Source organism: Lissotriton helveticus, chromosome 5_1, assembly GCF_964261635.1.
Source record: "Lissotriton helveticus chromosome 5_1, aLisHel1.1, whole genome shotgun sequence".
Lineage (NCBI taxonomy): Eukaryota > Metazoa > Chordata > Amphibia > Caudata > Salamandridae > Lissotriton > Lissotriton helveticus.
This window is the reverse complement of record NC_136065.1, coordinates 871,673,407-871,745,495: the sequence shown is the minus strand read 5'-3', so window position 1 is coordinate 871,745,495 and position 72,089 is coordinate 871,673,407.

Sequence of the window (72,089 nt, the reverse complement as noted above, 5' to 3'; positions counted from 1 at the left end):
TTTTGGAGGTGGTCCTTGAAGACTTGGGGAGGTTACTGGCCAGTTCCCTGAGCTCTGCACGAGAATAGTTGTTGGGATGCTTCCGGGTCATATGACGAATCATGGTATTATTACCAAATGAATATTTTTTGTTTGGGTTGCCCCTTGAGAGTTCTTCACCACAGATTAGGAAAGTTACCTTGGCCGCATTCACTTTTTTCTTGCCCTCTGGGATTGAAAAAAACTCCCATACAATGTGTGACTTGGGCTTGTATGGGGTATTTTGTTCAGGCAGCCATCTTCTCCCCTCCTCCTCTTCCTCTTCCTCCTCCTCCTCTTCTTGACCACCAATGTACTGTTGTGGTGGTCCTCTTGGTGGTGGTGGTGGTGGTGGTGCAGATGCTCCAGCTGTTGCAGCTACAGTAGCCATTTCAAAGTACAAAATATAAGACAAAGATATCCAAACAGGTCTTCCTCAGTCAAAGGACAAAGTCAGAATAAGGAAAAAAGGTGGAGTATTTCATCATTTGGAAAAACAAAACTGTCCTGAACCAATGAGAAGTGTTATTTTCAGGTCACATGACCCGGGCTTTACTCATTTGGAAACCAAAACTCTTCTGCACCAATAGAAAGTGTTATTTTCAGGTCACATGACCCGACGCGCTTACGCTACGCGCCCCGGGGCGCGCCCGTAGTCGTGCTCCAGGGCGCGCCCCGGGGCGTGCAGCGTAAGTGCGTCGAGACGTTGCGCGATCGTAGGCGCACGCGTGCTTCCGGGTGCGCTTACACTCTGCGTCATATGACGCATCACGCGTCTACAGAAGTGGTCCGTACCTGTTTTTAAGATCGTGAAGCTGATCGATTTCAGGATTGTGGCTATATATATATATATATATATATATATATATATATATATATATATATTACCTACTGGCGGTCGCCTGTAGGTAGTTATAGTTAGGATCGTTTTCCATAGGAAATCCGCAACATTCTATTGGGAATAACTTTGGTGACGAATGAGGGATCTGCCTGTAATTTTCCTTAACTTTGCCTCGCTGCGCTCCGCTCTTTCCCTGAAAGTTTCGGGGGGATCCGTCAAGCGGGAGCCGAGATAAAAGGGGGGTCCCAAAACGTGTTTTCCCCATGTTAATTTCCATAGGGCAGTTGGACTCACTTTTAGCCCGAACGGCTGAATGGATTTCCACCAAACTTGGCAAAATTGTAGGGACTGGTACCCCGATGTACCTTTGCTATGTCTCAAGAAATATGCTCCAGTGGATTTTACGAAAATTAACTTTGAAAAAATATATATTGGGCTACATTGGGCTATATATATGTTAGAGCCCAAATGTAGCCCAATGTAGCCCAATGTACCCCTAAGATGGCCACCAGAGACAAAAAAAACAAATGTAGCCCAAATATCAGCCAGATGTAGGCCAACTATAGCCCAATGACAGAATGTCCCAGAGTGTTCTAAAGAACAACTAGAGCGCTAACAGTCTTACTTATGACAAAAGTATGGCACACCTGAAGTCATCTTGATTGGAATAAAGTGTTAACACTTAAAACATTTAATTTGCAAAGGAACAAAATGAGGGGGTTCATTTTGCCATAGAAATTATGATTAGTGCTGAAGAAAGAAAAATTAGGGCACATTTTGAGTGACTTCTCAAATCCTCTTATATTTCATTAAAAAAATTCTGATATGCAGTCTCCCAAGATGGCCACCAGAGACAAAAGAGCCCAAATGTAGCCCAAATATCAGCCAGATGTAGCCCAACTATAGCCCAATGACAGAATGTCCCAGAGTGTTCTAAAGAACAACTAGAACGCTAACAGTCTTACTTATGACAAAAGTATGGCACACCTGAAGTCATCTTGATTAGAATAAAGTGGTAAAACTTAATACATTTAATTTGAAAAGGAACAAAATGAGGGGTTTCATTTTGCCATAGAAATTTTATATATATATAAATATATATATATATATATATATATATATATATATATATATATATATATATATATATATATATATATTCACTGAAAAAACCATAGGTTTTACACCAGTTATAGTTAGCTGGAAGATTTACTCGCATAAAACGATTGAAATTCCCACGTTATAGTTAGTTGGACTCACTATAACTTGCTCGTGCAATGCACTGCTGATGACGTCACATATTACATCACTCATGACATGGTCAGTGACATCACTCATGACATCACTGATGACACCATCCAGTGAATGTGTGTTTTTAAAAAAAAAAATGTGTTATATATGTATATGTAAAAGTTGATGAAAGAATAAATGTTTAAATAAGTGTTTACATGGATGTTTTTTGAAAAAAAAATTGATTGGTTAACTGGTTTATTAAGTGTATCTTAGTGAATACATATATTAGAGAGTAATGTTTAAATATTTAAATATATGTATTAGTGTTTCACTTTGTGTATAAGTGGCTGCATGGGTTGGTGAGTAGCTACATGTGTATGTATATGGGTTATTAGATGTTTTTTTAGTATCAGTATGAGTGTCTGTATGGTTTGGTGGTAGATGCACGAATCACTGACTCTCTGTTTGTATCTGTTTCGAAGACAGCATATGTGCATTACTATATGGGTGAATGAGTCTGTATATGTGTGTGTTAGTGAGCGAATGACTGTCTCACTAGTGTCTTTATCAGTAACTACATATGTTTTAATCTAGTATATGTGAATATTGATGTATAAAAGTGAGTATATGTGAGAGTGAGGGATTGTAATAGTTCCTGTTTTTTTGAAATTAGTATGTGTTTCTATAAGTGATTGTTTAAGAGAGTAAGTATGTGTAAGTTTCCTTAGAAGTAAAGTGGTAGTGTGTGTTTAGCTGTATATGCAAATAAATGGATGTTCAATAGTTTATTTGCATGTGTGAGTATGTGTGAGAGTATCTTTTGGATGACTGTCAGTGTGTAACAGGATGTATAGGTGTATCACTACATATGATGAGTGAGTATATGTATGAGTGAGTATATAGAACTGTTGGTGAATCAGTGGATGTGTATATAGATGGCAGATACTAACACATACTTACTGTCTTATACGATCACTGATACAAGCAGACACTCATTTATACACCCACTCTTTAAATAACTTACTCTCACAAATAGTCATTTATATACTCAAACACTCACATATACTGCCTTAAAACATATGTAGTTACTCACACATTTACCACTGAGACATTCATTCACTCACCAACACACCCATACGCACACTGACTCACCCATTCAGCCCTTCTCAGATGCACTTTTTAATCCATACAACCAGTGAATCACCCAATCAGACATCTATGCACAGAGTCACATATCCCCCCACCCCCCACACAGACACTCAGGCACCCATGCAGAAACTCAGACAACAAATCAATAACCCATATAGACACTCATTCATTAATAAAGAAAACGCGAGCTGCTTACTATAACATGAAGATAGAACAAGCCGAAAATTCCTCTAGAGAGCTATTTATAATCTTTAAAGAGTTATCGTCTCTTGACAGAACATCTGCTCCTAGTAACAATTCAGTAGAATCCTGCAACGTAATAGCAGATTATTTTTCTGATAGGGTAGAGAGGATTTACTCAACCTTCCCTGAGGTGGCACGTAATGGGAGGTCAGATAGGGCGGGAGTACGCAACATGGAGGAGGCATCCTGCCTCACCAGTTTTAACCTTCCCTCCTTGGACGACCTCAAAACCATAGCTCTGAACATCAAGTCAGGCTCTCCGAGAGACCCTATCAAACCTAAAAATATGAGGAAGAGCATGGACATCCTGGTTCCTTATATTAGCCGCCTCCTCAGACTCTCTTTTGAGTCATGGGTGGTTACCCAAAGGTGGAAAGAGGCAGCGGTTATCCCATAAAAAAAAGCTGTGGGTAAACGCTAGCCAGTTGGAGAATTTACGACTGATCTCACTTCTCACTTCTACCTGTTTTCGCTAAAAATTGCAATAAAAACGGTCAACGCTCAACTAACAATACACATGAACCAGGTCAGCCTACTCCACCCCACGCAATCGGGCCTTCGGGCAACATATTCCACAGAATTGGTGCTGCTTCTGCTTCCACAGAAACCATCCACAGACGGGTTGATGAAGTACAGATGGTGGCACTGATTCTGTTGTTGCCAATTCCATACTCCTACAGCGCCTAAAGGAAGGAGAACTGACCACATCTGGGCCTGAAATGGTTAAGGTCTTCCTACAGGACAGGAGTTTTCAAGTATCTCAAGGTCCGTACTACTCCAAGAACATCAGGGTTAGATCAGGGGGTTCCCCAGGGCTCTATACTGAGCCCCATGCTTTTTAATCTGTATATGGCCCCTCTGCCAAACATCATTGAAAAATACGGCATTAGTGTCGTGTTATATGCGGATGACACGCAACTGGTGGTACCTTTGTCCCAATCTCAGGAAGAAGCAGCCACTAACGTCTCCACATGCCTACAAGAGCTGGCAGTTTGGCTGTCCAACAACTGCTTAAAGTTGAACGGCGGCAAGACCGAGGTCCTAATTGTGGGTAAGGCTCCCCCGATATGGTCACCAAGGTGGTGGCCGCAGACTCTGGGTACCACCCCCACTCCTAATGAACAGGTAAAGAACCTGGGGATGAGGTTAGACTCTAAACTCTCTTTTGAGCACCACACCAGGACTGTGGCTGGGAAGTGCTTTGGAATAATGAAAGGCCTTCGGAAGACCCTAGATGTGCACCCGGTTGCTGCCAGGAAAACCTTAGTCTACGCACTTGTCACCTCCTGCTTGGACACGGGAAATGCGCTCTACATAGGCGCCAGTAGCAAGAGCGTACAAAGACTGCAATACATTCAAAACACGGCAGCCTGCCTGGTCCTGGTGCTCCCTGGAAGAGCCTCATCCAAAAATGCCCAATCTACTTTACATTGGCTCCCAGTAAAAGAAAGAATTCTCTTTAAAGCCCTATGCATTAGTCAACGGATCCTGATGGGGAAAGGTCCGTCTACCTACACAACCTGTTGTCCCCTTATACTTCTACCAGGACCTTACGATCATGGGGCTCGGACAGGTTCAAATCCCAGTAATTAAAAGAATGAGAATGGGGGGTCAATCCTTTTGCTACCTTGCCATTAAACAGTGGAACGCTCTTCCACAGGATCTTCGGATGGAATAATCTGAAAACATTTTCCAGAAAAAATTGAAGACATGGCTCTTCCAAATATAGAACCATTCGTTTTTCAGCCTGTTTCTTATTAGCACCTCCTTTAGCATTGTTGGCTGCAGCGCGTTGACACACTAGCTAGTGTAACCAGGCACTTTACAACCTCTTTATTATTATGTGGATATTCATCAACCCATGCAGCCGCTTACACACCAATTGAGAGACTAATACAGACTTTCACACAGTTTAGTCACTAACCCATGCATTCAGTTAGACACGTTCAATCACTCACTTTTATAAGTCAGTCACGCACCTACTAAATAATTCCTTCAGGCACTTGTAAATCCACTCATTCTTCAATACACCTTGGCATAGATATATCTGCAAAATATTTAAACATTACAGAAACACACATTCACTGGATGATGTCATTGGTGCTGTCATTTGAGATGTCATCAGTGATGTCACAGACCATGTCATGAATGATGTAATATGTGACGTCATCAGCAGTGCATTGCGGGTGCGCGAGTTATAGTTAGCTCAACTAACTTTACCGGGCGAATTTCTCTGGTTTTATATGAGTCAAATGTCCAACTAACTATAACGTCCCTGAAACCTATGTTTTTTGTGTGAATTTCAATGGTTTTTTAAATGCTAATTCCTAACTATAACATCTGTAAAACCTATGGTTTTTTCAGTGAATATATATATATACATACACACACACATATATATATATATATATGTATTTGTTGACCTGAGAGTATTGTTGTGCATCACACAATAATAATCAAACTTAATAAACGACCTCCAACTACATGGTAGCAGTAACTACCTGGCACCCACAATGTAATCATTGGGAAGGCCAGAGGGCCCCAACATGCACATGTTATTACGACTCTGCTGCTGCTCATGCCACCCGGTCAGGTAGTCCCATTCATTGGGGCAGATCTGTCTTATATTATTGTATTATGTGACAGGGATGACAATTCCTGACTAATATGTTTTCCCTGTCCTGTGGTAACGGTGCCAAAACCCTAGCACAGCTATAATTTATTGTTCCATTGTATTCAGGGTGCTTTGTTCAGACTACACTTAAATAGCTCCCGCAGTAAAACATTTTGAAAGCCATTTCACTTCTTAAACATTTTTCTGTCTTCTTCAAAATAAAATAAGCTGTGAAAAGTTGTGCCTTAAACTGAAAGGGAAAAAATATATTCTGTTAGCTCATGCTTTATTTTTGACATAAGTAGATAGTAAGACACAACATCTTGACTGCAATTATTTGATATTGTACGTGCATTTGTTATCTTCACATAGGCAGATAAGCATGGTAAGTCTTTTAAGCTACAGCATTTTGGACGCCTGACAATGGATGAGCTTCACCTTGAAGTAGATAAATATATGGCTGAGTATTTTATCTCCTTCATGACATGAGTGCTCATGAGGCAAAATATTGCCTCCTACAGGACTGCACTCTTAAACTTGGGTTTTCATTTGGTCTTGATTTCACTAAATATTCTATGCATAATAAACTTCCTTAAAGTGGCTTTCCGCCACGTCTCTTCAATCATTGGTCTATTGTGTCCTTTAAATGTTTTGCTTCCACCCTCTATAGCATGGGCAATGGGCCATCCTTCTTAATCCACTTATTAACTTCTCTTTAAGTGACTGCATTTTCCTGTTTCACAAGGAACACATCTGCACACAAGGTAGTTACCTCAGTGCAAGCATTTTAGTTTTTACTTTATAATTACTTTAGTGTTGCCTTTGTGTTTAGAGCCTGATGTAATAGCAGCATGCTGTTGATATGAGAACAGATACGTTTGCCGGCTGCTGACATGTCTCAGTTGGTTGATTTGAGAACACTGTACCGATCTGTGATGCAACCTTTGTCCTTCTGGTGTTGTGACTAGTCAGCATTGTTTGTGTAATATTTTATCTGCAAAATAAACAGTCCATATGGAAATCTGCACGCTATAATGACAATAGTGCACCAGCTCTGGAACTAGTCTGAAAAGGTTGTGGAGAACACAGCCTTTGGGAGGAAGACAGTATTACAAATTGCAGCTCACACAAACTCTGAATATAAGCTCATAATTATGTTCTGTCTATCTTTGCAATCCTAATTCTGTCTGCCTTTCTTTCCTTCTTTCATATTTGTTTCGTTCTTCCTTCCTTTCCCTTTTTCTTTCTTCTTTCATTCATCTTTCTTTCTGGTGTCATTCCTTCCTTTTCTTCCTTCTTTCTTTTTTGCTTATTTATTAAAGGCAAGCAGCTAGCAGACAAATTCAAAACAATTGACTTTTATTTTAGGTCTGGGGTAGGCAAGACCTTTTGATTTTACTAAAATTACTTATAGGAGTTTTGAACCAGATTTCATCCATGAGTCTGTGGTTGTGTCATCCACATTACTTCAGCATGCATTAAGGGGCAATGTGTTAGCCCACTTAGGTCACTGGCTGACTTCACTATAAGTTATGGCAGATTTCCCTTTCACATGGAGTACATCCACACACAAAGTAGTTCATTTCAGTGCCAGGGAGTACTATGGTATTGTGGTTTTTTTCCAAGACCAAACAAAAACATTTTGCCAGTGTTTTATTAGATTGACTAGGGCCCAGCAGCTTCCTGAACAATAATGTTTGACAAAAACCATGGCAAAACAAATCAAAACTAGGCAAAATACTGGTGTCCAAACCAGACCTTTAACTTTGCCAATGCTTCTTTTAATATGGTTTCTTGAAGACTGTAAACAGGAATAAAGAGTTTATTTTTCACCTAGTCCTCAAGTTTCCTATGTCAGTGCAACTAAACATCTCATAGTAGTGTGAAATATCCAGGGATCAAATGTGTGTTGTTCATGGAGTGTGACAAGCAGAGAATATACGATTTTTTTTGTCTGGCTGAGTGATAGTTGTAGGTAGAGCACTGTGTGTAGAAAAGAGTCCCAATATCCCTTATATTTTGCAGGGTTTAGGGGAATGGTATTTTACAGGGGACACAAAAAGGAGAAAAAATGTGCAATTGTACATTTACACATTGTAGATTTTCCACTCTGCAGACAATCTGCAGTCATAGCCTAATGCTTACCTATTCTGGGGTAAAGGGTATGGGAATGGCTGTGGAATGACATAGTCCAAACATTCCCCCATGGGTGATACAATGTATTTGATTCATTGGCATAATGCTCATCTGACAATGTAGCTGGAACCTACTTGAGCAACGTAAGACCTAATGAAACAAAAGTTCTACAACATTGGCCTCTAATAGATCAAAACACAGAAAAAGTTCTTAATTTAAACAGTTTATATTTAAAATAATATATGGTACTCACTAAGATCCAGTGGCGGCTCCTCCGCTGTGGCGGAGGAGCATTATCCCCCATCAGCCTCAAAACTTTCAAAATAAAACGATAATAATAGTGTTTATTATCATTTTAATTTTCGGACCTAATTGGGGGCGGTCATGGAGGGGAGTGGTGGGCAGGGTACTGATGTCAGTGCACATGACGGTTTGGCCTGCTGTCTCAGATGGGCCAACCCATCATGTGCACTGAAATTGTCTCCAACCCACCTATGTTGCCAGGTTGGAGTGAGCAAGCACCGGTTCCCAGTCTCACTGGGAGTTCAAATCATCAGCGCTCAGGCCAATCCTGATGCTGCTTTCAGCAGCATGAATGCAGTGTCAGGATTGGCCACAGGGGATTCTGGGAGCCTGTGCTGGTGAGGACGGAGCAAAATATCAGAGAGGCAGCGATGCAGCAGGTTAGCTATTATTGGTTTTTGTCTCCATTGCTTGTCATCTCACCCCACCCGCCCTGCCACTCTGCCAGGACACAAGTCGCTACTGCCAGTATCATTAGTAAAACCATTCCAGGGTACTACTCCATGCTGCTCGCATCTTGCGCCCTCCTGATTTGTACCATCTGAAATATCCAAAAGGGTGAAATACTGATAATAAAAGCAATTGTACTAAGTATTTTTAAGTAGACAAGAAAAAACAACAGCTCAACTGGAAACTGACTTGCAGTAAGGCACAATAATTTCAAAAATCAGCTAGAAAAATACAGGAGATCAAGAGCACTGATAGAAATCTGCTACTTTTTAAATCAAATAGAACCAAAATATCTTCAACCCCTATCATATTTATCACCAAGTACCACAAAGGGCAACATTATATACATAAAGCATTATATAAACACTAGAATATACTTAAGGATAATTTGACCTTATAGAGGATCGTACCACCCTAGTCACAACTTGGAGAGCGCAGAATCTTAATGACCACTTTTGTTAATCTGAAATCAGACAGCTAAGGACTCAACATGAATATTTTAAAAATAGACAGGTGTTTATACCTGTCAAAATTGCTTGATTTACAAATTGAGACTCAAAACACTTTACACTTCAAAGGCCACAGAGCTAAAGAACATGCAATACGTCACTGGTTTAACTGCTCTCGCTATTATTTGGTGAACCTGATCTACTGCTGATGAAATCAAATCCACAACAGAACTATCTATGCAGTGAAAAATGATACATTATCATTCAATTTCCTGGTTATTGATCAAATCAACTAAACTTTTCAAGGTAGTAACAGGGAATTCATTTTAAGAATATAAGAAGCAAATGGATTATCTGACTTGATACAGCCCAATAGTACCTAGCCCTGAAGCTGACATGCACTATTAGTTAATCTGAACAGACTTGAAGTTACCCTTCAGTATTTGTCTCTGAAACAAAGAGTATGACTCTGAACTCTCTTCCCTCACCTGGCCTTACCTCTATCACCCTCTCCTTTCTCTTCTTCGTATCTCCTTAGTACATAAGTTATGTTACATAACATCCTGCATAAGCTGCCCGTTCTAGAGCCTAGACAACTATCTCTAACTCATTATTTAGATTCAGGATGTCCTTAATCTACCTGGGCTGGGTCTTAGATTAGCAGGACAGCACAGACGCCAATGTGGAGGCAAGAACCAGCAAAGCAAGGGCTGCCTTCATTCAGCTAAAGAAGATCTGGAGCTCCAAGGTCCCAATGCTGCAAACCAAGATCAGGCTTTTTAATACCAAAGTAAAAGCTTCTGTATGGGACAGAAGCCTGGAGGACAACAGTAATCACCACCAACAAAGTCCTGATGTTCATCAACACCTGTTTGAGGAAAATCCTCCAAATCCACTGGCTAAACGTCATCAGCAACAACAACCTATAGCAGCAGACTCCCTGTTCATGAAGAAATCATGGAAAGATGCTGGGATTGGATAGGTCACACCCTCCACAAGCCCACATCAAAGACCACCAGGCAAGCCCTCACCTGAAACCCTCAAGGGAAAAGGAAAAGAGGAAGGCCAAGAAGCACCTGGCACTGAGTCTTAAGGCTGAGTGCATGGTAATGGATTACACTAGGAGTCAGACTGTAGGAAAAGCCCAGGACAGAGATGGCTGCAGAGTTCTGGTTCATGACCTTTACCACAGGAAGGGTTAGTAGGCATAAGTAAAGTAAAATAGAATAGTCTATTAAGGCCAAGGAGGCTAAAGTAGACATTACTTGCCTTGCTGACTGAAATTCTAAAATATGAGTTAAATCAAGACACATGGTGCATATAAATAATAATGTAGATGAAAGCTATAATGTGAAAACAAAGGTGTATCAAACCTGACAATTGTACAATGGTATTTCTCAACAATCTGCATTATCACTATTATATGCCTTGCTCTGAACAAACCATATTTCCTACTTTATTCATACTGATAAATAATTATCTATGTACTCAGTTAAACTCTTAGTACCATATATGACAACAGCAACCTTCTAATTATGTCTCACTAACCCTTCTTTTTATATTACTATGTGTTTCAACTTGTTTTCACTACACAGTAGTAATGTACTCTATTATAACATTTACAAAGTGCCTACTATCCCTATGTAGTGCTCTGAAGCAGTGTCTAGATTGGAAGCATGCTACACTGTGAAGGGTGTGTGCTTGTATGGCTGTTGCTGGGATGAACTATTATGCCATATATGATTGTCATTGAGAGATATCAAGAAAGGGCCATAGCATATAACAATAAGGGACCCACATTGGTTGACTAATTTAATACCCTTCAATGGCCAGCCGTGTGTTGCAGATCTGTCTGGTATTTTGTGTCTGTTCAGTGGTGATGGCAGATTTATGCCGTGGTCTGGGTGATGGACATGCTCTGTATAGATTTTGTCTTATGTAAGAGTAAGAGGGTTAAGTATTTTAAGGGAATTACTATGCAGCTTGTTTATGACCACATGATGTACCATTGAAGCACTGTGCATTTTTTTCACTTGAACGTGGTTCTGCCTTTAATTGACTTGATTTTTGCTTCTATGTGTAGCAAAGAAAATCTCATTCTATATTACGAATGCACGTTAATAATAAAGCCTTGAGGGGGTGTGGCAAACCGGCGAAGAAAGATGGTTGCTTCTTAGAGGGGCTCCGCTGCCCAGTCCTCATCCCCAAGTATTTCTGTGCATTAATCCAAGGCAGTTGACCCCAAACTGGGTGTCTGAGTGTGGTGGGTGCTCCGGGACATGTGGGGAGTGAAAACCTTCCCCCCGCACCTGCAGAACAGTATCGGATATGGACTTGTGGCCTGTCAGCGAGTAAAAGCCCCGACCTCGAGTATGAGACTTGAAGCACAGACGGCCAACAAGGCAAAGAGGGTGGAGCCTGGGCAGAACCATCCAGCAGTCGCTAGAAAGACCGGAGGTCAAAACACAGAATCGGAGAGCCACCCACCCGGCAACCTGTGCAGAATGTCCTGCCATCAGGGAGTGCAGGCCAGTTAAGCACTGACCGGGCCCTCAAGAGAAGCGAAGCCCTGAGATGGCGGAAGTGGGGGTAGGCGCGGGTCCGAAGTTGTGAATCCGCTTCCTGCCTACAAGTGGGACGTGGTTGCTGCCCCGGATAGCAGTAGAGTCCCCAGAGGCCTAGAGACGGGTGAGTCCTGGAGGAGGTGGGGCAGCCGCGCTCGGCCCAATGCGACAAGGGCCCAGCCCCAACTGACTGCCTGAGACCGGTGGTAACTCACAGGTATGAACAAGAGACCGGGTTCAAATGGAGCCTTCCCCAGAGAACACCCGGAGCGGGGGGAAATAGCGAAGGCTCCTGGGAGAGACGGAGTGTGGCAGCGGGTGATGCACAGTAAACAGGTTTTATTTAGAAAAAACAAGGGAACCCGATAAATGGCTAGGGACCGCAGGTAACAATTCTATTAAGAGGAACAATGGTCCTTAGCAGACAGAAGAATGAGAAACCAAAATTCAATATAGACCACAATGGGTTGCTATATGAATCCACTGTCCAGCCGGACATGGAGTTTTATTCAACAATTGTTAGGAATAGAATCAGCACATTTTTGAAACACAAATTATATGATAGAGCACAAGCCTGTACCCTACTCTGGGAAGGAAGTGTGGAAAACAATACACAACGTTTAAACAAAACAAGGTAACATAAATACAGACAAAGACTTTGAGCTGTGGTAACTCGCATGTAATATACTCTGCAGCGAGTTTAACCAAAAATAGGTACCACAATAGTTAGACACAATGGAAATATGTGGCGCTATTTACTAGTGTCGACGTTTTGATCCCATGCTCATTAATTATCGGGATCATCATCAGGACTAAATCATAACATTTGCCTGGTATAAACAGTATCGGCCTTTTGGGGTAGAAAACAGGGAGGGAAAAAATACAGTGGCCTATGAGAGACAACTTGGACATGTATCTTTACATTTACATAGAACAGCTAGGCAGCAAGACAATTAGTGACTTGGGTGACTTAGACACACTAAGGGCACATTCAGCCGAACGTGCGGGTGTGCGGTCAAAAACGAATTTGTGAGAATTGCGGTGTATCAATTGAAATCGCGTGCCAAACGGGGGTGACCGACAAACTGTCATTGTGGCTAGCCTACATGGTCAATTCACATATGGTGTATTGAAACGCGGTTCGGCGACATAGTAACACAAACATGCTGGCGTGTGGCATAAGAATAGTGTATTAGGTGCCTACGGTAAACAAGCAAGAACGCGATGGTGGCTTCATTTACTATAGTGTTGGATAACACTGGAGAACGATAACAAAAAATGATAAACCGTGATAAAGTGATTACGTGGTGATTTGGATTTAGGGTGCTCCTAATGACATGTAGACAGCCGTAGAATTCAGGCGAAGCGTTAATAAAAACGTCCAAGGTTGGGTGAGGTTTTGAACCAACGTGGTGGAGAGGGAATTGGCAGTGTAAAGTTACCTACATCGAAGCCGAAGATACCACGGTCTAATTATAGTGGATTCGAGACAAGTGTACCCAGGTGAACGCATAGCCTAGGGGGAGTGGTAGTGAGGTTGAGATCTTACCAGTGATGGCTTAATGGCACTTGCTGCAAGCAAGAGGGAGTATAGCGAGATGACCGCTGTTGATGTGCTGATTTTAAAACCATATACACTGCAGTGGGAGAAGGAGCCGGGTTAGTGCGCATTGATAACGGAGGTGAAATGATTTACGGGCGAAGCTAAACATACACATACCTTAAACGGCAGCATGGGCCGTTTTTAAGCATCAGATGGGTGTGTGGGGTTTGGTAACCCGTGCTTTTAAAGGAGTTTTGAGTGCCCAGGGGTCAGGCCTTCTGGTCTCCTGATATAACCGGCTGCAAGGAACAAGGTGAGAGTCAGCCGTTGGTAAAGTAACAAAATAACTCAACATAGTGATCAGCCGATCACGGGGTCTGTTCTTACCTCAATTTCTAGAATGAAAGCTGGACTCAGCAACAATCTGCTGTCCTCATCAGTAGCACGAAGGCTTGTAATGACAGAGGTGGGGTGTCTGGAGCTCCCATATGAGGATGCCTACATGGGCGCCATTGCTTGGGGAGTCTAAATGGAAGACGGACTATGGCACAGTGTCAGTGACGAACACGGTCGCCATTTTGAAGTGGTGTTTTACTCGTTTGTGAGGTTGATGAAAGCATGCAACGTACGGGCTGTGAAGAAGGATTTCATGCACTGGATGGAAATTGCAATAAGGGCTATACATGATACGTTAACAGTTTTGTGAAAAACAGTGGAATTTATAAAAAAGATACTGAAAGTTTACAAGTTAAAATCATAAAAATAATGATAACAGAAATTAATAATAACATTAGCATTTGACATGGCCATACGATTATCAACAATTTGGTTGGTTCATAAATCAGTGCTGTTTTTAAGGAGTGAGCATGTAATTATCCTTGAATTAACAGGGAGCAGAGTAAGCCGGTCGTGATTGGGTCACGGTCTACAGTAGGGAGGCCCAGTCCTCATTTCTGTTAAGGCCACTCCTGATTGTGTCAAAGAGGATTATTGCTATGAGTTCTTCACGGTTTAACAACTGTCCCATGTTTCCTCCTCTTGGTGGCAGTTTGAGTACTTTCAGAACCGTCCATCGTAGGTCATCTTCGTCATGATTGGCCTCTGAGAAATGTTCAACCAGTGGGGAGTTGGGTGTTTTACACCTTATTCGACTCCTGTGTTGACCAATTCTAGTTTTTACTTTCTGAGTCGTTTGGCCAATATACAGTTTCATGCATGGAAATTGAATCAAGTAAATGACATTTGTGGTATTGCAGTTGGAAAAAGCACAAGAATTAACTGTTACATTGTTGAAAGTGAAACTTTTACCTTCTAAGGTGAACTGGCAAACATTACAATTACCACATTTGGCATGTCCTACGATAGGGGCCATGCCCCAAATAGAGTTGAGTGTGGCGCTTGGTTCAGAGGACGGAAGAGCTGCTCTGACTAGGTGGTCTTTTAAATTCCTATTCTTCCGGAATGAGAATAGAGGCTTCTATATATTCAAAATGCCAGCATTGATGATTGGCTAATGTTTAGTTATCATCTTGCGCACTTCATTAGAAATGGGGGAGAAGGTAGTGACACAGGCTATTCTCACTAGCTCACTCTTTGGTTTAGGGGTCAGCAGTACATCTCTTGGGCAATAACATGCTCGTTTGGAAGCGCTTTTTACTATCCTTTTCGGGTAGCCCCGATCTTTGAGTTTGAGGAAAGAGTAGATGCTTCTCTGGAATAGTCCTCTTTTGTAGAACAATTTCATCTGATTCTTAGGAATTGGGAATAAGGAAGTGAGTCTCTGAGTGCCCTGGGGTGATTACTAGAGTAACTTAGAAGTGTGTTTCATTCCGTTGGTTTTCTATACAGGCGTGTAAGTAACTCGCCGTCTGAATGAAAAATAGTCAGATCAAGGAAAGCTAACTCAGATTTGTCAAAAGTGATAGCGAATGAGAGACCGGAGCAGTTATTGTTGAGCCAGTTGAGAAATTGTTGCAAAATATCTGTGTCATGTTTCCAAATAATAAAACAAAATTTTTATTATAATCTGGGATAGCCTTCCTTGATCTGACAATTTTTCATTCAGACGGCGAGTGACTTACACGCCTGTATAGAAAACCAACGGAACGAAACACACTTCTAAGTTACTCTAGTAATCACCCCAGAGCACTCAGAGACTCACTTCCTTATTCCCAATTCCTAAGAATCAGACGAAATTGTTCTACAAAAGAGGACTATTTCAGAGAAGCATCTACTCTTTCCTCCAAACTCAAAGATCGGGGCTAACCAAAAAGGATCGTAAAAAATGCTTCCAAACGAGCATGGTATTGCTCAAGAGATGTACTGCTGACCCCTAAACCAAAGAGTGAGCTAGTGAGAATAGCCTGTGTCATTACCTTCTCCCCCATTTCTAACGAAGTGCGCAAGATGATAACTAAACATTGGCCAATCATCAATGCTGGCATTGTGAATTTTGAGAAGCCTCTTTTCTCATTCCGGAAGAGTAGGAATTTAAAAGACCACCTAGTCAGAGCAGCTCTTCCGTCCTCTGAACCAAGCGCCACACTCAACTCTATTTGGGGCATGGGCCCTATCGTTGGACATGCCAAATGTAGTAATTGTAATGTTTGCTAGTTCACCTTAGAAGGTAAAAGTTTCACTTTCAACAATGTAACAGTTAATTCTTGTGTTTTTTCCAACTGCAATACCACAAATGTCATTTACTTGATTCAATGTCCATGCATGAAACTGTATATTGGCCAAACGACTCAGAAAGTAAAAACTAGAATTGGTCAACACAGGAGTCGAATAAGGTGTAAAACACCCAACGCCCCACTGGTTGAACATTTCTCAGAGGCCAATCATGACGAAGATGACCTACGATGGACGGTTCTGAAAGTACTCAAACTGCCACCAAGAGGAGGAAACATGGGACAGTTTTTAAACCGTGAAGAACTCAAAGCAATAATCCTCTTTGACACAATCAGGAGTGGCTTTAACAGAAATGAGGACTGGGCCTCCCTACTGTAGACCGTGACCCAATCACGACCGGCTTACTCTGCTCCCTGTTAATTAAAGGATAATTACATGCTCACTCCTTAAAAACAGCACTGATTCATGAACCAACCAAATTGTTTATAATCGTATGGCCATGTCAAATGCTAATGTTATTATGTCACGAAGTGTACCTGAATTCCTTTGGTTTCCGTGGGAACAGATGGCGTGAAGGGAAGTTCCAGCTGATAGTTCCCAACTCCCCAACTCCCCTGGACCCAGAGAACTCTAAATCCAGGAGGGAGGGGGAAAGGGGAAGTGGAGAGACAAGAGAGACATCCACAAGGTGTAGTAAAGACTCGTCTTCTATGGTCTGGTCACACCTAGAACATTAAACACATCATTACTACAATTCCCAATTTACTCCCTAGCTTTCTCTTCTTGAATCAGGCTCACACTCTACCCACCTATAAATTATGTGGAATTAGCAGCTCTCTTATGGATTCTTCTAGGAGTAAATAATGGAGTAAGAGTTCTTTCTAGAAGAATAATGAAGTTGAATCCAAAGTCTAGTTTTTGGTGCCAGCAGAATAAAAGTGGTGGTATATAACAGTATCAACCATATGCATATAATTAAGATACCCCCATATACTTGGTGACTGCTGGAGAATCTTCTAGCCCAAAATGCGTAGACTCGAGGAACTATACTGCGTGGGTTTATTTCCAGTTTATTACTTGGCTCTCTTTCTGCATGAAGATAACCCTGAGTTCTAACTTGAAAGTCAATTCTATGCAGGGTAACAGGTTACAGAAATTCCAGGAGATAAACCAGTTCTCTGTGGTGATATGAATATTCAGAACTAGCGGCAAAACACATGAGCAAGTTCTCTTACCGCTATTGAAGGTAACTGGAAAGGTTTGACAGGAATGACAATGCGCTGAACACTCTCACCGACTTGTCCAAACACCGCTGCAGAAATTCACGAAGATGCTCTGAAGAGGGTAACAGGATACAGAAGCTTGAACGCCAAGGAGATGCCTGGAAGCGTTACTCCGAATGAGGCTAAAGGCACCTCTGCCGACAGACGGGCAGATGAATGAGAACTGGGCGCTTCAGAACTGGAAGCGCGAGGCAAATTAATAATGCCAACTTGACGAAATATCTAAATACTGGTTATTATAAACTGAGCGCTAAACTAGAAAGTCTAAGAACTCGAGATTACGGACTTAATTGACGCGTTAAGCCATGAGCGTCATGCCGCCTGAAATACCACAGTTGAAGTGCGCAGAGGAAAGGAACCGCGCACCTAAAATGGCGGATTGCTAAAAATCCACTAGAGCGCTAACTGAACAAAAGGCATGGCACAACCAGGAACTGGAGCGGGCATTAAGAGAACAGTGACTGAGCAACCCGCTGTCGCCAACTCCAAGCTGCAAGGGCGCTATTAGTGGCTTGATGAATAGCTCTTTTGGGGCACCAGGAAATGGCTTTACATCCGGATCTGACAGTACCCCCCACCAAAGACCCCTCCCTGGGCTTCAGTGGGTGGATCTTGTGGAATTCAGCCATCTTGCTCAGACGGAAGAAATGTAGGTCACTTCAATCTGTCACGAAGTGTACCTGAATTCCTTTGGTTTCCGTGGGAACAGATGGTGTGAAGGGAAGTTCCAGCTGATAGTTCCCAACTCCCCAACTCCCCTGGACCCAGAGAACTCTAAATCCAGGAGGGAGGGGGAAAGGGGAAGTGGAGAGACAAGAGAGACATCCACAAGGTGTAGTAAAGACTCGTCTTCTATGGTCTGGTCACACCTAGAACATTAAACACATCATTACTACAGTTCCCAATTTACTCCCTAGCTTTCTCTTCTTGAATCAGGCTCACACTCTACCCACCTATAAATTATGTGGAATTAGCAGCTCTCTTATGGATTCTTCTAGGAGTAAATAATGGAGTAAGAGTTCTTTCTAGAAGAATAATGAAGTTGAATCCAAAGTCTAGTTTTTGGTGCCAGCAGAATAAAAGTGGTGGTATATAACAGTATCGACCATATGCATATAATTAAGATACCCCCATATACTTGGTGACTGCTGGAGAATCTTCTAGCCCAAAATGCGTAGACTCGAGGAACTATACTGCGTGGGTTTATTTCCAGTTTATTACTTGGCTCTCTTTCTGCATGAAGATAACCCTGACTTCTAACTTGAAAGTCAATTCTATGCAGGGTAACAGGTTACAGAAATTCCAGGAGATAAACCAGTTCTCTGTGGTGATATGAATATTCAGAACTAGCGGCAAAACACATGAGAAAGTTCTCTTACCGCTATTGAAGGTAACTGGAAAGGTTTGACAGGAATGACAATGCGCTGAACACTCTCACCGACTTGTCCAAACACCGCTGCAGAAATTCACGAAGATGCTCTGAAGAGGGTAACAGGATACAGAAGCTTGAACGCCAAGGAGATGCCTGGAAGCGTTACTCCGAATGAGGCTAAAGGCACCTCTGCCGACAGACGGGCAGATGAATGAGAACTGGGCGCTTCAGAACTGGAAGCGCGAGGCAAATTAATAATGCCAACTTGACGAAATATCTAAATACTGGTTATTATAAACTGAGTGCTAAACTAGAAAGTCTAAGAACTCGAGATTACGGACTTAATTGACGCGTTAAGCCATGAGCGTCATGCCGCCTGAAATACCACAGTTGAAGTGCGCAGAGGAAAGGAACCGCGCACCTAAAATGGCGGATTGCTAAAAATCCACTAGAGCGCTAACTGAACAAAAGGCATGGCACAACCAGGAACTGGAGCGGGCATTAAGAGAACAGTGACTGAGCAACCCGCTGTCGCCAACTCCAAGCTGCAAGGGCGATATTAGTGGCTTGATGAATAGCTCTTTTGGGGCACCAGGAAATGGCTTTACATCCGGATCTGACATATTATTAATTTCTGTAATCATTATTTTTATCATTTCAACTTGTAAACTTTCAGTATCTTTTTATAAATCCCACTGTTTTTCACAAAACTGTTAACGTATCATGTATAGCCCTTATTGCAGTTTCCATCCAGTGCATGAAATCCTTCTTCACAGCCCGAACGTTGCAAGCTTTCATCAACCTCACAAACGAGTAAAACACCACTTCAAAATGGCGACCGTGTTCGTCACTGACACTGTGCCATAGTCCGTCTTCCATTTAGACTCCCCAAGCAACGGCGCCCATGTAGGCATCCTCATATAGGAGCTCCAGACACCCCACCTCTGTCATTACAAGACTTCGTGCTACTGATGAGGACAGCAGATTGTTGCTGAGTCCAGCTTTCATTCTAGAAATTGAGGTAAGAACAGGCCCCGTAATCGGCTGATCACTATGTTGAGTTATTTTGTTACTTTACCAACGGCTGACTCTCATGCTTCTTCCTTGCAGCCGGTTAAATAAGGAGACCAGAAGGCCTGACCCCTGGGCACCCAAAACTCCTTTAAAAGCACGGGTTACTTCACCCCACGCACCCATCTGATGCTTAAAAACCGCCCATGCTGCCATTTAAGGTATGTGTATGTTTAGCATCATCCGTAAATCATTTCACCTCCGTTATCATTGCGCACTAACCCGGCTCCTTCTCCCACTGCAGTGTATATGGTTTTAAAATCAGCACATCAACATGGGTCATCTCGCCCTACTCCCTCTTGCTTGCAGCAAGTGCCATTAAGCCATCACTGGTAAGATCTCAACCTCACTACCGCTCCCCCTAGGCTATGCGTTCACCTGGGTACACTTGTCTCGAATCCACTATAATTAGACCGTGGTATCTTCGGCTTCGATGTAGGTAACTTTACACTGCCAATTCCCTCTCCACCACGTTGGTTCAAAACCTCACCCAACCTTGGACGTTTTTATTAACGCTTCGCCTGAATTCTACGGCTGTCTACATGTCATTAGGAGCACCCTAAATCCAAATCACCACGTAATCACTTTATCACGGTTTATCATTTTTTGTTATCGTTCTCCAGTGTTATCCAACACTATAGTAAATGAAGCCACCATCGCGTTCTTGCTTGTTTACCGTAGGCACCTAATACACTATTCTTATGCCACACGCCAGCATGTTTGTGTTACTATGTCGCCGAACCGCGTTTCAATACACCATATGTGAATTGACCATGTAGGCTAGCCACAATGACAGTTTGTCGGTCACCCCCGTTTGGCACACGATTTCAATTGATACACTGCAATTCTCACAAATTTGTTTTTGACCGCACACCCGCACGTTCGGCTGAATGTGCCCTTAGTGTGTCTAAGTCACCCAAGTCACTAATTGTCTTGCTGCCTAGCTGTTCTATGTAAATGTAAAGATACATGTCCAAGTCGTCTCTCATAGACCACTGTATTTTTTCCCTCCCTGTTTTCTACCCCAACAGGCCGATACTGTTTATACCAGGCAAATGTAATGATTTAGTCCTGATGATGATCCTGATAATTAATGAGCATGGGATCGAAATGTCGGTACTTGTAAATAGCGCCACATATTTCCATTGTGTTTAACTATTGTGGTACCTATTTTTGGTTAAACTCACTGCAGAGTACATTGCATGCGAGTTACCACAGTTCAAAGTCTTTGTCTGTATTTATGTTACCTTGTTTTGTGTAAACGTTGTGTATTGTTTTCCACACTTCCTTCCCAAAGTAGGGTACAGGCTTGTGCCCTATCATATAATTTGTGTTTCAAAAATTTGCTGATTCTATTCCTAACAATTGTTGAATAAAACTCCATGTCTGGCTGGACAGTGGATTCATATAGCAACCCATTGTGGTCTATATTGTATTTTGGTTTCTCAGTCTTCTGTCTGCTAAGGACCATTGTTCCTCTTAATAGCACAGTAAACAGGAGCACAGAGAGCTTTAGGGAATTTTGACAGGTCACACAGGGCTACTAACTACCTGCAGCAGGTGGCAGGAAGTACCTTTAGGCCCAAGCCTATAACAGGATCAATCCCCTGAAGGAACATGACAGATGATCGTGGAATGAAGGGTCCGCTCCAAACCAAAATGGATAAATTCGCCCAATCCAAGGACCCGGAGGGGCCGGTCCGAACTGGAGAACAACTGTCGGCGATGCCTCAGCAGCAGGGAACGGGCGAATCTCTATATCTATAAGACATTATGGCCGCAATACAGGGGGTGCGAATTACCCTTGAGGGAAGAATAGACAATGTCGGAGCGGAGGTGACCCTGATACAAGCAGATCTGCGTAATATGGGGACAAGGCTCAAGGCAGTGGGAGAAACCGCGGGACTCTTACAAAGGACACCAAAGCCCTACAAGAAAGAGTGGGGAAGCTGCAAGCCACGACGTCCAGCCTGGAAGTAAAATTGGAGGATTTTGAGGGAAGATCAAGAAGGAACAAAGTATGCATTTTAGTCGTGTCGGAAAGAGCAGAAGGCCCATCCACTGACCTATTTGTCAAAGACCTCATTGTTAAACACCTGCAACCTCATGGTTTATTGAAAATGTTCATGGGGGAGAGAGCCCATAGAGTGCTGGGAGGGAGACCGCGACCAGGGGCCCCGCAGAGACCTATACTGACCCGTCTTCTAAACTATGGAGATCATGATGTAGTGCTTTAGATGGCCACGATAGCCCCACCGGTCCCATTTCAGAACACGCAAATATCCTTCTTACCGGATTACACCCAGAAAGTGCAAAGACAGAGAAGATCATTCCTGGCGGTGAAGCAAGAGTTGAGGAAAAGGGAAGTGAAGTATTCAATGCTCTACTCGACGAAGCTCTGAGTGGAAGATGGGGGGAAATCGTGTTTTTTTCAATCTCCGGAGGATGCTTAGGCTTGGATGGAGGGCTGGCGCACAGTGGGGCGCTCCCATGCTAAAAGGAACATAGGAATAAGACTCAGGAAAGTTTGATCTCCCTCAATGATCTACTTATAACTAACTGGTACGGTTCGCAGGAGATGTGAGAGAAAAGGACTACCATTTGAGGGAACGATCTACGCGAGAGGCACTATGCAAAGACAGACTTTGAGTTATATCTATTTGAAAATCAGAGGTCAACTGTAATTATAAATGTGTTTCCGGGGAGTTAGGAGGCGTGGGCAATGGAGAGACACACGTTCTCCTGACTCTATTCCAATGGGGAGGGTCGACAGGCGCTCTGCTGAGTTGGGGGAGGCAGAATGGTTGGGTCCACCTGGCAGGGTTGCGGAGTGGGGGTAAATTCAGGGGATCCGGGGGAAGGGGAGAGTTAGGCACTCCATTGGGTGCGGTTACACTACCCTTGATATTTTGCACTGTAAATGCAAAAGCAGGGAAGATTCACCACATAATAATACAAGAAGTGTTAGCAGGTCCTAGAAAGAAGAGCTTCTCTGGAGCTCAGCAGAAACTTAACACCTTCCAATATCAGTCATGAGGCACAACGTGACTCCTGAACTCAGGCTGCTGATGTAGAATGTCAACGGATTGGGTGATACAATTAAAAGAGGTATAGTGCTCCAATGTATAACACTACACACTCCCACCGTAATCCTCCTGCAGGAAACGCTTCTACTGGGCAATAAGTGTAAAGCGCTCGACCGGTGGGGGTATAAGATGGAGAGCCACGCAGGATTTACCGCTAGTTCCAGGGGCACCAGAATACTCCTTAAGAAAAGATTCCCACTCATAGTGGAAAAGACATGGTCAGATAAACTGGGAAGGTATATGGCCCTCTCAGGGAAATGGGAGGGTGAGACACTCAATATACTCTCCGTATATGTGCCACCAGCCCTGGCAGGCTCGACCCTCCCGGACCTGGGGAAACTACTGTTAGAACTACCCACAGGCCACCTTATCATTGGGGGGGTTTCAATATGGCTCTAAACGACATACTAGATAGGCACCCTGTGAGGAAATCCCATGCAGTACAGACACAATTAGCTGACTTCCTCAGAGCTCTCAGCTTGAGCGACATCTGGAGAGCCCAAAATCTGATGAAGCGAGAATATATATTCCACTCCAGTGTACATAATAACCGCTCTAGGACAGACCTTTTAATCACACCCTCTTCCCAGATACCGAACTTCAGTGAGGCTAGGCATCTCCCTCGAGGTATATCCGACCACTCTCCTGTCTGGGCAAAATACTCAGTAGGCAAGCAAAGACCTAGAAACACAATCGCAATGAATGCCTTGTATCTGAATTGCCCAAAATCAGAGAAGATCTCATCAAAACAACTGAAAGATATTTAGAAGAAAACAAGTCCTCTGTGGCATCAACAATGACACTCTGGGATGCATGCAAAACAGCCCTTAGAGGGCAAGCACTAGCACTAAAGATAGGAAATAAGAGAGAAAAAAGAAAGGAGGTGGAGGAGGTGGAAACAAATATAATGGAATTAGAACAACAAGTAGTAAGATTGGATAGGGATGAAACAAAACACTTACTGACCCTAAAACACCAAGAATATAAAGACTTGACGGAAAACGCTGCACAAGCTTCAATTGAGGAAACAACGTATTGTGTATAGGAGCAGGAGATAAAGCGGGGAGGCTGATACCATTGCTAGACAAACAGGAGAGAGCCAACCGATGAGTGGCCTTAATTCATTTGGAGGGCAGGGAAACCCTCACGGACCCTCAAGATATATTCAGAGGAATTTGCAAACTATTACGAGAATATAAACATGTCTGAGTCCTCCATGACAACCCAGGAAGCCCTCGAGCTCCTGAAAGACAGACCCCTCCCATAACTCACACAAGAAGACATACAAACTTTAGACGAAGATTTAACTACCGAGAAATCGCAACAGACCCTCAGGGAGGTCAAGTCGGGGAAGGCATGGGCCCAAATGGGATATCAGTCAAATTATATAAAGCAACTGCCAAACACTCAATACCCGATTTGTTGAACATGTTTGAAGAGAGTCAAGTCGCTGGCAAACTACCCCTAGATCAAAGACTAGCTTTAATGGTGGTAATTCATAAAGAAGGGAAACCAAGAGCACAGTGCGGGTCATACTGACCCATCTCTTTGCTAAATGCCTTGGCAAAGATCCTTGCCAAAGTTTTAGCGTTTCATTTGATTACCATCATTCCTAAAGTGATACATCCAGATCAATCTGGATTTATGAAGGGCCAAAATACAGCCCTTAACCTGCGACACCTTCAAGGAGTAAAGGGTCGAGCGGGTAACGTACAAAAGGATGCAGCTATACTGTTTCTCGATGCCCATTTGGCCTTTGATATGATTGAGTGGCCCTTCTTACTCGCTGTGTTGGAACACATGGGGGAAGGACCAAGGTTTTGAGCATAGGTTTGGCTCTTATACACAGTACCCTTGGTGCAAGTTAAGGTGAATTGGAGGGTGTCACTGATGTTCTAGCTCCATCATGGGACCGGACATGGCTGCCCCCTTTCGCTTCTATTTTTCGTGTTGGCTCTCGACCCTCCTGTGGTCTGGATCCGGGGGGACCCGCTGATACGTGGCCTTCGATGGTCGGCGGAATGGAAAGATAGAATATCATTGTATGCTGATGATATCCTCCTGTATGTGGCTTTGCCCAGATCCTTGATTGCCAGAATCCTAAATGTCTTCCCAACCTACTGAAGGTTCTCCAGATGCACGATTAACTGGCCAAAATCAGTGAACCTCATTCTACATGGGCAGGCACCAGGAATGCCAATAGATTGCGAGCACAGGCGGTGATGAACTGGTTGCGATACATGGGGGTCTTTGTTACAGTCGACCGTGAACAATTTATGGCTAGAAACCTACACCCTCCTTTGTCCCGATTGAAGGAAGATGTGCACCATTGGAGGGGGCTTCCTCTCTCATTGTTGGGAAGGGCTACCCTTTTCAAACTGATGGCACAGCCACACTTTGGCCACGTCCTCCAAAATACTCCCTTCCCGGTGCCGGATGACTATTTCAAATCCATACAGGGCGAGATAAGAAAGTTGCTATGGGATGGGGGGGCTCCAAGAATAGCACTCAATAAACTCACTAAGGGATGGTAGGACAGGGGGATAGCTCTCCCTGACATTCAGAACTACCACAGAGCAGCGCTATTAATGGTGGTTAATCAATGGGCCCACATGCCCATGACTGAACCAGCATACCAGATAGACCGGCTCAACCTAGGTCCCAGAGGGTGCCTAAATGCCCTATAAACCCCACCAAAAAAACTCCAGCTGGTGGGACCTACAGAGCTCACAATGCAGACTTGGCAGTGATGCTGGGAGAGATGTGCTGGGAAAATAAAATCACGCAGGCAACACCTCTGTGAGAATCCCAACTCCTTGGCAGCCTGAGAGAGAGAGACAGGGGTTTGACAAGTGGGACCTGCTGGACATCTCGGCAGTGAGAGACGTGTGGAGGAGAGGGAGGATAAGACCATTCACAGAACTACTGAAAGACTACAACTTAACCCCACGGAGGCGTTCCGATACTTACAACTCCAACACGCCCTGCAGGCAACCCTTCCAAAGGGGATGTCTCTCCCAGTCTCCTCCCCACTTGAAAATAGATTACTGGAGGAACATATATCAAAAAAGGCAATCTCACTAACATATAAAAAATGGATAAATCATGCACCAGAATAATTAACCCACCTAAGGGGGAAATGGGGATAAGACATCCCGGACATGCAAGAAGAGGAGTGGCTGGAGGCACTTGCCTCCCCTCGGTAGGTAGCGATTAGAGCCCATATCCGCCTAGTGCACCTTAAAATACTCCCTAGGGCCTACATTTCATGTACCACATTGGTAAAGATGGGGAACTAACAGAAGCTTTCTGTCGTAGGGGTTGAAGAATGAAGGGTACATTCTTTCATATAATATGGGTTTGCCCCAAAATTCAGAATACTGGACTACAATAATCCAATGTTTAAATTAAGTGTATGGGAGTGAGTTGCTAAGTTCGGCAACATGGTGTCTCCTCAATGTGTGGGAGGCAACAGATTTGGGGAGTGGAGACCAAATAGGAGTGAACTTAGCACTGATGATTGCCTAATATAGCACGGACTTGGGGTTCTGATGTGACTCCCTCCCTGAGGGACTGGAAGAGGGATATGGACTGGTGTATGTTGGCGGAGAAGGTGGTGCATACCAATAGAGGATGCCCACGCAAATGGGGGAAGATTTGAAATAAATGGAATGACTTTGGAGGCAACAAAAGCACAGCTCCAGTGCCACAGAGGAGGTGGGTAGAAATGCTGGAGGGTATTGATTAAGGATAGAACAGAGGAATAAATTGCAATTGGTTAAGAATGTTAGAGCTGTACTCAGGAGAGAAGACAGTATATTTATTTTGTTTTGAATGTATCTGTTTGTTGCTTTTTGAAATAAAAAGATTTAATAAAAAATAAAATAATCATAAAGGCTGAGGAAACCCAGGCTTCTACACCGAAAGGGGCTGAAACGTGCATCAATATTCCTATGTACAATGAAAGCTGTATACCTAAACTGCACCGAGGAATAAACCTGACCCTGCGGCTCTCATAGCTGAAAAAAACACAAAAGAAGAATAATTACTTTATTTCTTGACAAATTGTACCATTTGCTATTTGTTCTAGGGAACTAATAAATATCTTACCAAAACAATGGTGTTTACAATCAAGGGTTTCACTTAAATATATTATCTAACACAAGGCTGTGAGCTCAATCTGTACTAAAACAATCCATTTCATCCCTGCTATACACCACAAGTTTAATGATAACACCCTACAAGGCCTAGGTTTTTTAGCTACATGTAACCTACCCTGGACCCTAATGGAGCTGGGCTCACTGGAGCTTTGAACTTGGCAGGCATAATGGAAAGGTAGACATTGCCAATGAACCCCTTAACGATGACTACACCCTGCAAGTACTTTAAAGTACAAGTGTGTTGTATATAATGCTACTCTATCAAGATAATTCATATAGATATATGGGATTTTGCCCTGGGTTGGGTAAATTGCATTGGCTGGGTGGTCTGAAAGAGGATCCAGGTACTGTACCCCAGACATGCAGGTAGGCTTTTGCAGCTCTTATCTGTCTGCCTAAAAATTCTCCCTTCCAAGGGGATCTTGTGAGATCTTTAGTATTTGTCATTGAGAGGAGCAGGCTGCAGCAGGCTGACAGCCGAAGCTCAGGTGCAGAAGGATTATCTGGTACATGCAAGCAGTTTTCATGGAACTCTTACCCAACTGCTTTTTGAAATATTGTTCCTGAAGGACACAACGGTCTTTTGGGTTTGTGTGGGACTTTGCCCTGGTTCAGGATGGCCACCTGAGTATGGTGCCTAGTGGCTTGGCACAGGGGTGAGGACACCAACATTCAAGCAGGGTTCCTTAAGTTCTAACTGTGGGTCTTTTCTGAGCTTTTGACACTGGAGGAGACAGCGATTTCTCAATGGGTTTGTGGGTTTCTGCTCTTGGGATGGTCAATTTTGCCTAATGAACTTAAACAGTGGCTACACATCTAATTTTTATTAACTTTTCAAAATCTTGAATACACTTTTGGTACATCCATAATCACAGAAAAAAGCAAATACTATCATAACCAAATCGAAACAGCTCAAGACTCCACCCAACAGCTGTTCCAAGTCGTAACTCTAGACTATCAGGTCCCAAACCCAACCACTCCATTATTCCTACACAAACACTCTGTGATTTTTTAGCCACATTCTTTCAAGAAAAAGTCAACCACATTTACACCAACTTCGCTGCCCACTCATCTACCAACAACCATACCACTGCTCCCACCGATAACATCAACACACCTATCCCAACGCAATCAGGTCTCCCCAAGCCCAGCACCCTCCCCAACCTTCTGGAATTCACCCAAGTCACACCAGACCAAATCTTAGACCACCTTTCCTCCATCAAATCAGGATCTCCCAACGACCCATGCCCCCCCACCATGTTAAAATTGATACCCGAGACCATTGCCCCAGTACTAGCCAACATATGCAATTCAATGTTCAACACAGGTATATACCCATCCATTTGGAAACAAAACGTCATCAAACCGCTACTAAACAAAAAATAACCTCGACCCAGATATCAAGAACTATCGCCTCCCTCCCTTTCCCCGCCAAAATCATCGAAAAAGTAATAAACACTCAGTTGTAATTTTTCATCAACGAAAACAATCTCCTGGACGACACCCAATTTGGCTTCAGGAAGGGCCATGGCACTGAAACGGCCCTTATCAAGGCTTCCAACGAGATCAGAATGATACTCGATCAGGCAGGAGACGAGGCTTTGGTGCTACTGGATCACTCAGCAGCATTTGAAACGGTCGATCATACTACTCTCATCGACCGTGTCTCTGCTATAGGCATCAAAGTCAAAGCCCTCCTAACCTCCTTCCTCTCCAACCACTCCCAATCAGTAACGCTAGGAGACTTCAAATCCCCACCCTTCACCTTCCCTTGTGGTGTTCCACAAGGATCCTCGCTAAGTCCGACCTTATTTAACATACATGTGTCCGACTTGGCTAGGGTCATCAAGTCGCATGGCATGCGACTGACCACATATCCCGACGACACACAGCTAGTACTAGAGACCCACAATAACGGAGAAAAAGTTGTGGCAAACTTCCAAACTGCTATGCTCGCAATAAGTACATGGATGGCAAACAATTGCCTTAAACTGAATTCTGAGAAAACTGAGGTTATGATCTTTGGCAACCTCTCCCCCAGCTGGTCCCCATCATGGTGGCCAACACAGTTTGGCCCAACCCACCCCCGTGACAAAACTTAGAAACTTGGGAATCACCTTTGATGACAAATACAATTTGTACAACACGCCAACAACACCGTCTCCTCTGCCTTTTACACCATCAAATTGATAAAGAAACTTCTACCCTACCTGCCATCAAGTGCCGGCAGAACCCTCATGAGCTCACTAGTCATGTCCAGGGTAGACTATTGTAATGGTCTATTCCTTAACGCTCAGGAAAAGGTCCTGAATAAACTGCAAATGGTGCAGAATGCAGCCGCAAGGATCCTGACTAACACCCCGAAGTTTAAACCTTTGAACCTTTGAACAGTCTAGCATCAGCCAAGTGGTACATGTTAACCTGTCTGTGTCCTCCTCTGGAGCTATATTTGTCCCCAGCAGACAACTGCAACCTGCTTTTGGCCAACAGGACCCAGAGCATGACCTATGCAAGTTGAGAGTCACCTTCCTACGCAGCAGCCCAAGTCATGTCAGTCAGCTGTGCCATCACCCTAGGAATCTTATAAACATCCACGGGGCTTCATACATCTAAATTCAATTGTCACAGAGTCTCCATCAAGTGGAATCATGGCAAGCCCCAACAATCCTTCTCCATTGAAGATTCAAGTGCAGAACATCTTGTGTCCAGTGAAGAGGAACTGCATTCAGTTCTCTGAGTTGGCTGGGTGGAGATCGATTTTATTTCTTTGTGAAGCTGGGTGAAGTTCTGGACCCTTTCATTTTTCCCAAATACATTTCATCTGATCCTTAGACTGTCCTATGCACAAGTAACATAGTACTTCTAGGGTAAGAGCAAATCTCAAGGCTGGATTCCCTTCCAAGTCCTTCTGCCAACCTATGACTCTGCTTAATCTCCAACATACCTATAGAAGAGTCTCAAAATATAAAGCAAGGGCTCTAGAGGGCGCACAGCAAGATGGCTGTGCCTTAGTGCAGCTCTGGCAGCCAAACTTACCATCCGTACACAATCCTGTCTTTAAGAGTGCCATCCGACACAAAAAACTTTGGTGTAATGCTGCTGGGGCTGCTGGGGTACACACCGGGGAGGTTGAAGAGCTACAGAGGGCGCAATCTCTGAGGTGGATTCCCGGAGAAGCAGTGTGGTCAAAGACAACATGGCGGTTGCCGGACTGCATATAGAGCTGCCAAGACCTGTGCACTCCGGGGAGCTGAGTGGAACTGAGTGGCACTGCAGGCACTGTGGGACGCCGAACCTCATGACGATCAAGCGGCATGCGACTGAGGTGGTTGCAGTGTGCTGCGGGTCGCCCGGTGCCCCGGTTGGGGGTGTAGTGCTGCCGCCGCACTGCCACGGTGCTGTGGGAGTACACTATAGATGGCAGGGCCAGTTGGTGATCAGTGAAGGCCCTGTGGCAAGAGGTATGCTCTACACTGGGTGATGGTACTGCCTGAATTGCCTGAATTATCATCGCGGTACACAGGGCCTGCTGAGTTTGAGTGTAGGCCTGCGGCGTTGCTCCAGTGCGGTTGGCAAGGGAGTGTTCGGTTACATGCTAATTATAAGTGGATCCTCCTTGAATGTCTGCTCTCACCCAGCTTAGCACAGCTATATAATGCGCTGACTTCCCTTTGTGGAACCTGTGACTTACAGCATGGAGTGGAGGGGGATGCTTGTCATATGTGACTGGTAGGATACGGAGAGGCCTGCAGCTGCTGCCGACGATGTTGACTGAGCCGTGCAGGAGGGCTTTCGCTCCTAACCTGTGACCACTGCTGGCGGCATTGAGGGAGCCGTGTCATGGGGCTCTAACTCTCAACGTCTTCCTAGAGAGAAGTGTTGGCCACAGCAAAGAATCCCAAACTGTTTCACTGGATACGGTGCACAGTGGGTGCCCGACAGAGGAGGCTGAGTGCAGATGGTGGGTTTAGACTCAGCTGGGCCGCAGTAGTCTTTTGCTGTAATCCCTGCAGTGTGGGCTTTTCATGTCGTAGAAGGCCTAGACAAGAAACCTAGAAGCTCATCAGAACTTCTGTCTAGAAAGCCTGTTGTTACTGGACCCTTTGAAGTGAAGTAGCAGGCCACTATTGTGGAAGCTGGTGAAACCAGAGAGTGCCACTGGATGGTCTGCCGCAATGGGTAAGACTAACAAGAACCAACCCCGCCTCACATTTCAAATGCGGACGCCCTTGGACTCCGAACAAGATGCTCCAATGGAAGAAAAATAAATAGATGGGAAGATAGACGCATTAAATATACGTATGGATCATATGTCGGCGAAGCTTGATAAACAGGGCGCCAGGCTGGGCGAAGCGTAAAAGCGCATCTCTGATGCAGAAGATAGCCCTCAGAATATCTCAACCAAAGCCCTAAACATGGAAAAGGACCTGGCTGTCATCCAGGCCAAGAATAAGGACCTGGAGGCTAGGTCGAGGCATAACAACCTGAGGATTACGGGCCTGACGGAGTTCACCAATACAGGCAAACTGGAGCTCTATGTGGAGGAAATGCTCAAGGAGTTTTTCGGGGTGGAGAATCTGTCAGCCATGCTGATTGTAGAGACAGCGCATCTTTTGCTGGTGGCGTGCCCAATTCCTGGCGCCTCACCGAGGCCGATCATTGCTCGGCTGTTAAACTATAGGGTTTGAGATGCGGTCCTGCGTCTTGCATGTGAGAACGTCTCTATAACTTATCATGGGAATGATTTGGCTTTCTACCCAGATTTCACCGCATTAGTTCAGGCAGCCAGGCGTTAATTCTTGCCTGTTAAGAAGGTGCTTGTGGGTGAGGGCGCCCAGTATGCCATGCTGTACCCCACCCACTTACGATTGGATCAGGTGGTAATGCCAGAATCTACACTAACCCCAAGTCTGCCACGGAATATGCTAAATCTTTAAAAAAATTATGACTAGACAGCAAATGGTCTGGACTAAGAGGAACAATGAGGAATAGTGTTCTACAGTGAACGTTGACTTTGTGTTTGATACCAATATGATGAAATACTGGCGTGTTGGCAGCTAGCAGACAGTGGTGAAGGTCTGTGGCTGGTGTGGACAATAAGTGCGAAAATGCCTCGCAGTGGACCTTGCTTTGTGGACTCTGGCACGGTGGTCCGTGAGTATTGCATTTCTGCTGTTGGGAGAGACTCTAAGCTATCTATAATTCCACAGGACATATATATTAGGTTGGAACGCTACATTAATGGACAAGTTTGGCCACCTCCCCAACATGTGGGAGGATGACTGCACTCTAGTGGTCCCTGATAGGTGTACCCCATTTACATAATTTGGTAATGTTCTGTGGGGTGGTTACATTAATTCTACACTGAGATGGCTTTAGCATGTTAGGGGCGCTGAAGTGGGTGGGGTGTTTGTTTTATGTTGAAGGTGCAGTGCAGTCTACATGCAGTAGTGAAACAAACACAGTCTATGTTGGGGGTATCTCTGCAGCAGTGTTTCTGGTGTGCTGTTATGTTGCAGGTGCAGCGCAGTCTACACACAGTAGGGAAACAAACACAATCTATGGTGTGGGTATCTCTACAGCAGTGGTACTGGTGTGCTAGGAATAGACAATGTGGTGACCAGGTGGTACTATTAAATTGATAACATGTAATGTGCGTGGTGTAAATAATCCCATACAAATCTGTAAAGTACTAGCATACTTGGATAGGCAGGATATTCAAGTGGCGGTCCTCCAAGAGACGCATATCAATTAACACACAGAGCAAAATGTGGGATCAGCTGGGCTGCTGTACGAGTGGCATCTTCGTACTTGGCGTACTCCAGGGGTGTACTTATACTGGTTAGGAGGGTACTCTGTTCACTCTAACCCATTCTGAAGCTGATGAGCAGGGAAGGGCACTCCTGCTGCAGAGGAGTCTAGGGGGCATGAACACAATATTTGTTAACACATATGGGCCCAACTTAGAGGATCCTGCATTTTATAATGATATTTGGAGACATATTGCATCCCTCCCCCTTCCGCAGTGATATGGGTTGGTGACCTGAATGTATATCTATATCCGCTGCTCGACTGCTCGGCTAACACCACATGGTATGGAAAACAGGCTGCGCTAGTGATAGCGTAAATAATGGAGGCAGAGGGGTTGGTGAATGCGGGGCGGTGCCACAACGCTGCTATGAGTGAGGGTACATATGTGTCAACGGTGCACGGATCGTGGTCCAGACTGAACTACTGGCTGGTCTCCAAGGATGTGAGTACTGGGACAGTGTCAGTGAAGCATCTGGCTAAAACACTATCTGACCATGCCCCGGTGCTCCTGGAGCTGGCTATTCCTACTCATACGTTTCAGTGGAGGCTACAGCTGTTGTCCCTACTTGACCAAGTATTTCATACCATGATTGGGCAGCTATCTCAATTTTTTTCTGGAGAATAAGGGCACTACAGACGATGCTGGAACCTTGGGGGAGGCTTTCAAAGCCACTATACGGGGTGAATGCATTGGGGTGCAGTCAGGCGTTTTAAAGTCATTGAGGAATAGGCTACGGGACATAGATGACAGTATACACATGTTGGAACGCAAGTATGAACAGTGTCCCTCACACACACTGTTAGAATATGTAAGAGAATTAGTGTCAGAGAATAATCAGGTTGCCGAGCAGGAGGTGCAGCAAAGAACCAGGAGGTGTAAAGCGCGCCTGTATGGGGAGAGTTGTAGGCCAAGTCGATCTTTTGCGAATAAATTAACGGTGCCAAGGGTGCAGGAACATATCGTTGAAATAGTGGATAGTGACTCTGCTGTACACTATACCACTTCTGAGATTAGTCAAGTGTTTATTAAGTTCTTCTCTAGCCTGTACAGGCATAGGCCAACTGTTAAAGATTGCGAGATCTCGAGCTATTTAGAAGATTTCGCACTGAGCTGGATGTCCCAGGGTCAGCGAGAATATCTGACTCAGCCATGGACAGTCGAGGATGTCAAGGAGGCTAAAATGTCACTCCCGTCTGGCAAAGTGGCTGGGTTAGATAGGCTGCCAAGTGAGTTTTACAAAACCTACGTGAATACTCTGGCCCCGAGACTACTACAGGTATTCACTGAAGCGTACCATAAGGTGCATTGCCTCCTATGCTGCAGGAAGCTTTCATCATAATGCTCTTCAAGCAAGACAAAGAGGCTAACAGGTGTGAATCATACAGGCCGCTATCATTAATAAATATAGACACAAACTTTTCGCGAAAATCATTGCCACCAGACTTCAACCCCTGGTCCCAAATCTGGTCCGCCTGGATCAATTGGGATTTGTGCCCAAAAGGTCCACCACACATAAACTGCGTACTATTTTTGCTGTGCTACATCAGTTGGACCCCGAGCTTCCAGTCATCACAGTTCTACGAGACGCAGCAAAGGCATTTGGATTCAATACCCTGGGTTATATGTTTGTGATCCTGCAGCATATGGGGATAACGCCTTGTTTTTTTAAGTGGCTTTACCTCCTGTACACAAGCCTGATTGCCAGGATATGCATCAACGGAGTGGTCACGCCTCCAATCGAAATATGCAGGGGTTCTAGGCAAGGCTGCCCTCTCTCCCTGATGTTGTACTCCTTGGCACTGGAGCCGTTGTCATGTAAGATCCGACAACGCCATGCCAATGGCGCACTGGGTGTCCGGCAGCGCCCGCTTGCCATATCACTGTATGCAGATGAAATGCTGCCTTATGTTAGGGAACCAGCGACACATTTGGGGTCACTATTACAGGAGTATGTCGTATTCGGGATGTATGACGGTACAACGCGTGCTTTCACAACGCGTTCCGTTACCACGCAGGTTTTACAACGCAAGTCGTAACAACGACTTGCGTTGGGGACGCTGGATAGTGAATAGTTTAATTTACTATTCCAACTCCAGTCTCCGTGGATAGTAGGGAAGGTGTTGGATAGTAAATTAAACTATTCCCTATCCTACAGCGCCCTCCAGCGCAAGTCGTTGTAACGACTTGCGTTGTAAAACCTGCGTGGTAATGGTACAGTGTTGTGAAAGTTTCGTTCTAAAGGATGTTTCCCCCTATTCGAAAGGCACTCAGGGTTATGTATAAACTGGACAAAGTCCGCTGTTTTCAACAGAATGCACTAGGGGGCTTGAGCTGGAGTTTCCACTGGCATGGTCGGATGAACCGGTTCGATACTTGGGTATCTGGGTGCAAAGAGATCCTGAAACAGTGAGCAGGATGAACTATGGGCAAACAATTGCCAAAATAACTGATCAAGTTGCTAGGTGGACATGTCTCCCACTGTCATTAGCAGACAGAATAGCTGTTGTGAAGATGACCATTCTCCCTAAACTGTTATATTTGTTTGCGAATATCCCAATAGTTCTGAATAAGGCAGTATTTAAGTCTCTTCAGTCATGATTGTTGGCATTGGTGAGGGCGGGTAAACAGCCGAGATGTACCTGGAACATCCTTACATTGCCATTTGAGCTGGGGATTTAAGGCCCCGCATCTACGCCTGTACTATTTGTGTGGGCAAGCGCAATTCACACATTACTGTTACTTCCCACAATGCTATATACCGCACCTAGCCATAGAGAAGAATAATGCCTATCTGGTCCTGTTGACTGCCATGGTCTTGCACAATAGAGCTGAGGGGAACAGGAAAGTAATCAACACGGTCAAGTGCACTATTAAAGTGTGGAGGGCCCTGGGCAACCTCGCAGGAAGGGGGTGTCTGTATTAATTAGCTATGCTGATTGCTGCACATCCGGGTATCTCAGTGGCACAGGAACGTTGTGCACTGAGGACTATGCAGAATGCAGTGATTACCAAACTAGGGGACATGCATATTGGTGGTCAATTTCTATCCCTCAATGCTTTTTTATCTGGGCAACCTTACAAGGCGAAGCAATGGTTTGTCTATACTTGATTGCATATGGCTGTCAGAACATTATATCCTGAGTTCCCCAGTGAGCCATTGATGTTGAAAGCATTACAAGTTATGTTAACAGTGGGGAAAGGCAAGGGGTTGATCACTAAACTATATAATGCTTACCAAAGAGAAATTGATATGTCTAGCTCAGCCTCCCTCGAATGGTAAGCTGGAGGAGCCTATGGTTTGGGAGGACTGGGAAGCATGTTGTGCATTAACTGGGCGCCTACTTGCCAACTGTAACCTTCAAATAATACATTTAAAATGTTTGCACCAGTTGTATTGTACACCTGTGACACTGCTTACATTTGGACTGCAGGAAGAGGCGAGATCAGCGAGATGTGGGGAGGACGGGCGAATTTCATGCACTCGGCCTGGGTTGGTAAATCTATATATGACTCTGGCAGCATGCAACTCAGGCATAAGCATCCATGAAACTGGAAAAAGTTGAATGTGTCTGCTGGGACTGGTTAAAAAGCTCAAGCCATGCGACAGGCGGATAGTGACTGTCTCCACACTGCGATTCGTGTGGTTGCAATGCATTGGGGGGGTTAGAATGGCCCCAACTGTGGTCAAATGGGATAGGGATCTCATGTACTGTAAAGAACAGATGGAGCTATATGCGGAGGAATTGCCGGAAGCCTCCAGGCTGAAGGACTTCTGGGCACCATTGACAGTGTACCTGCTGGAGCACCCGGATGTGATATAACTGCTTGTATTATGTAAATGTTAACTGTGGTTGACTAAGATGTCTAGATGAGCCAGGACTCGCTATACTTTACTTCATATGGAATGGTAGCCGCTGCACTGCACCCCATAACTAATGTTTTGAATGTTGTTTGTAGTAAAAAACTCAAACTGCATCATATGTAAAATCCTGTTTAATGGACAGCGCTGAGTGTACTATGTTAGCTGTAATATGTAATACTCACCAATTTAATAAATAAAACATTTTTTTTAAAAGCTGGAGGTTGATATGCCTCTACCTCTAGTTTGGCGTGACCACTGTCTAATCAGCTTTAGATGGCCATTCTCTTTGAACAATGGTCAAAAACACTCTAGCAGGGTGGAAAGTAGGTACAGAGCTTTTCACAGAATTTCACAGATGGCTCTGGGGGAAGCCCTTAAAACCTCCGCCCCTCTTCTATCTGGGAACCCAGAATGGGTCGCTCTTCAGCTAGAAGCCTTGGTGAGGCAGAGCATTAATGAGTTAGCCCTATGATAACACCTACCTCTGATAAAGCTAGGCGTTCTGCCCCCTGGTTCAATGAATGCTTAAAAACTAGTAAAAGGGTCTGTAAGTGTTTGGAAAGTAAGTGGCGAAAAACTATAGTTTGGAGGACAAACTTGAGTATAAGTCGGCCTTGAAGGCCTACCATGCTGAAGGCAAGGCTATAAAAAGAAGCTACTTGGAAGATAAAATTGAGACATCCAATAATAAAGGAAAGGAGATCTTTAGAATCGTTAAAGCTTTCTCCAATCCAACGTCCATTTTCACAGATCAACCTCTATCGATAGAATGGACAAACGATTTGGCGGAATTCTTTCATAAAAAAATAGTGACTATACAGAATTCCTTCGCTGGGGTACCTCTTGATGAATACTTGGACATGATAGTCCCAGCTGCAGAGCTGCCCACCGGTGAAACCCCCGCTCTCCTGAAAATACCCCAGCTACCACTAGAAGTATCTCTGGGTTTTATTAAGGGACTTGAGTCGGGTTCTCCTACTGATCCTTGTCCAGCTCAACTGTTGGCCAAGGTGGCCACAATTATTACTCCATTGATTAATAAGGTTCTTAACACCTAGCTGTTAGGTGGCTGTTTGCCTTCCATTTGGAAACACTTTAAGATCCTTCTGTTGTTACAAAATCCTTCAACGGATCCTAAAGTTCCAGCTAGTTATAGGTTCATATTCTTACTCCCAGCCTTTTTTAAGGTATTGGAAAAATATGTGATCACAGTCATTTTGGACCATGTGGAAGAAAAAAACCTTCTCCATATTAGTCAGTCACGCTTCAGGGCTACATATAGCACAGAAACGACATACTGGAGGTCACAGAACATATCAAAGAGAAGTTAGATCGGGGTAGAGAAGACAACTCCATCCTCGACCCCTCCCAATCCGGATTCCACAGCAACCACAGCACCGAGACTGCTCTACTCGCCACCACAGACGACATCCGCACCCTCCTCGACACAGGCCACACTGCACCCCTGATCCTACTTGACATGTCAGCAGCTTTCGACACTGTCTCACAACACACACTTGCCTCCAGACCACACAATGCTGGCATACAACCGCCCTCGACTGAATCCGCTTGTTACTCGCCAGCAGAAGCAGAAGCCAACTAATCAGACTGCCACCCTTCCTTTCCAGACCGATGGAAATCAACTGTGGAGTTCCCCAGGGATCAGCACTCAGCCCGACCCTCTTCAACATCTACATGGTCCCCCTCACCACCATCATCAGACAGTACGGCCCTACTCCGATGACACCCAGCTCATCCTCTCCCTCACCAAGGACCCTAACACCACCAGACTCAACTTTCAGGAAGGAATGCAGGATGTTGCATCCTGGATGAGCAACAGCTGCCTGAAGCTCAACTCAGAGGAGACAGAAGTTCTCGTACTCGGAACCACCCCATCAGCATGGAAAAACACCTGGTGCCCCACCGCACACAGCAGCCAGCCGACTCCCATTGACCATGCCAGAAACCTCAGCACTGTACTCAACACCTCCCTCTCCATGAACAAGCAGGTCAATGCTGATGGAGCCAGCTGTTTCAACAACCTCCGCATCCTCTGAAAGACCTTCAAATGGATCCGCCCGAGTCAAGAAAGACCGTCACCCACGCAGTTATAACCAGCAGATTGGACTACGGAAACGCCCTGTATGCCAGCATCAACAAGTCTCTACTCCGCAAGCTCCAGACAATACAGAACACAGCAGACAGACTCATCGTCTGCATCTCCGAAGAGAAGCACATCAGCCAATACCTATGAAACCTCCACTGGCTCCCCGTCAAGAAGAGAGTCACATTCAAGATCCTCACCCACGCCAACAAATGCCTCCACAACACAGGACCTCAATACCTCAACAAGAGAATCACCTTTCACGCACCCAAATTAAACCTCTGCTCCACCAACCTCGCCCTCGCTGAAACCATGTGCATCTGCAGAGCCAAAACAGGGGGAGAGCCATCTCCTATATTGCTGCAAAGACCTGGAACTAGCTCCCCATCAGCATCCAATGCTCCCCCTCCCTAAACTCCTTGAGGAAGGCGCCCAAGATCTGGCTCTTCGACTGATCGGAATAGCTGTTCCCCATCCCCCAGCACCTTGAGACCCTCACGGGTGAGTAGTGTGCTTCTAATTCCCTGATTAATTGATTGATCCTAGTATTATTAGACTTGTTGGTGGCCCTTGATATGGTCCTGCATGGCAGACTCCTGGAAAGGATTCAGAAGCTTGGTATTGGTGGTACTGCGTTAAAGTGGTTGGCCTCTTTCCTTGAGGACAGAAGTCAGGAAGTTTGGAATCCTCCTTTTGTCGCCACCATTCCAAATTTTAAAGTGGGGGTCCTGCAGCGCTCTGTATTGAGCCCTACCCTTCCTAATGTGTATATGTCCCCACTTGTACCATTGACAGAAGCATGCAAGGCTAAAATAATTTCATATGCCAATGATACCCAGCTGCTTTTTACCTGTGAAAAAGGGGAAGACTTTAAGGGTGAGAAGATCAGAATATGCCTCTCCAGGGTGTTCGATTGGCTGAGGGGGAATCAATTGAAGTGTAATCCTGAGAAATCGGAGATTATCTTTTTTGGTTCCCCTCCCTCGGAAGAGTGGAGACTCTGGTGGCCTGGGGATATGTCACCACCACCCTCTACTCAAAACATGGTCAAAGATCTGGACATCTCTATCGATAGCTCTCTCTCGGTGAGACATCAAGTCCAGTCCGTAGTAGGTACCTGATTTGGTGTACTGCGAATGCTGAGGAAATTTCCACCTCTGCTATCACTGAATATGAGAAAAATGGTGCTCCAGGCGTTGGTCACCTTCAGACTGGATTATGCGAATGTCATGCCTGGGTTTACCTGAGTATCTTCTCAACTGCTTGCAGGTAGTTCAAATGCAGCGGCGAGAGTGGTGCTCATGCTTAATCCCAGGACTCATATGTCTCCTCACCTCAAGGCACTACACTTGCTTCCTGTGCAAAAGATGATTACATTTACGGCTTTGGTGCTAATTTTTAAAGCCTTACAAGGCATGGGTGCATGGCTATCTCAGGAAGAGAGTATAGCATTACATGCCATCCAGAACACTGAGGTCTTCCTCGAATGGCTTGGCTTTGGTACCCAGGATAAGTCGAGCTCGATCTGGAGGAAGATCTTTTAGGTTCCTGGTAGCAAAGCCTGGAACCTGCTCCTGGCGACCCTCAGATCTATAACGGACCTGGCTGTCTTTAGGAAATAGCTTTAAACTTTGTTATTTTGCACATAGGGGCATTTGGGAAGGCAGATGGGGACCTTTAGCACCGGGACACTTGTGCTGAGTAGCTGTGTGCTCTATAAATGCAGTCATTCATTCATTCATTCATTTATTAGATGTCCTGTGTTCTACCCGAGGCCCTGTTCCTAGTGGTAGCCTCCCATCATTTACTTTAATACCGTTCAGATTAGCAATTCATGCCACAGTGCAGATGTAGTGCAAAATCAAGCTTTCATTGTAGGGGAGCATTATAATCACATGCGTAGACTACATCAGCATATAATTATTTGTTGTGTTAACCTAAGGGTTAGGATCTTATAAAGTAATAACATTAATGTGATGTGTGTAGGCTAAAATGTAGAATATGTGAAGAAGTAACTTGAAAGATCAAATATAACCAGCGTAAAACATTAACTGAAACGCGTGTGTTGTGCAACTGACAATCATTTCACTATGGAATGTGCTTTTTAATCATGCCGTTTTATATGCAGATGAAAATATTAACTACATATGTCTCAATTTCTATATAACTGCATAAAGATCATGTTTCATTTCTCCTATGTTAGCCGATTATTGTATGCCTGAAATGCTTTTCCCTGGAATCTCTCGCATTTGAATTAATAGTCGAATTTCATGTGCATGTTAGATTCTGTTCTTTCTAACATTTTTGTGGCAGGTGGAAGAAGCGCCTTTGTTAGTTAGAATAATGTCTTTGTTTTAGGAGTTAGGCAAGGAGAGAAGAGAATACATGGGGAGCTAATGCCGATAAGGAGAACTGTTATATTTTCTCACCGGGGAGGGCCTGGGAATCAAGATCATTCTGTTACTGTTTGGGAGTAATCGTTGTCCCATGGAAACATACCTATGAGAACATGGACTGATTGGATGGCGTGAACTAAAAGGAATCATGAGAAGATACCTGTGATATTTGGAATATTGTAAGTAGGGAAAGAGCTCATTTCGTCTCTGCCTTTTGAAGGGTGAGCATCTTAGAACAAGCTCTGTCTCAGTAGCTTTATGCTACTTGACCCAACTGAAGTGCAGAAACTTCTGAGGAAGACTGCACATACTGACACCTTAATCTATCCCGCCCTGAAGAATGCTTAATTAGGGATGTCACATTAGTGCTAGTGTAGGGATAGTTTAATGCTTTATCTTCATCAACCCTCAATTTAGGGGAATTTGAATTCATGTTTCCTGATCCTTTGCACCCTGATTCTTGAATGAATTGTCTTGTATATGTTGCACCGCCTCAATCTTATTAGTAGGTTTTGGCTTTAAGTTGGTTTCAATGTACTTCTACAGCCTTGTTTTGAGCTGTCTGTATGTCCAGTTGTTTTTGGCTTTGTAATAAATTAACCAACTTTATTTTGTAGTCTGTGATTATTATGGACCTAGAGCACTGGTATTGAATTGGTTGACAATGTTAATGAATTTCTCTCTCCTCCATGCTCTCATGCTAAGAAAAAGTACCTTCGACTCGAGGTTCTAAAGCAGATCTAGAATATGCTTTTACGGCTCCTTCAGTGCATACCACATTCCAATTACTTAAATTACGATGAAAAAGTTGATTGTGTTAGACAGAGCATGTTTTTATATCCACCATAAAAGATGGTACAGCAATTAAACACATCTGAATGTAATTCTGAGTGAGGGTGTAGTTGCCCCCCACAACTAGGGTGAATTAAAGAATGAGGAGACAATATTTGATACATGACACACCAGATATGGCAGTGATTCACTCACAATTCCATGCACCTAACATCTATATTCTAGAGTCTGGTGTGAGAATGGCCACTTGGAATACAAATCAAAAATAACAAACAAGGCATTTGTAAAAGTTTTCAAAGGATTTATGTTACAATAATCTATTTGTTCAAAAGAAGCAGGTTAAGTCAGCAAAGGCATCCAATTATCCATGCTTGCAGCAATCTCTGATTTTAAAAAAGTGAAGAAGTGAAGATTAATCTTTCAGCTTCCAAACTCTGTGGAGCTTATTAAAATATTGTGTATTGGGTGGAATATAAAATACTGCTTCTGTAAGCAGAGTGAGGGAATTACATTGTGCAATTGGAAGAGAAAGCAAAAGCTTAGTCTCTGGACAAACAGAGCACAATCACCCACACATTTGTAGTTAATGAGCATAGTGGAGCGGATAAGAGTATATTCTATAAAAACATATGTATGTATGTCCATGATTATATGCCACAAATAATAGACAGATAGCAGTGTGAAAACTGTACAAGACAGCAAACACATGTATGATCTACATCCACCCACCACGTGCCATGTACACCCTTGCACATATGACTTTCGTCTGGCTTTGGCGCCAAAGGTCTGTGAGCAGGTACATTACCAGGATGTGTTGTCATAATATGGTGCATCCATTCTGATGAGCAGGCCCCCCAAAAACGTCTCCAAACGTCTCTCAAAGAAATACACCTATTAGATGGCCATGTGTCACTCACAATGGTGATCTTGTTGCAGCAGGGCGAATAAACCAATTTATAACCACTGCTCTCTGATAAACTTTGAATACGCACACATACAAGGTACAAATACACAAAAATACTTGTCAAAATTCTCAGATGCCTTAGAGGCTCTGACAGGCATGCAAGTGTGCTAATTATGCTTTATCTCTGGGATGGGCAACTGAACCTTCCCTGAATAGTGGTCTATTCCAAAAGTGTGTTACACCTACTCTCAGCAGTGGGACAGGAAATAGTGAGACACGACTTTTCAAGTGAGCAGGTGTCGCTGCATTAGTTTCATCTAATGTCCCTCTCAGCATTACCTAAAACTTAGGCTGATATCAATGACCCATGGGTGAGACAGTTACCCATGCTAAAAGGAATACCTCTTTGGGAAGGCTCAAAAATCTTAACAGGGCCTACTACTCTGCTTTCACAACATACCACAATCATGTACAACACTGGTTAGGAGACTTGTAACAGGTGTCTTCTTCATTACAAAAAATACAGTGTCTGCCAGATTGGTGAAATGAAGAGCAGGTCATCAAGTGGGCACTACGCCCAGTACTTTCAATCCAACAATTATGCTAGCAAGTTCCGTAGGAATAATGAAAAGACTAGCGCTAGACGCTCTAGAACGTGGAAATGGATAACCACATAGGCTGGATGGACATTTCTGGGATTCTTTTATGATCCAAATAGATTTCATTGGGCTAAGTGACTGACCTTACAGTTTTGCCTTCTCCCTGTTAAAACATAGCTGACAATCACTGGAAGCCATCATTGATATGGAAGAATTATGGTTGAGATGGGCCACCAAACACCAGGACAGGTGCCATTGATAACTTGCCCATTATGATGACAGCTGTCTATCTTGGGCCAAAGAGCATATTGACTGGATTTCACATGAGGGTAAATCCAGGTAAGAATCATCACTAATAGTTGGAGAATTCCAAGAAATTGTGAAACTCTCTCAGAGAGTTCAGTTAAGGACTTGTTTGGAGGGCATACACATTTTCTGGGTCCACTTACAATCTGCTCTCGAAGACAATGTTGCTGCAGTATTAGATGCAGAACCAATAAATGCCCCGAGATAGCTTGGGATCCCGCTGCTTCAGGTGATCAAAAACATTAGCAAACTCTGCTCATCTTCCAGGCTCCTCCTGAAGAAAACAATATTGTCAAAGTAGACCACACATCTATATTGACAGGTTATTCATTATTTCTTTCCTTCTGCTCTATTTAGACATATTATGTTTGAGCGACAAAACAAGAGCCACAATAAGGCCATTCTGGACCTTCTCATTGCCTCTGAATTTGGTTAGCATTCTGGCCTATCAGACGATTGACCTCTACAAAATAGGGTAGGTGAGCAAGCCATCTCTCAGTTCCCTGGCACTTATAGATGATGGTTGTTAGATTTGGGGGTCTCTAGTAGGCAGAGGTAGGTACCTTTGACCAAATAGGGACCTTTGCGTCTAGACAGGGTAAGAGGGTACACTCCTAAAATAACCCCTGCTCACCCCCTTGGTAGCTTGGTACGAGCAAGCAGGCTTAGCTCAGAGGCAGTGTGTAAAGCATTTGTAAACACATACAGTAACCCAGTGACAGCACTACAGATGGACACCACACAAGTTGTAGTATTTTTATATAGACTTAACACAAGACCACAAACGACAAAAATCCACAATACTGTACTTAATAATGGTAGAAATAACTTAGTTCTCTGTAGATGTAAAATGCAACACTTTGAGTTCAATGTACTTTTGGATGCGTAACGCTATATAACGAAAGTGTTGCACGGAAGGTGATGTGTCGGTTCCTTACCTGCAAGCACGGTGATGCGTCGGGTCCCTTCTGCTGTGTAGGGGATGCGTTGGTACTTCTCCGATGGGGAAGTGATGCATCGGTTTCTTACTGCGCTACCGTGGAGATGCGACTAGCAGCGCTGTGATACGATTAAGATCCGGTGTAATGAAACAAAATGGCGTCTTCTTCTTGATGCAACAACGATGCATGCACGCCGATGGCCGTGCGGTGACTCAGTGATTCTTTGAGCCGCGACAGGCCCTGCGACATGTTTCTCCGGTGCTGCGACGGCAACACTCTCCTCCGGTGATGCGAAGCGCTTCGTGTGATGCGATGGCAACAGCGATGGCACGCTTCTCCGGTGATGCGATGGCGTCTGCTGTGACGGCAACACTCTTCTCCGGTGATGCGACGACAACGGCTGCGGCGGCGACATGCATCTTTGTCTTGAGTCGCGCTTCCAGCTCCCAGCGACACGCAGTTTCCCAGGAGGCCCAGCTCAACAGCAGGCACTTCAATTCCCAGCAAGGGAAGGCAGGGGAGCTGGTTGGTGGAGTCTGCTGTCTCTGAGACTTCAGCAGGAGGCAAGCTCTATCTCAAGCCCTTGGAGATCCTTTACAAGTTGATTTGAAAGTAGCACAACGTCCTTTCTCCTTTCTTTGGCAGTCAGACAACCACTGCAGGTCAATCCCCCAAACAGCACTCAGTTAAAGCATAGTCTCCTCCTCAGTTTCTCTGGTTCCTCTCCTCAGCATGTGGGGGCTCTTGCCCAGTCAACATGGCAGTACCAGACTGCACACAGGCTTTGCGATTGCAGACCTGAGACACACTTTACAGGCTGCTTCTGTGGGTGGCACAACCAGTGCTGCAAGCCCACCAGCAGCATTTGATTTACAAGTCCTGGGCACACTCAGTGCACTGTACTAGGGTTTGACAAGTAAACCAAACAAGCCAATCATGGAGTCACTAATACATACATCAATTTACCATAGGGAAAGCATATGCATGTTAGCACTGATCAGCAGTAGTAAATTCTCCAGAGTCATAAAACAGCCAACAACAGGTCAGAAAAAATACAGGAGGAAGGCAATAAGTTCAGGGATGACCCTGCAAAAAGGGCCATGTCCAACAATGGTTCTTAATGCAGCCATCTTCTGGTCTCTAGGGAAGGAAAGGGATGAAGGTTTCTTTGCGCGGAGTTTATTTATCTGGACTCCTGGGTTAGACTTGGAATTTCAAGCAGGGAAGTTGGCAGCAGCTGGAGAAAAAGAAAGCAGGTATTTCCAGCTAGTTCCTAACCTTTGAAAATTGGAAGCACTATGATTCAAGTTCTCCCTACGCAGAATGCCCTGTAAATGTCCCAACTTTGCCTAAAATAACCCCCATTTTCCCAGATTCCATGGGAGTCTGCTGCAGTGTTTGGACCTTTAGTTGGGCTATGCTTGGATTCCAGAATCTTTTCCTATCCACTATGCTCTGCAAAGTACGACTGAACAAACAAACTTTCCTAATATTCATTTGATAGGAAACTCAGAAACTTCCAGCCACATACCTGAATTTCGGCACTATTCTTGATAAAAACATACTCCCACCTAACGACAGGGTCTACCTGTTGGATGTATCATCAATGAACCAAAACTGCAAAGACTTAACACAGCCACAGTTTAGACTCATTCCTTTCCAGGTCGATAGGTCCACTAATTTCTCACTCCTGAGGCATATTGTTGGCAGTGGGAGAAATATGAGAAACCACACTGGTAGGAGTTTTATCACAGGCGTACAGGTCGGGAATTTTCTAGTGCATGATTATGAGGAAATGTATTTTTTTCACTCATAAATAAATTGGTGGGAGCCATCCAGGCCTTACCACTGTGGATTACTCCCCGAGTAGGAACAGTTGGTGGCACCAGCACAAGGCAATCCACCCCGGAATCGTCCAGGTCTCTAGTTTTCAGAAATACTAAAGAGTGATAGAGTTGCCTGAGTGTGGGCTGTTCCTGTGCCCAAATAAAATAGCTTCCTACATCTAAAAAAGAGCCTTTGGCAACTGAAGTTTGAATCCCTTTCTCTTGTCACATTTTTGGACCTATCCTGTCCAGAGTAAAAGGCCCACCCACAAACGTAGGGTACTGTTTTTATCGGAACAAGTTGCAAACCCTGGGTTGTAGAACTCTTGTAATTCCCCGAAAATTCCTGATTTTTACCTTACAGAAATGTGAGGACATCTGTGTTTTTACCCAAAGTGTGAATATTACAAGCCGTTTTGGACACGAAAAAGTGGTGGCGCACACAGAAGCCACACAATCCAGGCTCCCCTGGTTTCTAGGTTTAAGAAATGGCTAGGATTGGTTAGGTTTCCCTGTGTTCTGGCTGACACCAAGCACAAATATGGCAACAACCAATATCCCAATGTAATGCATTTCAGAAAGAAAGTTTTAGGTGCTTTTTTTGAGCCGCTCCTAACCACGATAATAGGCTCAGGCACACTTATGTAGTACAATTTTTAATGGAGGATGTGTGAAAATGCTGTGTGGCTGAACTTGTGATGATGTTCTCCACAATGTGTGGAAATTTATCTCACAGAAAGGTGAGAAAACTATGTTTTTAGAGCAAATGTTTACATTTGCTGGGTACTCCTGGCACGAAAAAGTGATGGGATCTCCAGTTTATAATTTTCAGATATATATGTGGTTGGTCAGTTTCCCTAGATGCTGTTGTCCACAGGCTCATATACAGCAGGCAAAGACCACCACCATAAAAGTTTGCCTTATTCGAACATCATTTCCTTCCTTCCATGGCTGCATTTTTTTGCCTTTCCTGTCCCATTTAATAGGCTCACTGATACAGATGGACAACATTTTTGTATTGTGAGAAATATGTTTGTTTGTATTCTGTGTGCATGTATGTATGTGGTTTTTGTACGGCAGCATCCTGGCCAAAGGTCAGCAGAGTGTTGAACAGGGGAAAAGGTAAAGATACAATCAACGAGTAATTGTAGGGTAGCTACTCTCGGAGCACGAAGGAGGACTGTTACTGCATTGTGATCTACTCTACAATAGTTTCCCGAAATGTATAGCTTTCTAGATACAGGAATGAAAACAATGGTCCGTGACCAACAATTTAGAAATTATTTGTGAACTTCCGTTGTATAAATCATTACAACACAGTTAATCAATAACCTAAGATTGAAATTTCTGCATGCACAATGTCAATATTTATGCCTCCATACGATTTCAGTAGACCACACATCAAAACAAGCGCAAAACTGTATACTCAATACAATTTGTTTATTTTTAGAGCAAATCAGGATTATTTATAACAATAAACACAGGTTGCGGGCAAAAGGAGAGGGAAAAGGATAGGAAAGTGGTGGAGTTAGGTAGTGAGGGGGTGAATCACAGAGTAAAAGGTATCCAATTTGTTAATTACAACTGCTGGTAATGAAGACCTGTTAATCCAAGCCTGTCCGTCAATGTTTTACACGTAATTCTGTAAATTTCAATGTGCACTCAATGCAGTATACAATGGAGGGACAATAAAGGATGTAGATACAGGTCTTGATCAATTCGAGAGCGTTGACGTTTCGACTCGACTATGCAATTCAGGAATTCAAGCCTTGCTTTCATCAGGACTGTGTATAGCAACCTATAACTGGAGCCAAGCCTGGCTATCCAGTCATGATTTTAATTGCGTGCCAAGGATCAATTTTGCCGAGGTACGGTTGAGTCGGTGTGCTAAGATTGCAACAAACCGTGAAATTTCTTGAGCTGGAGATCTCCTTCCTGCAAAAATGTATTTATTCCATAAGCAATGGTCCTTGATCAATGTCCCATTCCGGGAACAGACTATGTTGGGTACCACTGACATTGGATGTTGCTTCTGTGTTCCTTATCTTGAGCTTACATGATGGCATTCCTATGTATCTTAATTTGCATGGGCATTCGATCAAGTAAATTACATTCTTGGAATTACAATTTGCGTGTGTTTTTTAATTCACAGTGACCCTATTACCTGATTTAATTTCATTACTTGCCCAAAATGGTCTTTGCCATTTATATCAGTATATTACTCTTTGCTTAAAATATATGCCTCAAATGAGTGATTTTCTACAATTCTTTTGTATGTAGCAGGATCTCTTGCATCGAGCATTGAGTCTTTTGCACCGCTTCACTTTTTTTGCACCTAATTTGTACATTTGAAATGACAATTTACTAGCAATATTATGGTTGTATTAGTCTCCAGTGTAATGTAATGGAAGTAGCTTTTCTCTAAGAAGGACCACTTGTTGCTTTTCATGATGCAATAAAAGATGCTACAAATGCATTCACGGTTTTGAAGACCTGCAAGCCATGGCTCTCTTGTTTGAACCTTTATCTTATTTTGCCTCTGCAAACACAGCTACTTTGAAGTGCTTCTGCAGAAGGAACAAGCACCTGAGGTGGAGCTGTAAAATTGCCAAAATTCATTCATGAGTGAATTGTGGCCATTTTACAGCTCCACACATCACAAAATGTGGTGTGATGATGTACACTAGGGGATGGGTGAGTAAAAAGTGACCCTTAGGCCTGAACTGGTCCATACAACATAACAGAGTCCCAATCATTTAACAGAAACTCACTTTCCCAGCACACACTGTGTACAAGAGTGTATGTGGGCTCCTTTGTGTGTGCAACGTTGTTAGTGGGGGTGGAGGCGTTGCGTGGTTCGCTGGGCGAAGAGCTTTGCAAATCTGGAAGCTAACCTGTTTAACACCCATAATCCTGACTTTGAATGGCTGGACATGTTCCCCACTGTGGCAACTAACACACTACCTTTTTTACTTGCTGGCATATTATATGTCCGAGCATGTGTTATAAGTGACTCCAGTGCATGCACATAGAAAAGTAAGTGAAGTGTTTCATCCTCTCGATAAGGAGACAAAAGTTTTCTTCCTAGAATGCCAACTATGGCAACGAAAGATAACACCTCTATTTAAAGAGATTCCTAAGTTCATACATGTGAGAAAGTGTAATTTCAGCGATGTCACTTGTGTCACAAAAGTTATTAGAGAAAAAATTAAAGATGGTGTGGCACACCTTAGGTTATAATACAAGTTCGAAAAGGTAATCCTTGATAGGATGTTTAACACGTTTCTGGGCGCCTCAGGAATAGTCCTTTCTGGATGGTGAGGGACTCATGAAGTGAAGACTAGTACCAGGGAAGTGTGAGGGATTCCCACACTGGATCCTGAAGGTGCTCCTATAGAGGTAAAACAATCCTCTAGTATTTTTACAAAAATCACTCTAGTTCAAAAGGTCCAATAAGTTCATCGCAGTTTTATTCAGAGAAGTCATATATTATAATCATATTGACTCAGATGAAAATAATCGATTTTTTATCCATCACAAACGTTTCAAAATGCCAAAATCCCTATGCATTTCGGGACAAATGTCCCTTCATCAGGGGAATCAGGTGTATCTGTAAGGGAAACAAACACTGTTTCAGGAAGGGGACTTTACCCTCAGAATAAATAAAAGGTGACTGAAAAGATAGAAACCTGGTGTGACTGGGTGACGTAAAAGCAGAAGAAAATAAAGTGCTGTAAGGTCATGAACACCAAAAGGTATGCCTAAGTGACAACGAAAGTCTAAACTGATGGTAAAACGATATATACCACATTGGTTTTTACATGCATTACGGGAAGATGAGCAATGGAAAGATATCCGAAATACAAGTAGAGATCACCGATAAAACACCCGACTTGTGCGCATTATATAAGTGGCGAAAAACCATCCAAAACTGAGATTCAAGTGTGCGATTCTTACCCAAACGTTCAAGTTACCGCACTCAGAGGCGAATGTCGGCGTGAAGCGTTGTGTACGAGAAAGAGGGAGTGTTATTGGAACGGGTGATGCGACATAGAAAGCGGACAAACAGCGTGAAGGGAAAACTGTAGTGCAAACAAAGTATTCCGGGTGTGAAGTTTAAACAGTGTACAAATGAGTCAAAAGGGCCCTAGGGCTCCGTGAGGAGTGGCAAATGTAAATGACCAATATACATAGAAGTAAGAAGTGAAATGAAAATACAAACGTGATCGACAGTGGTGTATGACCATAATAATCCATAGGAACACAACAAGCGTCGGCCATCTTGGGTAGGAGAGATTTTGGAAAGGAAGGTTGAAAACGAAGATAATAATCAGAGTGTTGAGAATAGTAACTCAAAATTCACAAAAACGAAACAATTGTCATCAAAACCATATGGTAGGAAGGTCATAGGAGAAAAGTAAAAGGGAAATCCAAAATGTGGAGAAAAGCGAGTCAAAGCGAAAGCAGGTTGAAGGAAAAAAGAAGGACATGTAAGAAAAGTGGGAAACCTTTAGGATGGAAGGTGAAAAAGGTATAAGATGTGAAGGAAAAGAATCATCATAACAAAGAGGGGGAATGTAGTAGAAAGAGGATAAAAAGGAAGAAAAATAGAAATGGATAAAAAGGAAGAAAAATATTAACCAGACATGGCAAGTGAGATAAACAGAAAGCAGGAAGGCATGTTCAAAGGAAGCAACTATATTCGATCCTTTCATTGAGACCTTTCGGTTGGCACGATTCCAACAATTTAATCCAAAAAAGTTCACGTTGACGCCAGGTCTCTTCGGGACAACCTCTAGTACAAGGAACCTTAACTGGCTGATGTTGTGCTGGGATGAAATGAAATGAGCAGCTAAGGGAGATTTGAAATTCTTGTTCCTTATTGTGCTTTTATGCTCTGTTAAACGAACTTTGAGCTCTCTTTCCGTTTTCCCAACGTATGGTAAACCACAAGGGCACTTCAGTAGATACACCAGGTTCGTAGAGTCACAAGTGGCATTAGTTCTTAGTTTAATTTGTTTGCCAGATAGAGGATGGTTGGTGCAATTACGTCTGATTATATTGTTGCAGTGGCTGCAATTGTGACATGGTGTGGTATTGGAAAAAAACAGAATCAGGTGGTTTAGGTTTAAGTTCCAACATGCTTTTTAGATTGTTTGCTCTTTGATAGGCAAACAATGGGGTGCAGTTGAAAATACCTTGGAAATCTGGTTCAAGTTGTATCATCTGCCAGTTGCTTAGAATGATATTTTTATCGCAGGACTTCTGGAAGAGTATTTAGACACGAATACTGGTCTTTCAGTTTTGTTGATGTCCGTGCGGGGAATTAAAAGGTCATTTCTGTTCTTAAGCATGGTGCGGTCACGAGCAGCCTGCAAGGTAGCTTCAGGGTATTTTCTCTCCCTGTATTTTTTCAAAATGTTCTTTTCAGTGTGTAGATATTCTGCCGGTTCAGAACAAATCCTCTTGGCCCTTAACAGCTGAGAAAAAGGTAAGTGCTTTTTCAGGGAAGTTGGATGACAACTGGTATACAGGAGAGCATTGTTCCGATAAGTTGCTTTTACGAACAGTGACGTTTTAAACTGGTATTATCAAGGGTGACTAGAATGTCCAGAAAAGGTAAACTCTTGGTGTCTACATTGTGGGTAAATCGAATATGATCATCGACTCCATTGATGTGGGAAATGAATTCAGGTATGTCATAAGGTGGTCCTGCCCAGATTAGAAAGATATCGTCAATGTATCTCCAGTATGTTTCAATTTTTTTGGACCACTGGACATTGTTCAAAATGTGATCTGTTTCGAGACGGTGCATGAACAAGTTTGCGTAGCTTGGAGCTGCACAGTTGCCCATTGAAGTGCCCACTAGTTGCATATAAAACTCTTTGTTCCAAGTGAAATAGCTGTGGTATAACATGAATTGCATAAGCTCCAGTAATAGCACTTTAAGGTCATCATTCATGGAGTTTTGGAGTAAAAAGGATTCTAAAGCTTCAATGCCCCTGTTATGAGGTATTGATGTGTATAAGGCACACACGTTGATGGTAACCAAAGTATGTTGGATATTTGGGTTTAAGCTCAGTTTATTCAGTTGGTTAAGGAAATCTGTAGAGTCACGTATGTATGTGGACATGCCCCTCACAATTGGCTGAAGGTACATGTCGACAAACTTCCCGGTGGGTTCGTGAATGGAATTCCTCGTAGACACAATAGGTCTGAATGGCGGTTGATGTAGATTTTTATGAATTTTGGGCAGCATGTGGATGCTGGGACACTTAGGGTGAGGATGGATCAAGTACTTCAAATCTTTTTGGGTGATGGTTCCCTTTTCCATAGCTTTTTCTAGAATAGTTCTCAGGATCTTAGAGAAAGTTTCAGTTGGGTCAGAAATCAATTTCATATAAAGTTCCTTGTCATTCACATGGGTGGTTACATTTGTTTGGTAAAACTCCTAGTCAAGAACGACCAGGGCTCCCCCTTTATCACTACAAACAACAAACATTTCTTTTAGGGTTCGAGGGAAATATTTAAAGACCAGGGCACAGTTATACTCCCCACACAAGGATTCAAAAACAACAAATAACTGTGGGTCTAGAAAGTGAGCTCAAGACATGCTAAATAGTGCTGGCTATGTGTCTGCTACTACAAGGACGTTAGAAGACAGACTGGACAGTTAACCACTGTGAAAAATGTCCATCAGTTACGCGTTTCTAGGCACCCAGTACATCATTTGGTCTACTCCACAGTAGTATCACCACCACTCTATCTCCATAGATGTATATTGGGGATACAGAGTGATGGGTGGATGTCTGGCAGAGGAGATTTAATCGTAACTGTGAGCAGTGCACAAAAAATGAGTGTGAAAAGAATATGTAAGAGTAAAATTGGATGGTGCTTGCAATTATTATTTTATTCTGGAGTCAAGCACCTCCAAATTTAAAAACAATAGTGCAAAAAAGTCAGGTGGTTCAAGCAAATACCTTCTGACTGGGTTATCTGGTCGACATGTTTCTGCGGTGACTGGTCAATCATTAGACCATCCGCTTCCTCAGGACCCATAAACTTAATTGCTACTGCTACTGCTAAACAAAGTGAGTGTGAAAAAACAGGACATTAGTGAATGAGAAAAGTGTCACCTGTACACTTCCATAGTCCTCCTGTGAGTGTCCGTTTTATGCCACAGCCAGCAAATCCACATGTAATGAAAACACAAACATTCACAGCACTTAAGTTAGTTCATGCTGTGTACACATTATACAACAAGATATTCAGATACTGCATCTGGGTCAAATGACCCTAGTGTGTATAACTAAATCAGCGTGATTATAGTCTCACCTTAATTTGTAAGGGGGAAAGCCTCACCTCACCTGGCAAACAGCTCAGGAAAATGAAGCACCGCTCTGTATTGCGGAAAAAATATATATACAAAAGTCAGTGTAAAATACCAGTGTCAGGCAGGTGCAGAGTCAACCCTAAAAGGTGCGGAAAGCACCAAGTAGGTGTCATTTTGCTTATCATTGTTCAAAAATGTGCTGTGAATGTTTGTGGACTATGGAAGTGTACAGGTGACACTTTTCTCATTCACTAATGTCCTGTTTTTTCACACTCACTTTGTTTAGCAGTAGCAATTAAGTTTATGGGTCCTGAGGAAGCGGATGGTCTAATGATTGACCAGTCACCGCAGAAACATGTCGACCAGATAACCCAGTCAGAAGGTATTTGCTTGAACCACCTGACTTTTTTGCACTATTGTTTTTAAATTTGGAGGTGCTTGACTCCAGAATAAAATAATAATTGCAAGCACCATCCAATTTTACTCTTACATATTCTTTTCACACTCATTTTTTGTGCACTGCTCACAGTTACGATTAAATCTCCTCTGCCAGACATCCACCCATCACTCTGTATCCCCAATATACATCTATGGAGATAGAGTGGTGGTGATACTACTGTGGAGTAGACCAAATGATGTACTGGGTGCCTAGAAACGCGTAACTGATGGACATTTTTCACAGTGGTTAACTGTCCAGTCTGTCTTCTAACGTCCTTGTAGTAGCAGACACATAGCCAGCACTATTTAGCATGTCTTGAGCTCACTTTCTAGACCCACAGTTATTTGTTGTTTTTGAATCCTTGTGTGGGGAGTATAACTGTGCCCTGGTCTTTAAATATTTCCCTCGAACCCTAAAAGAAATGTTTGTTGTTTGTAGTTCCGGAGCAGCTGAGGCTGCGGGTTCTTTTTCCTTCTAAGTGATCTAACTTTCACTATCCACCTCCGCAGAGGAGTTGTGGCTAAAAAGTCGCTGTTGACTTTTCAGTGTCTACGCACAGGCAGAGCTTCATTTTTCCTTATTACCCAAAATCGGCAGTGCTTGGTCGTTTTGACGATGGCTTCCATTTTAGGTCTAGCATTCGACGAAGCCGAAATTCAATCTATACTAGATGACAACCCCAGCATGCTGGATAATCTAGCCAAACCTCAGGATAGTGGCCAGGATGGCTGGCCCAAGATCCTTTCTTTGAAAAAAAGCCACTCACGTACATGCATTCATGGAATCACAATGGCGGAGTATCTTAGAGGGAACGGCGCACCAACAGGGCTGATCGTGGTTAACTCACCAAGACTCTTTTTAGACGATCCTGACTTCCTCAGAGACTGGTACCTCATTGCATGGAAATGCACCAGAGACTGGCTAGTCCTGATAATAAAGACTGCAAAAAAAGCTGCAGACAAAATTATGATTGAGATCCAATTGTTAGAAAGCCAAATTAAAACCACCATAACTGGCAAACTGTTTACCAAACAACAGGATGAAAACAACAAGACTAACAAAGATTTCAAAGACAACATCCTTTTCTCTAAACTAGAGAAATGTAAGAAGGACTTGGACAAGTTCTCCAAGGAGAAAATCTATCCCTATACCAGCGCAAATTATGTGCCAACGCCATACAATCGCAATGGAAGAACTGGTGGCTCGACATATGGGACATCCGCCTCCGATAACTCTAGTGATTCTGACTCCTCCAATCAAGGTAACCAAATGACGAAGCCCAGAGGAAGAGGACAGTGGAAACAGAGAGGAGGACAGAACTACAATCAAGGCCAATTTAACCCCTGGTGGCCTCCTAATCCCTGGATGCAAGGGCCACCCCAGATACCCCAACAAATGGGACCCTTTGGACCCGGACCATACTTTCCAGGCCCCAACATGCCTTTTTTAGGGTTTGGCCGAGGGAGGTCTCGTGGACGACGCCGGACAGCACAAGGGCAAGGACAAGTACAATGGAACGTCCCCCCACAGGCAATGGGACTCCGGAGCGGCAAACAGATCCCACAAGATCAAGCGGGCCAGAGTACGGGTCAAGCCTCGTAGTTAACCTTAGTTCACGTCACTTAACAGCTATGGAGGAAAAGGTACTGAACCGAGGCCTAGGCTTTGTAGGCACTAACACAGGCGATCCCTTTTCGACACAGATTGAGATGTCGAAATTCTTTCGAAAAGTAAGACTACACTTCTTTTTCTCTAAAACTGAACCAGTGGACACCCTCTTGGAGAACACAGGTCTTAAGAAACCTTCCAGTTTTAGTCCCCATTCAGCCATGGTTCCCGCAAAGGTACTCACCTTCGAAGAAGCCGTACAACATGACATACAAGAACTGTTTAGACAATCTCATAATCCCTTCATTAATATTTCAAAAGCAGAACAAGAAGCGCTTAAGGAGTTGGCTAATGATCGCTCCATCACTATCAAGTCAGCAGACAAGGGAGGTGCGACAGTCCTTTTGGATACATCCACCTACAGAGAAGAATGTCTACTTCAGTTGGGAGACACACGCTCCTACCAGCTTCTTACGACTGACCCAACGCCAAGGCTGAAATCAACCATTGGTCACATTGTGGAAGAGGCACTGGCAGAAGGATGGATCACGACCAAAGAAGCAGCTTTTCTGACCACTCAACATCCAGTCACTCCATATTTCTATGTCCTTCCGAAAATCCATAAGGCGAGGAGACCTCCACCGGGCAGACCCATCATTTCTGGGATTGGGTCATTATTAGAACCTTTGTCCACATTTGTCGATTTCTTTCTTAGGCCTATGGTGAAATTGATGCCTACTTACCTACAGGACACCAAGGACCTTCTCAGATTGCTACCAGAGCTGGACTTCAATATTCTGACAGATCACCTGGTTTCTTTCGACGTGGAGTCTCTTTATACTTCGATTCCCCAGAATGAAACATTGGAGGCCATTGAATCTCTGCTGGGTGAATTATCGTGGGAGTCAATAACACCCATCCCATTAGTGATGGATCTGGCTACGATAGCCATGAAGGAGAACTTTTTTGAATTTGAGGGCCAGTTCTATTTACAGACGTCTGGGACAAGCATGGGCAGCGTTTTTGCTCCATCCCTGGCGAATCTGTACATGCACAAGTTTGAACAGGACTGCGTGCTAACCAATGGGAACCCCTTTTTGGCATCGATATGCTCATGGAAGAGGTATATCGATGATATACTGGTGATCTGGCGTGGTGATGAACGCTCTCTCAACGAGTTCCACAGCTGGCTCAACGAACAGAATACATACCTGCGGTTCACCTTGGAGAACAGCCAACACTCATTGGCCTTCCTAGACCTGCTGATTACAGCCACACCAGAGGGACTGAAATCTGAGCTATACAGGAAGCCTATGGCTCGCAATTCTTTGCTTCAGTACACTAGCTGCCATCCCAAATCGCTACGCGACAACCTCCCGTATGGACAGTTTTTGCGAGTGCAACGCAACTGCACCACCAAAGAAGATTCAATCAGGCACTCCGACGACCTGGCATCCAAACTTGCCCAACGTAGCTATCCCAAGAAATTGATCAGGCGCTCAATGAAGAGAGCAGCGAACAACAACCGGGAGGCATTACTGGAACCACCTGTTCCAAAGACGAAGAACGATAGGCTCACATTTGTGAACACGTTCAGCACGAGATCCAATGCCATACAGCGGATAGTCCGGAAACACTGGAGTATCTTGAACACTGGGGAAGACTCCCTACCACAACCACTCTTTGCGTTTAAAAGAGCTGCCAGTCTGAGAGATAGGCTGGTGCATACCAGACCTCCTTCCAAAGAGGTCCTCCACGCGGGGACATTATGGAACATGCCACCTCTGACTGGGCACCACCCTTGCGGGAACTGCGCAGCATGTCCACAGACGAAAAAGACCACCTGTGTTGACATAGGGACTACTCGCCCTTGGGAACAAAAGAGGTTCACCAATTGTAACAGCAAGAACCTGATTTACCTCATCACCTGCCCATGCTCACTCAGGTACGTCGGGATGACCACCAGGAAGATCAGGGTCAGAATCTCGGAACATAAGAGCACAATAAGATGTAAGAAACAAGCCACAAGAATGACGAATCATTTTATCCAAGTTGGACATGGACCAACGGAATTTGAGTGGACCGTGCTTGAACAACCTAACATTCCGACACACATCACTGATACCTCAAGATACCTCTTTAAAATCGAGCAGAAATGGGTGTACAAGCTCAATAGTGATAAGGAGGGGTTGAATGAAGATATCCCGTGGATGACACTGTAGGTTCATTCCTTTATCACAAATATTCAATGTTTGCTTGTATTTTGAGTGGTTGTTGCGTAATGGCCACCGGCCACTATCCTGAGACCAGTGCAAACTAAAGAGGACTGGACCATATATTTCCATCATATCTATCCATGCCTCACAACCAGCTAACTGTCTGGCTTATGTATATGCCTTGTAAATATGCTATTATTATGCTGAGGACCTGATGAAGTCTGTACTATCATCAAATCCTTTATTCCCTATACCTCTGTAGTCAAGCCCCGGGTAGCAGCCCTGGGTTAGGAGAGTGTTTAAAACCTGACACTAAGAGACTAGCAGTCTACTCACCGCGAGCATACTTTTGATGTCACCGCTTCCGAATAGAGAGGCTTGAGATCAGCGGCATGCTTGCAGAATTTAAGTACACGCGACCTAGCTCCAGCGAGCTATACTACATTTCCCATCGTTTTTGTAGTTTGTACATGCCTAGCGGAAGCGGGACCACATTTCCCGGCATTCTTTGCCTGTTCCTGTAGTTCCATGAGCCGCGCGCGTGACTCACCGCGCAGGCTCAGAAACGATAAGGCACTGCACGGCGCCCCCCGCAGCACCTCCCCAAACAGCCCGGATGGCTGATTGAAGAACCGACGGATAGGTGAGTCGGCAGGAGGGGCTTTGCCTCTCGCATTAACTCCTTGTTAACTTTGATATGCTTTATGAGACCCCGTTTGCTGGTACAGACAGACGGCGCCTGTCAACACAGCGTGACCGTTTTGGGGTTAATAGTCTACTGGGCACCTCCGCGATCATTATTAATAGGAGTCCATTTAAGTATTCTCCTTTATCGCTAAGAAATGCCTTTTTGACATAAGATGTATTTAAGATATACTTATGGTTAGATCGCGCATGCTGACACAGCGCATTTAATAATTTCACTGTGCCTTGATGGCCGGTGCTCGCATCAAGATCATTAACAATTGAGAGATTAACGATACTGGACAGCATTGATCGACACCATGAGGCGCCCTTTGACACGCTAAAGGCTGGTATCCTTATGAGGCTGTCATTCGATAATTTACAGAGAGTGACGCTTGATGCGTGGAACAATACACTCCTAAAGTATGCCAAACAATATGCCTTATTTTTGAACAATGATAAGCAAAATGACACCTACTTGGTGCTTTCCGCACCTTTTAGGGTTGACTCTGCACCTGCCTGACACTGGTATTTTACACTGACTTTTGTATATATATTTTTTCCGCAATACAGAGCGGTGCTTCATTTTCCTGAGCTGTTTGCCAGGTGAGGTGAGGCTTTCCCCCTTACAAATTAAGGTGAGACTATAATCACGCTGATTTAGTTATACACACTAGGGTCATTTGACCCAGATGCAGTATCTGAATATCTTGTTGTATAATGTGTACACAGCATGAACTAACTTAAGTGCTGTGAATGTTTGTGTTTTCATTACATGTGGATTTGCTGGCTGTGGCATAAAACGGACACTCACAGGAGGACTATGGAAGTGTACAGGTGACACTTTTCTCATTCACTAATGTCCTGTTTTTTCACACTCACTTTGTTTAGCAGTAGCAATTAAGTTTATGGGTCCTGAGGAAGCGGATGGTCTAATGATTGACCAGTCACCGCAGAAACATGTCGACCAGATAACCCAGTCAGAAGGTATTTGCTTGAACCACCTGACTTTTTTGCACTATTGTTTTTAAATTTGGAGGTGCTTGACTCCAGAATAAAATAATAATTGCAAGCACCATCCAATTTTACTCTTACATATTCTTTTCACACTCATTTTTTGTGCACTGCTCACAGTTACGATTAAATCTCCTCTGCCAGACATCCACCCATCACTCTGTATCCCCAATATACATCTATGGAGATAGAGTGGTGGTGATACTACTGTGGAGTAGACCAAATGATGTACTGGGTGCCTAGAAACGCGTAACTGATGGACATTTTTCACAGTGGTTAACTGTCCAGTCTGTCTTCTAACGTCCTTGTAGTAGCAGACACATAGCCAGCACTATTTAGCATGTCTTGAGCTCACTTTCTAGACCCACAGTTATTTGTTGTTTTTGAATCCTTGTGTGGGGAGTATAACTGTGCCCTGGTCTTTAAATATTTCCCTCGAACCCTAAAAGAAATGTTTGTTGTTTGTAGTTCCGGAGCAGCTGAGGCTGCGGGTTCTTTTTCCTTCTAAGTGATCTAACTTTCACTATCCACCTCCGCAGAGGAGTTGTGGCTAAAAAGTCGCTGTTGACTTTTCAGTGTCTACGCACAGGCAGAGCTTCATTTTTCCTTATTACCCAAAATCGGCAGTGCTTGGTCGTTTTGACGATGGCTTCCATTTTAGGTCTAGCATTCGACGAAGCCGAAATTCAATCTATACTAGATGACAACCCCAGCATGCTGGATAATCTAGCCAAACCTCAGGATAGTGGCCAGGATGGCTGGCCCAAGATCCTTTCTTTGAAAAAAAGCCACTCACGTACATGCATTCATGGAATCACAATGGCGGAGTATCTTAGAGGGAACGGCGCACCAACAGGGCTGATCGTGGTTAACTCACCAAGACTCTTTTTAGACGATCCTGACTTCCTCAGAGACTGGTACCTCATTGCATGGAAATGCACCAGAGACTGGCTAGTCCTGATAATAAAGACTGCAAAAAAAGCTGCAGACAAAATTATGATTGAGATCCAATTGTTAGAAAGCCAAATTAAAACCACCATAACTGGCAAACTGTTTACCAAACAACAGGATGAAAACAACAAGACTAACAAAGATTTCAAAGACAACATCCTTTTCTCTAAACTAGAGAAATGTAAGAAGGACTTGGACAAGTTCTCCAAGGAGAAAATCTATCCCTATACCAGCGCAAATTATGTGCCAACGCCATACAATCGCAATGGAAGAACTGGTGGCTCGACATATGGGACATCCGCCTCCGATAACTCTAGTGATTCTGACTCCTCCAATCAAGGTAACCAAATGACGAAGCCCAGAGGAAGAGGACAGTGGAAACAGAGAGGAGGACAGAACTACAATCAAGGCCAATTTAACCCCTGGTGGCCTCCTAATCCCTGGATGCAAGGGCCACCCCAGATACCCCAACAAATGGGACCCTTTGGACCCGGACCATACTTTCCAGGCCCCAACATGCCTTTTTTAGGGTTTGGCCGAGGGAGGTCTCGTGGACGACGCCGGACAGCACAAGGGCAAGGACAAGTACAATGGAACGTCCCCCCACAGGCAATGGGACTCCGGAGCGGCAAACAGATCCCACAAGATCAAGCGGGCCAGAGTACGGGTCAAGCCTCGTAGTTAACCTTAGTTCACGTCACTTAACAGCTATGGAGGAAAAGGTACTGAACCGAGGCCTAGGCTTTGTAGGCACTAACACAGGCGATCCCTTTTCGACACAGATTGAGATGTCGAAATTCTTTCGAAAAGTAAGACTACACTTCTTTTTCTCTAAAACTGAACCAGTGGACACCCTCTTGGAGAACACAGGTCTTAAGAAACCTTCCAGTTTTAGTCCCCATTCAGCCATGGTTCCCGCAAAGGTACTCACCTTCGAAGAAGCCGTACAACATGACATACAAGAACTGTTTAGACAATCTCATAATCCCTTCATTAATATTTCAAAAGCAGAACAAGAAGCGCTTAAGGAGTTGGCTAATGATCGCTCCATCACTATCAAGTCAGCAGACAAGGGAGGTGCGACAGTCCTTTTGGATACATCCACCTACAGAGAAGAATGTCTACTTCAGTTGGGAGACACACGCTCCTACCAGCTTCTTACGACTGACCCAACGCCAAGGCTGAAATCAACCATTGGTCACATTGTGGAAGAGGCACTGGCAGAAGGATGGATCACGACCAAAGAAGCAGCTTTTCTGACCACTCAACATCCAGTCACTCCATATTTCTATGTCCTTCCGAAAATCCATAAGGCGAGGAGACCTCCACCGGGCAGACCCATCATTTCTGGGATTGGGTCATTATTAGAACCTTTGTCCACATTTGTCGATTTCTTTCTTAGGCCTATGGTGAAATTGATGCCTACTTACCTACAGGACACCAAGGACCTTCTCAGATTGCTACCAGAGCTGGACTTCAATATTCTGACAGATCACCTGGTTTCTTTCGACGTGGAGTCTCTTTATACTTCGATTCCCCAGAATGAAACATTGGAGGCCATTGAATCTCTGCTGGGTGAATTATCGTGGGAGTCAATAACACCCATCCCATTAGTGATGGATCTGGCTACGATAGCCATGAAGGAGAACTTTTTTGAATTTGAGGGCCAGTTCTATTTACAGACGTCTGGGACAAGCATGGGCAGCGTTTTTGCTCCATCCCTGGCGAATCTGTACATGCACAAGTTTGAACAGGACTGCGTGCTAACCAATGGGAACCCCTTTTTGGCATCGATATGCTCATGGAAGAGGTATATCGATGATATACTGGTGATCTGGCGTGGTGATGAACGCTCTCTCAACGAGTTCCACAGCTGGCTCAACGAACAGAATACATACCTGCGGTTCACCTTGGAGAACAGCCAACACTCATTGGCCTTCCTAGACCTGCTGATTACAGCCACACCAGAGGGACTGAAATCTGAGCTATACAGGAAGCCTATGGCTCGCAATTCTTTGCTTCAGTACACTAGCTGCCATCCCAAATCGCTACGCGACAACCTCCCGTATGGACAGTTTTTGCGAGTGCAACGCAACTGCACCACCAAAGAAGATTCAATCAGGCACTCCGACGACCTGGCATCCAAACTTGCCCAACGTAGCTATCCCAAGAAATTGATCAGGCGCTCAATGAAGAGAGCAGCGAACAACAACCGGGAGGCATTACTGGAACCACCTGTTCCAAAGACGAAGAACGATAGGCTCACATTTGTGAACACGTTCAGCACGAGATCCAATGCCATACAGCGGATAGTCCGGAAACACTGGAGTATCTTGAACACTGGGGAAGACTCCCTACCACAACCACTCTTTGCGTTTAAAAGAGCTGCCAGTCTGAGAGATAGGCTGGTGCATACCAGACCTCCTTCCAAAGAGGTCCTCCACGCGGGGACATTATGGAACATGCCACCTCTGACTGGGCACCACCCTTGCGGGAACTGCGCAGCATGTCCACAGACGAAAAAGACCACCTGTGTTGACATAGGGACTACTCGCCCTTGGGAACAAAAGAGGTTCACCAATTGTAACAGCAAGAACCTGATTTACCTCATCACCTGCCCATGCTCACTCAGGTACGTCGGGATGACCACCAGGAAGATCAGGGTCAGAATCTCGGAACATAAGAGCACAATAAGATGTAAGAAACAAGCCACAAGAATGACGAATCATTTTATCCAAGTTGGACATGGACCAACGGAATTTGAGTGGACCGTGCTTGAACAACCTAACATTCCGACACACATCACTGATACCTCAAGATACCTCTTTAAAATCGAGCAGAAATGGGTGTACAAGCTCAATAGTGATAAGGAGGGGTTGAATGAAGATATCCCGTGGATGACACTGTAGGTTCATTCCTTTATCACAAATATTCAATGTTTGCTTGTATTTTGAGTGGTTGTTGCGTAATGGCCACCGGCCACTATCCTGAGACCAGTGCAAACTAAAGAGGACTGGACCATATATTTCCATCATATCTATCCATGCCTCACAACCAGCTAACTGTCTGGCTTATGTATATGCCTTGTAAATATGCTATTATTATGCTGAGGACCTGATGAAGTCTGTACTATCATCAAATCCTTTATTCCCTATACCTCTGTAGTCAAGCCCCGGGTAGCAGCCCTGGGTTAGGAGAGTGTTTAAAACCTGACACTAAGAGACTAGCAGTCTACTCACCGCGAGCATACTTTTGATGTCACCGCTTCCGAATAGAGAGGCTTGAGATCAGCGGCATGCTTGCAGAATTTAAGTACACGCGACCTAGCTCCAGCGAGCTATACTACATTTCCCATCGTTTTTGTAGTTTGTACATGCCTAGCGGAAGCGGGACCACATTTCCCGGCATTCTTTGCCTGTTCCTGTAGTTCCATGAGCCGCGCGCGTGACTCACCGCGCAGGCTCAGAAACGATAAGGCACTGCACGGCGCCCCCCGCAGCACCTCCCCAAACAGCCCGGATGGCTGATTGAAGAACCGACGGATAGGTGAGTCGGCAGGAGGGGCTTTGCCTCTCGCATTAACTCCTTGTTAACTTTGATATGCTTTATGAGACCCCGTTTGCTGGTACAGACAGACGGCGCCTGTCAACACAGCGTGACCGTTTTGGGGTTAATAGTCTACTGGGCACCTCCGCGATCATTATTAATAGGAGTCCATTTAAGTATTCTCCTTTATCGCTAAGAAATGCCTTTTTGACATAAGATGTATTTAAGATATACTTATGGTTAGATCGCGCATGCTGACACAGCGCATTTAATAATTTCACTGTGCCTTGATGGCCGGTGCTCGCATCAAGATCATTAACAATTGAGAGATTAACGATACTGGACAGCATTGATCGACACCATGAGGCGCCCTTTGACACGCTAAAGGCTGGTATCCTTATGAGGCTGTCATTCGATAATTTACAGAGAGTGACGCTTGATGCGTGGAACAATACACTCCTAAAGTATGCCAAACAATATGCCTTATTTTTGAACAATGATAAGCAAAATGACACCTACTTGGTGCTTTCCGCACCTTTTAGGGTTGACTCTGCACCTGCCTGACACTGGTATTTTACACTGACTTTTGTATATATATTTTTTCCGCAATACAGAGCGGTGCTTCATTTTCCTGAGCTGTTTGCCAGGTGAGGTGAGGCTTTCCCCCTTACAAATTAAGGTGAGACTATAATCACGCTGATTTAGTTATACACACTAGGGTCATTTGACCCAGATGCAGTATCTGAATATCTTGTTGTATAATGTGTACACAGCATGAACTAACTTAAGTGCTGTGAATGTTTGTGTTTTCATTACATGTGGATTTGCTGGCTGTGGCATAAAACGGACACTCACAGGAGGACTATGGAAGTGTACAGGTGACACTTTTCTCATTCACTAATGTCCTGTTTTTTCACACTCACTTTGTTTAGCAGTAGCAATTAAGTTTATGGGTCCTGAGGAAGCGGATGGTCTAATGATTGACCAGTCACCGCAGAAACATGTCGACCAGATAACCCAGTCAGAAGGTATTTGCTTGAACCACCTGACTTTTTTGCACTATTGTTTTTAAATTTGGAGGTGCTTGACTCCAGAATAAAATAATAATTGCAAGCACCATCCAATTTTACTCTTACATATTCTTTTCACACTCATTTTTTGTGCACTGCTCACAGTTACGATTAAATCTCCTCTGCCAGACATCCACCCATCACTCTGTATCCCCAATATACATCTATGGAGATAGAGTGGTGGTGATACTACTGTGGAGTAGACCAAATGATGTACTGGGTGCCTAGAAACGCGTAACTGATGGACATTTTTCACAGTGGTTAACTGTCCAGTCTGTCTTCTAACGTCCTTGTAGTAGCAGACACATAGCCAGCACTATTTAGCATGTCTTGAGCTCACTCTCCCCCTTTATCAGCCTTGCAACAAGTGATTTTTTTGTTGTTGGTGATTTCTCTGAGTGCTCTGTAATCTCTGGCATTGAAATTGTTACCCTTGGGAGGAGGTTTTGTAAGGTTTTCTTTCAGTGCATTGAGAGTTATGGTCTCATATGAGTCGAGAATCTTGTGACTTACAGGAGCCATAAAAGAGCTCTTACTTCTTAAATCTTTACAAGTGTGTTGGATGGGAGGACCCGAGGGAGGGTTCACATTGGTGAAAAAATGGCGTAGTCGAAGGTTGCGCATAAATTTGAATAAACACATTTCCATCTCGAGTTCATTAGTGTGGTAGGTGGGGACGAAAGATATCCCTTTTTGTAATACGTTCATCTGGTTGGTAGACAAGGATGTTTGCGAAATGTTGATAACTAGGTTCTTCTGCTCCTGGTTGCGTGAGCTATAGACGTGGTTGCTGCTGTGACTGCGGCTTCTGCCCCTCCTGGTTCTACGGTGACGGTTGGACCTTTCTCTAAAAAAGGAACACCAGAACTAGTAGGAATATTCTGGATAACGTTTTCACCCCCTTTATCCTGGGGGGTCATTCTTAGCGGTCTGCCCTGTGGTTGGCCGCGCTTTTGAGTCGTTGATCCATCTGAAGAGCTGCCTTTGTCAGATGACGGGTTGGTGAAAGGTCTTTGTTGTCTCCGTTGGGCGTAGACCCCCGCCCAACTGTAAACCTCCCCCAGTTTGTAGTCCATAGTGTCTCTTTTGTATTTCCTTATTTTACGGTCGTTAATTTCTTTGGTGTACTTATCCAACTGGATATTAATATCCTCAAGGGCTTTGTCTAGTTCCTCTTTATTCATATTCTTGTCCAAGTTCTGGTGGATCTGACCTATTTCTTTCTCGAGGTCATTAATCACTTTCGAGAGTTCTTCAACAATTAGAAGAATTAGATCCAAGGAACAACGGTTTAAGATGGCATACCAGCGCTCCGTGAACTTTGGGTTGTTCCTACAGAGAGTAGGCTTTAGGGCGATGCGTAGACCACTCAGAATACGTTGGTCTTTGTGATATCTAATCAGTGTCCCTGCATGTAAGCGCTGATTGAGAATTCTTTTGGACCGCACCATGCTTAAGAACAGAAATGACCTTTTAATTCCCCGCACGGACATCAACAAAACTGAAAGACCAGTATTCGTGTCTAAATATCCTTCCAGAAGTCCTGCGATAAAAAATATCATTCTAAGGAACTGGCAGATCATACAACTTGAACCAGATTTCCAAGGTATTTTCAACTGCACCCCATTGTTTGCCTATCAAAGAGCAAACAATCTGAAAAACATGTTGGAACTTAAACCTAAACCACCTGATTCTGTTTTTTCCGGCACCACACCATGTCACAATTGCAGCCACTGCAACAATATAATCAGAGGTAATTGCACCAACCATCCTCTATCTGGCAAACAAATTAAACTAAGAACTAATGCCACTTGTGACTCTACGAACCTGGTGTATCTACTGAAGTGCCCTTGCGGTTTACCATACGTTGGGAAAACGGAAAGAAAGCTCAAAGTTCGTTTAACAGAGCATAAAAGCACAATAAGGAACAAGAATTTCAAATCTCCCTTAGCTGCTCATTTCATTTCAGCCCAGCACAACATCAGCCAGTTAAGATTCCTTGTACTAGAGGTTGTCCCGAAGAGACCTGGCGTTGACAACAGGAAAAAATTACTACAACGTGAACCTTTTTGGATTAAATTGTTTGAATCGTGCCAACCGAAAGGTCTCAATGAAAGGATCGAATATAGTTGCTTCCTTTGAACATGCCTTCCTGCTTTCTGTTTATCTCACTTGCCATGTCTGGTTAATATTTTTCTTCCTTTTTATCCATTTCTATTTTTCTTCCTTTTTATCCTCTTTCTATTACATTCCCCCTCTTTGTTATGATGATTCTTTTCCTTCACATCCTATACCTTTTTCACCTTCCATCCAAAAGGTTTCCCACTTTTCTTACATGTCCTTCTTTTTTCCTTCAACCTGCTTTCGCTTTGACTCGCTTATCTCCACATTTTGGATTTCCCTTTTACTTTTCTCCTATGACCTTCCTACCATATGGTTTTGATGACAATTGTTTCGTTTTTGTGAATTTTGAGTTACTATTCTCAACACTCTGATTATTATCTTTGTTTTCAACCTTCCTTTCCAAAATCTTTCCTACCCAAGATGGCCGACACTTGTTGTGTTCCTATGGATTATTATGGTCATACACCATTGTCGATCACGTTTGTATTTTCACTTCACTTCTTACTTCTATGTATATTGATCATTTACATTTGCCACTCCTCACGGAGCACTGGGGCCCTTTTGACTCCTTGTACACTGTTTAAACTTCACACCCGGAACACTTTGTTTACACTATAGTTTTCCCTTCACACTGTTCGTCCGCTTTCTATGTCGCATCACCCGTTCCAATAACACTCCATCTTTCTCGTACACAACGCTTCACGCCGACATTCGCCTCTGAGTGTGGTAACTTGAACGTTTGGGTAAGAATCGCACACTTGAATCTCGGTTTTGGATGGTTTTTCGCCACTTATATAATGCGCACAAGTCGGGTGTTTTATCGGTGATCTCTACTTGTATTTCGGATATCTTTCCATTGCTCATCTTCCCGTAATGCATGTAAAAACCAATGTGGTATATATCGTTTTACCATCAGTTTAGACTTTCGTTGTCACTTAGGCATACCTTTTGGTGTTCATGACCTTACAGCACTTTATTTTGTTCTGCTTTTATGTCACCCTGTCACACCAGGTTTCTATCTTTTCAGTCACCTTTTATTTATTCTGAGGGTAAAGTCCCCTTCCTGAAACAGTGTTTGTTTCCCTTACAGATAAACCTGATTCCCCTGATGAAGGGAGATTTGTCCCGAAATGCATAGGGATTTTGGCATTTTGAAACGTTTGTGATGGATAAAAAATCGACTATTTTCATCTGAGTCAATATGATTATAATATATGACTTCTCTGAATAAAAGTGCGATGAACTTATTGGACCTTTTGAACTAGAGTGATTTTTGTAAAAATACTAGAGGATTGTTTTACCTCTATAGGAGCACCTTCAGGATCCAGTGTGGGAATCCCTCACACTTCCCTGGTACAAAAGTTATTAGAACATGACAGTTTATGCTTTCTGAAGATCAAAGTATTAATAGCTAAACATAGAAGGTGCACTGAAAGCACTATATGATCCAACTCTCAAAGTGAGGTACTGGCCACCTACTTCATCAATGAGGTTGAGTGTATCTATGACAGCCTCGGTCCAGAGAGTCCACCACATAGGAACTGAGAACCCCTCCCTTTCAGCTTTCCCTTTGACTACCATGGTAGTCCTTCAGGCCATGTTTACCAAGATAAAGTCTGAATCTACAGACGTCCCTCTAAAACCTGACCTTTTTATAAAGTTCCAAGACTGTCTTCTACCTAGCTGCTTGGATCTCATTAACCTATCCCTATCTTCCCCAACAATGCCGCAGTCCTGGAAACACGCTAAAGTCATCCCCCTGTTGAAAAATCCTTACCTAGAAGCCACCAGGCCAGTGAATATCCGCCCGATTTCCTTGCTCCCATTCTTAGCCGCAATAACAGAATCTTATGTTAACACCATCCTGACTCAGTGTTTGGAATCTCACTCTTATTACACCCCTTCCAAAATGGCTTTAGACCTCGTCATAGCACTGAGTCAGCCCTACTGGCAGTCACCAAGCAACTCAGCTTCCTTGGATGAGGGTAGATCCTCTGCACCGATTCTACTTGATCTCAGTGCAGCTTTCGATATGATCTCCCATAACATCCTGCTGTATCGACTGCGGGAGATCGGGATCACCGGTAAAGCCCTCCCATGATTCACATGATTTTTGACCTTTTTTATTATTGCCCCCTTCTTTACATTCCCCCATTCTCTACGCTGTGGTTTCCCCCGGGGTTCAGCTTTGAGCCCCACCCTCTTCAGTGTTTACATCCGGCCGCTGGCCCTGTTAGCTAAAGCTAAAAATATCTCCTTGGTGTCATATGCGGCTGACACGCAGCTGGTGCTTTCTTACACCAATGACCCCAGCCAAGACTCTACAAAATTTCAGGAAGACCTGGCCACTATCTCTGGCTGGATGGTGGCCAACTGTCTTCAAATGAACTCTACTAAATCTGAGATCGTTCTAAGAAGAGACCCCATATCTCTGGGGCAGTAATTGGTGGTCTCCTGGGCTTGTCGCGCCCCCTCTGCTGAAAGCTGTTGCCTAGAATCTAGGTGTCTGGGTGGATAGCGCCCTCTTCTTTGAAGCGCAAGCCAAACCTGTAGCAGGTACCTGTTTCTGCCTGCTTCGAGGCTATTAGGACTCTTTGACCCCCACACCCGCCAGCTGATTGTCCAAGCCACTGTTCTAGCTAGGCTGCACTATTGCAACGTGCTGCTCCTGGGATCTAATAAGTCTGTGACCAAGAGGCTACAGCGCGCCCAGAATGCTGCAATCCATATATTGTTTGCCCTCCCCAGGCATTGCTTGGTCTCTGGCCTTCTGTGCCAACTTCACTGATTGCCCATAGAGTAAAGAATCTAATTTAAGGCCCACTGTCTCACTCATAAGATTTTTTCTGGCATCTGTTCAGCTAGTTTGAGTGATCTATGCCTCCCTTACATCCCGAAACGTGCCCTACCCTTGGTTGATCTCCATCTGGCGCAGGTCCCCCGGTTTCCCAGAACGAGAGCCGGAGAGTGCTCATTTAAGGTGATTTGAATTTTTTTCCTCTCTCCACCAGAAGTATCTCCAACCACCTGGCCTTCAGACATGCAGTGAAGACCTGGCTCTTTCGCGGATTGTTGGTCTCCTCCACACACTCACCTCTCTGTGCTATTAAGCTCTGGGACGTCCCATTGCGGGTACAGCCATGCGCTATAAAAATATTTTAACATAACATAACACTGACATGCAATTTAAATGCGCATTTGTTTGTATTGTAGAGTTGGACTTAAGTGGTATTACTATTAAATTACATGTTAGAGGGATAAAACTAATGTTATAATTACATTTTTACTCTAGACTAACAGTGTATGTCGAAGTGATGTTGAATTTCTAATGATTCATGAATTAAAAATGCGTGCAAAAATGTGAGGAATGCACTTTTCTGTTAATTTTAATAAAATGCACTTACAAAGCTTTTTCCATTTGAAATTAAATGTATTACTCAAAAATAATTAAATATTTTACCGCTGAGTTAATACATTTGCATACTATTTGTATTTTATTAAAATATATTAATTTAATGTATTGATATAATTCTCTTGCCTTAGTATAAGTGAGGCCTGCAGAGCTGTACTCGGAGTCACATGAAAAGGATGAATCATTATTTTTCACCTGAAGTCTGCTTTCAGATTTTGTTTTCATGAGAAGTAAACTTCTTGTGACAGACTTCGTTGTTTAAAGGCATAGAAATGTACCCTTTGGCCTTGATGCAATTCATTTGTTTCAACCCTGCCTGGACTCTAATAGATGGAAAATGTACTCGTGGAAAGCTTGGGAAAGGAGAAGTATGTGTCAACTCGAGTCCTGTGAATTATTTTTATTGGATGACGCCCCTTCAACATGACACATACGGCTTTGCTGATGAAGAATCCCTGAATGCTGTACCCTTTGTAGAGGGGTTTTCCTCTCTGCTTTGCCCTTGAGAAGCCTTTTTGAAACTTAGATTTCTTTAACTAATCCTCTCCAGAAGACTCTTGATTGACCGTCTGATATGCTGACACTCTCCTTATTATCTATTTTTGCCCCACCTTAGTTAGAAGTACACAGTCATAGAGTATACTTTTTCCAAATTATTATTTTACCTTTGTGCTTTTTATATTTAGCCTGCACGTGTCTCACCGTACACTTGTATTTCCCTGATTTGGTTGGTTGTAGGGGTTTCCACTTCCCAACCTACATTATAACTCTGCTGCGTTTGAATTGACTGATGATTGCTAATCCTGAACAGAGTTTGACTTCTGTATCTCAGCATTATTTTCCTTGAATGTTTATTTTGCTAATGCTAGTCTGTCTGAGCGTATTCTATCATTTTGGATAACGCCTGGTGATTATGTATTTTTATAATTTGGCATTGCGAACAGTCCATATGACTTTAAGCTTGAGTATTTAGTAAAACTCCCTAACTTTATTCCTGACTGGAG